Source organism: Ornithorhynchus anatinus, chromosome 5, assembly GCF_004115215.2.
Source record: "Ornithorhynchus anatinus isolate Pmale09 chromosome 5, mOrnAna1.pri.v4, whole genome shotgun sequence".
Taxonomy (NCBI): domain Eukaryota; kingdom Metazoa; phylum Chordata; class Mammalia; order Monotremata; family Ornithorhynchidae; genus Ornithorhynchus; species Ornithorhynchus anatinus.
The window spans coordinates 104,809,238-104,870,185 of NC_041732.1; the positions used below are offsets into that span (position 1 = coordinate 104,809,238).

The 60,948-nt window shown below is 55.5% G+C and overlaps 2 protein-coding genes across 2 annotated transcripts; both read right to left on the bottom strand.

The window, feature by feature from the left end:
- Nucleotides 1-2,460: 2,460 nt before the first annotated feature.
- Nucleotides 2,461-12,348, bottom strand: LOC100084194 (rho GTPase-activating protein 25). The gene is made up of 2 exons (XM_029066657.2): nucleotides 11,829-12,348; nucleotides 2,461-2,845 (listed from the first exon to the last, which is right to left on the bottom strand). Exons 1-2 carry the CDS (start codon nucleotides 11,873-11,875, stop codon nucleotides 2,650-2,652), a joined length of 243 nt encoding a protein of 80 aa, XP_028922490.2. The 5' UTR covers nucleotides 11,876-12,348; the 3' UTR covers nucleotides 2,461-2,649.
- LOC120637990 (rho GTPase-activating protein 25-like) lies at nucleotides 11,899-60,736 on the bottom strand. Its single transcript, XM_039912227.1, has 10 exons — nucleotides 60,014-60,736; nucleotides 40,601-40,688; nucleotides 33,815-33,931; nucleotides 32,404-32,611; nucleotides 21,324-21,456; nucleotides 19,118-19,191; nucleotides 16,574-16,695; nucleotides 14,322-14,521; nucleotides 12,042-12,331; nucleotides 11,899-11,935 (listed from the first exon to the last, which is right to left on the bottom strand). Exons 1-10 carry the CDS (start codon nucleotides 60,710-60,712, stop codon nucleotides 11,899-11,901), a joined length of 1,968 nt encoding a protein of 655 aa, XP_039768161.1. The 5' UTR covers nucleotides 60,713-60,736.
- Between the last annotated feature and the right edge of the window lie 212 nt (nucleotides 60,737-60,948).

The window sequence follows — 60,948 nt, forward strand, 5'->3', positions numbered from 1 at the left end:
TCGAGGCTGTGAGCCGCACGGGGGGCAGGGACCGCGTCCAACCCCGCTGGTTTGGATCCATCCCAGGGTTTAGTCCAGTGCCCGGCGCATAGTAAGCGCTCGGCAGTTACTACCGTTACTTTTATTATTACTGTGTGTCGGGGCACTGTACTAAATGTCTTCCACGGCCAGAGTAGCCGGCCGCGTGCAGACCACTGAGCCGAACGCCTTCGGGGTACGGAGCATTCATTCTTTCATTCAACCATATTTAAGGAGCACTTACCTTGTGCAAAGCACTGTACTAAATGCTTGAGAGAGTACGATATAACCAGAAACGGAGACGTTCCCCGCCCACAACGAGCTCACGGTCTGGCGCCTTGTCCTGGGAGCAGGACGTAGAAGCGAACGCTTTCTACGTCCTCTGATGTAGTGGCATTCGTTCGGCACTTACTGGGCACCACACACTCTGCTAAGCACTGGGGTGGATACGATCAGTCCTCCAGGGGATGGTTCCCAGACCAGCGGGGAGGGGAGAACAGGTGGCAAATCCCCGTTTTCTAGATGAGGACACCGAGACCCAGAGAAGTGAAGGGACTTGCCCGTGGTCACCCAGCAGGCGCTCAGTGCAGCGCTCTGCAGGCGGTAAGCGCTCCATAAATAGGATCGAATGAACGGAGTGGCCAAGGGGAGTTTAACGATCTAAGCGAAGGGAAGATAGACGGAGGCAAATTATGTATAAAAAATAGAAGCAGGAGGAAGAGTAAAGGTTTATCTGCAAGAAGTTAGGATGGAGAAAAATGAAATTGAGGAATAAATAAGCGCTTGGAACAGTGCTCTGCACGCAGTGAGCGCTCGATAAATACCAAACTGATTGGTAAGTGATGAGGATTAGCTTACAGAGGTGGTTGGGAAACGCTTACCTAAGAATTGAAAATAATCATGAGAATTGTATCTGTTAAGCGCTTCCTATGTGTCAGGCACTGTTCTAAGCGCTCAGGTGGATCCAAGCAAATGGGGTTGGACACGGTCCCTGTCCCCCGTGGGGCTCCCGGTCTCCATCCCCATTTTCCAGATGAGGGAACTGAGGCCCAGAGAAATGAAGGGACCTGCCCAAGAGCACCCAGCGGACAAGTGGAGGAGCCGGGATCAGAACCCAGGTCCTTCGGACTCCCAGGGCTCTACGGTCACTCATTCAGTCGTACTTATTGAGCGCTTACCGGGTGCGGGGCACTGGACTGAGCGGGTGGGAGAGCTCAACAGGACGACAGACAGATTCCCCGCCCGCAGCGAGCATCCCTACCCGCTAGGCCGGACTGCTTCGCGTCGATCTAGACGCGGGGGCCGCGGATGGGGTTCAGGGGCCGGGAGCGCGGGCAGAAGAGGACGCCTGGATTGGGGCGGGCGTCTAGACATGGACCCCCTCCTCTGCACAGGGTAAGCGCTCAATAAATACGACTGAACGGATGAAATGAAGACATTTTATTGCATTTACAGAAAAGGAGGGTGGCCAGCCCGGAGGGTCCCCCGAGGGACGGCCGCCCGCTCGTGGCCGGGACCTGAAATAGAAATAACCTCGACCTTCCGACCTTTACCTCTGACCCCGGGGCCCAAGCGAAAACGGCAGCCGTGTTTGGCCCCCTCTCCCGGGGTCCGGGAGGGAGGATGGAGCTCAAGGTCACGGGGCTGGTCTTGGATCGCTCCCGTTTCCTCCCGAAAACCCCCTCCCCGCCCCCCGGCAGACCCTCCCTGGCACCCCACGCCGGACAGGGAGATGGCCACGAGGTCGCCCGGCGGCGAGGGCGCGATGGTCCTGAAGGCCCACCCTCGCCCGCCGTCTTTTGCTTCTCAGATGACAGCGCTAAGCACCCAACGGGGAAAGGGGGGGAAGGTCCGCGGCGACGAGGGAAAATCCTCCTCCGCTCCCGCCCCGTCACCCCACCAGCGGCCTCCTCTTCCTCCCCAAAAAAGGGTTCGGTCTCCCCGAGGCCAAGGACGGAGGGCGACGCGTCCGGCTTATTTCTGGGGCGGCGGTCCGGTGTCCGGTTGGTCCCCCACGGGTCCTCCGCGGCCTCCGCTTCGACCGGCCTTCCTCCCCGGCCGCGGCCCGGCCTCCCAGGATGAGGGACCCGGGATCGAGGGAGGAGCCATCTGGGTTTCTGGGTCAGCCCGGGGGGGCGGGTGGGGAGTGGTGAGAGTCTCGAGGGTCCGTAGGTGAGCCCCCCACTCCAGCGAGGCCTGAAGGGGGAAACCGCCCCTTTCCCTTTCCAACCACCCTATCCCCAACTCTCCTCCGGGGCCCGGCGTTGAGGACGGGGACTAATAATCATAATAGTTGCGGCAATAAGCGCTTACTATGCGCCAGGCCCTGCACTAAGCGCTGAGGAGGATACAAGCAAGTCGGGTTGCTTGTCCCACCTGGGACTCCCGGTCTTCAACCCCATTTTCCAGATGAAGGAACTGAGGCCCAGAGAAGCGAGGCGACTTGCCCGAGGTCACTCAGCGGACGGGTGGAGGAGCGGATATTAGAACCCGGCTCCCAGGCCCGGGTTCTAGCCATTGGGCCTCACCGTTTCGCCAGGCCGCGCTGAAAAGGAGGAGGAGGAGGGGGAGGGTGGGGAAGAGGACGAGATCGGGCCCGGGTTTCGGGGTTCCCGGCCGGATCTCTGGAAATCAGGGAGCCGGGGCGGATTTGAGGAACTTCTCCATCTCCTCTTCGAGAACCTTGTTCTTCTTCTCGGCCTCCTCCCGGGCCCGCTCCGCGTCCTGCAGCTTGGCCTCCAGAGCCGACAGCTTCTCCCGCTCCTTTTTCGTCTCCTGAGTCAGATGCAACACTTTGGTCCAGACTTCGAAGTTCTCCTTCTGCAAGCTGTCGTCGGGAGACACGGACACAGTCAATCCGTCGGTCCGGCAGCGGACCAGGTCCTTAACACGGCGCTTGGCGCACAGTAAGCGCTCGATGAATACGATTGAAGGGACGAATGGATGGGATTTATTGAGCGCTCACTATGTGCTGCCCTGACTAAGCCCCACTTTCCTCCTCTCCCTGTCCCTTCTGCGTCGCCCTGACGCGTTCCCTTCATTCATCCCCCCCTCTCAGCCCCACACTAATGTCCGTATCTCTCATTTATTTATTTCTACTCATGTCTCTCTCCCCCTCTCGACTGTCAGCTCGCTGTGGGCAGGGAATGTGCCTGTTCAATTCTTACAGCCGTCCTCTCTCAAGCCTTTAGTACAGTGCTCTGCACACAGTAAGCGCTCGATAAATACGATTGACTGATTTATTCAACAGTATTTATTGAGCGCTTACTATGTGCAGAGCACTGTACTAAACACTTGGAATGTACAAATCGGTAACAGATTTATTGAACATATTAAGCCTGGCTCCCCTTCTAGACTGTAAACTCAATGTGGGCAGGGAATGTGTCTGTTATATTGTCAGACTGTCCTCTCCCAAGCCCGTAGTACGGTGCTCTGCACACAGTAAGCGCTCAATAAATACGACTAATTCTTTAATTATACAAATGAATTCTATCTGTCGCCGAATTGTCCATTCCAAGCGCTTAGTACCGTGCTCTGCACATAGTAAGCGCTCAATTATTGAATGAATGAATAAATGTCTGTCTCTCCCTCTTGACTGTAAGCTCGTGGTGGGCAGGGAATGTGTCTGTTAGATTGTGCGCTCCCAAGCGCTCAGTACAGCCCTCTGCACATGGTAAGCACTCAATAAATACGATTAACTGACTTACTGACTGACTCTAATGGACTATAAGCTTGGGAGAAGATAATACAACAGAATTCAATCAATCGATCCTATTTATTGACTGCTCAGTGGGTAAAGAGCACCGGGCGACGCTCTTGGGAGCGGACAGTACGGCAATGTAACAGACACATTCCTTGTCCACAGTGAGCCGACAGTCTAGAGGGGGAGACAGATGTGAAATAGAAATAAAGAAATGAGGGAGATGGACGTAAGCGGTGCGGGGCCCGGAGGGGGGATGAAGAAAGGGAGCGAGTCGGGGCGACGCGGAAGGGAGGGGGAGAAGAGGAAAGGAGGGGTTTAGTCAGGGAAGGCCTCTGGGAGGAGGTGGGCCTGAAATAAGACTTTGAAGAGGGGGAGAGGGATCGTGTGTGGGATTGGAGGAGGGAGGGCGTCCAGGGCAGAGGCGGGACGCGGGCAGGGGGCGGACGGCGGGCCGGGCGAGCCGGAGGCCCGGGGAGGAGGCGAGCGGCGGCGGAGGAGCGGAGTGCGCGGCCCGGGGTGGAGGAGGAGGAGAGGAGGGAGGGGAGGGAGGAGGGGGCCGGTGGATGGACGGGCTTTAAAACGGATGGTGATGAGATTTTGTTGGATACGGAGGTGGATGGGCAACCTCTGGAGGGTCTTGAGGAGTGAGGAAACCAGGACTGAATGTATCTGTAGAAAAATGATGCGGGCGGCAGAGTGAAGCATGGACCCGAGTGGGGAGAGGCAGGAGGCGGGGAGGTCGGCGAGGAGGCTGAGACAGTCATCCAGGAGGGAGAGGATGAGGGATTGGATTAACGTTGGTAGCCGTTTGGACGGAGAGGAAAGGGCGGATTATAGCCATGTCGTGAAGGTGGATCCGACAGGATTCAGTGATGGATCGAATATGTGGTTGAATGAGAGAAAGGAATCAAGGATGACGCCAAGGTTACGGGCTCGTGAGACAGGAAGGAGGGTGGTGCCTTCAACAGAGATGGGAAAGTGAGCGAGGGGACAGGGATTGGGTGGGAGGATAAGGAGCTCTGTTTTGGACACGTTTAAGTTTGAGGAGGACACCCAAGTAGGGATGTCTTGGAGGCGGGAGGAGATGTGAGACTGGAGAGAGGGAGAGAGAGAAGGGCTGGAGATGGGGATCTGGGAATCATCCGCACAGAGGCGGGAGTCGAAGCCGTGGGAGCGCGTGAGTTCTCCGAGGGAGGGGGTGGAGATGGAGAAGAGAGGGGGAGCCGGAACCGAGCCTCGAGGGACCCCCACGGTGAGGGGGTGGGAGGCGGAGGAGGAGCCCCCCGAGGAGACCCGGACGAGCAACGAAGCCGAGGTTGGAGAACGTTTCCGGGAGGAGGGGGCCGTCCGCGGCGTCGAAGGCGGCCGAGAGGCGGAGGAGGACGAGGGTGGAGTAGAGGCCGTCGGATTCGGCGAGAAGGAGCTCGTCGGCGACCTCCGAGAGGGCCGATTCTGTGGGGCGGAGGGGACGGGAGCCGGATCGGAGGGGGGCCGGGAGAGGATCGAGGAGAGGGATTGGAGTCAGAGGGTGGAGACGACTCGTTCGGGGGGTTTGGAGAGGAAAGGTAGGAGGGAGAGGGGGAGATAACCGGAGGGAACTCGGGGGGTCAAAGGAGAGCAGACATGTTCCCTGCCCCCTGTGAGAAGCCTCGAGGACTTGTGGAAAGAGCCCGGGCCTGGGAGTCAGAAGGACCTGGGTTCTAATCCCCGCTCTGCCGCTCGTCTGCTGTGCGACCTTGAGCAAATCATTTCACTCCCCTGTGCCTCAGTTACCTCATCTGTAAAGCGTGGATGAAGACCGTGAGGCCCGTGTGGGCCAGGGACTGGGTCCAACCCGATTAGCTTGGATCCACCCCAGCGTTTAGTACACTGTCTGACACATAGTAAGCCCTTTAACAAATACCATTCAAAAAACAAAAAACAAAAAAATGAGCTTACACTCCGGAGGAGAGAGAGGCTTCTGTCCCGAATTACTAACCCTACTGGACTCTCTCAAACGTTCAGTACAGTGCTTTTGCACAGAATACTCATTAAATCCCATTGATGGATTAATCACAGGGCAGGGCAACCAGATGACAATACAGAAGCAGTGTGGCCTAGTGGATAGAGCCTGGGAGTCAGGAGGACCTGGGTTCTAATCCCGGCTCTGCCGCTTGCCTGCTGCGTGACCTTGGGCCAGTCACTTCACCTCCCTGGGCCTCAGTTCCCTCATCTGTAAAATGGGGATGGAGACTGTGAGCCCCATGGGGGACGGACACCGGGTCCAACCTGATTAGCTTGGATCTTCCCCAGTGTTTAGAACAGTGCCCGGCACGTAGTAAGCGCTTAAGAAATGCCACTTGTCAGCTGTGTGACTGTGGGCAAGTCACGTAACTTCTCTGTGCCTCAGTCACCTCATTTGTAAAATGGGGATTAAGACTGAGCCTCATGTGGGACAACCTAATCACCCTGTATCTCCCCCAGCACTTAGAACAGTGCTCTGCACATAGTAAGCGCTTAACAAATACCAACTTTATTATTAAGAAATAGCACGGGTATCATATGGAACTCTTCCCCGCTTCAAAGTGACCAACTAGCGGAAGAAGGCCCTGGAACACCCAATCACCTGCATAGACGGCGAAGCCACGGAGTCTATCCGGACTCCACTCTAGCATTGACCCATCTTGGAAATTCACTAACGATTCCATCATTTTAAAACCCTCCTAAAGGGTTATTGGGCGCTCAGTTGGGCAGGCTCCGTATTAAGCGCCCCGGAGAGGACAGTACAACAGAGTTGACAGACACACTACCCGTCCACGAGGAGCTTACAGTCTAATAATAATAATAACAGTAATAATTGCCAATGACTTTCTGCGTGCCGGGCACCGTACTAAACGCTGGGCTCCATCCGAGCGAATCGGGTCGGACGCGGTCCCCGTCCCACGTGGGGCTCACGAACTCAATCCCCGTTTTCCAGATGAGGCCGAGGAGGCGCAGAGACGTGAAACGACTTGCCCCGGCTGACGCAGCAGCGTACGGCAGGCAAATGGTGGAGGCAGGATTAGAACCCATGACCTTCTAGAGTCTAGAGAGGGAAAGGGACATAAGTGCCGTGGGGCTGAGGGTGCGGTGAATCAAGGGGGCAAATCCAAGCTTTAGGGAAGGGAGATCGTAAACTGGAAATTCTCTCTAGACCGTTAACGGGAAGCAGCGTGGCCTAGTGGGTAGAGCCCGGGCCTGGGAGCCAGAGGACCTGGGTTCGAATCCCGGATCTGCCACTCGTCTGCTGCGTGACTCTGGGCGAGTCACTTCACTTCTCTGTGCCTCAGTTCCCTCATCTGGAAAATGGAGATTGAAGACGGTGAGCCCCACCTGGGACAACCTGAACACCTTGTATCTCCCCCAGCGCTTAGAACAGTGCTTGGCACGTGGTAAGCGCTTAACGTCTCTCTCGTTCACCCCACGCATCCTATCCGTTACCGAGACCTGCCGGTTTCACCTTGACGATATCGCCAAGATCCGCCCTCTCCTCTCCACCCAAACGCCTATTTTACCGGTACGGGCTCTCATAATATTCCGGCTGGATTATCGTGTCAGCCTGCTCTCCGATCTCCCTTCCTCCCGTCTCTCCCCGCTCCGGTCTATCCTTCACTCCGCCGCCCGGCTCATCTTCCCGCAGAGACGGTCTGGGCCCGTCACTCCCCTTCTTAAACACCTCCGGTGGTCGCCCGTCGACCTCCGCTCCAAACGAAAACTCCTCACTCTAGGCTTCGAGGCTCTCCGTCACCCTGCCCCCTCCCACCTCTCCTCCCTTCTCTCTTTCCACCGCCCACCCCGCACGCTCCGCTCCTCCGCCGCCCGCCCTCGGTCTCTCCCGTCCCGCCGTCGACCCCCGGGCCGCGTCCTCCCGCGGTCCCGGAAGGCCCTCCCTCCTCGCCTCCGCCGAACCGATTCTCTTCCCCTCTTCAAATCCTTGCTTACAGCTCACCTCCTCCGAGAGGCCTTCCCACACTGAGCTCCCCTTCTCCCCCTACTCCCTCTACCGCCCCCCCTTCACCTCTCCTCAACTTAACCCTCTTCTCCCCCCATCTCCCTCCGCTCCTCCCCCTCTCCCTTCCCGTCCCCTCGGCACCGTCCTCGTCCGCTCGACCGTCTGTATCTTCGTCACCCTATTCATTCCGTTAACGAAACGTACATCGCCTCGATCCTATTTCGTCGCCGTCGTCTCTACGAGACGTCCTTCCCCTCGACTCTATCTATCGCCGTCGTCCTCGTCCGTCCGTCTCCCCCGATCGGACCGTGAGCCCGTCGGAGGGCGGGGACCGTCTCCATCTGTCGCCGACTCGTTCGTTCCGAGCGCTCGGTCCGGTGCTCTGCACATAGTAAGCGCTCAATAAATACTATTGAACGAATGAATGAACGAATACCATCATCATTATTATCATTCTCTGGGCCTCAGTTTCCTCATCTGTAAAATGGGGATTCAATATCTAGTCTCCCTCCTCCTGAGGTGGTGAGCCTGATAAGGGACGGGGATTCTATCCAGCCTGATTAACTTGTAATAATAATAATAACGGTGTTTATTAAGCGCTTACTCTGCGCCAAGCACTGCTGTAAGCTCTGGGGTAGATTCAAGGTAATGAGGTTGTCCCACATGGGGCTCCCAGTCTTAATCCTCATTTTCCAGATGACGGAACAGAGGCTCGGAGGAGTGAAGTGACTTGTCCGAGGTCGCCCAGCCTATAAGTGGTGGAGGATTAGAGCCCAGGTCCTTCCGACTCCCAGGCCCCGGCGCTAACCACTAAGCCACGTTGTTCCTCGTGGGTCTTACACCCTCCGGCCTACTCCATCTTTCCCCGCTCGCGGCGGGCCCGGCCTCCGCGGGCCGGGCAGGGACCCCACGGCTGCACACTGGGGTTTCGGTTGAGTGCTTACTATGAGCCAAATACCGTGCTCAGCGCCGGGGTAGGGACGAGGTAATCAGATTGGGCCAAGTCCCTCTCTCGGTTTCGGAGGGAGAATAAATACGGTAGCCCATTTCACGGGTGACGAAACTGAGGCCCAGAGAAATGAAGCCGTTAAGAAGAAGAACGGTAATATTCGTAAAGCGCTTACTATGTGCCAAGCACCGTTCTAAACGCCGGGATAGACACAAGATCATCAGGCCCCACATGGGACTCACACTGTAAGCAGGAGGGGAAAACAGGTACTGAATCCCCATTAGCCCGTTGTTGGGCAGGGACTGTCTCTATCTGTTGCCCAACTGTCCTTTCCGAGCGCTTAGTACAGTGCTCTGCACAGAGTAAGCGCTCAATAAATTCGACTGAATGAAGGAATGAGGTTTTTAAGATGAGGGAACTGAGGCCCAGAGAAGCGAAGCTATTCGCTCAAGGTCCCACAGCAGGCAAGTGGCCAAGGTAGGATTCGAACCCAGAGCCTCTGACTCGCAGGCCTGGGTTCTTTTCACTGCTTGTCTGTACTATTTGTGTATTTGTATACTATTGTGTAGATTTGTACGTCGTTATATTACTCCCTACAAGCACCGGGGGAATAAATGTAGAGTATTTAAAAATGCTCACCAAATTCGAGGTCTTTTCAAGGTTTAAAAAGGACTTAAATTGCAGAGTGTGTGTCCTAGTAACGATGGCATTCGATTGTATTTATTGAGCCCTTACTGTGTGCAGAGCGCGTGGGAGAGGACAATAAAACAATAAACAATAGAGGAGCGGCGTGGCCTAGTGGCAAGAGCCTGGGCTTGGGAGTCAGAGGTCATGAATTCTAATCCCGCCTCCGCCACGTGTCAGTTGTGTGACTTTGGGTGAGTCACTTGACTTCTCTGTGCCTCAGTTGCCTCATCTGGAAAAGGGGGATTAAGACCGTGAGCCTCATGTGGGACACCCCTATTCACCCCAGCACTTGGAACAGTGATTGGCACATAGGGAGCCTTTAACAAATACTATTATAATCATTATTATTATTATTATTATTATTAAACAGACACATTCCCTGCCCACAACAAGCTCACAGTCTAGGGTTGGGGAGACAGACATTAATATAAAAACCTAAATTAGGGATATGGACGTAAGTGGTGCGGGGCCGGGAGGGGGGATGAAGAGAGGGAGGGAGACGGGGCGACGCAGAAGGGAGAGGGAGAAGAGGAGGGGGGGGGTGCAGTCAGGGAAGGCCTCTGGGAGGAGGCGGGCCTTCGCTAAGGCTCTGAGAGAGGAGAAGAGTAGCCGTCTGTCGGCAGGCACTGTGCCCAGCCCCGTGCTAACCGCTGGGGTAGAGACAAGGTCATCAAACCCCGCGTCACCCAGGGTTCACAGTCTGAGAGGGAGGGAGAGGCGAGACCTTATCCTCACTCTACACGTGCCAACTGGGGGCACGGAGAGGTCAAGTGGGTTCCTCGAGATCACACAGCAAGGCCGTGGCAGAGCTGGGACTGGAAGCCCCGTCTCCCGACTCCCGGGCCTGGGCTCTGTCCACTGGGCCACACCGCCTGTCACGCTGCCCTAGATTTTCCCTGGGTTTTGTTTCTGTTGTTTTGGTCTTTTATGGTACTGTTAAGCCCTTACTGTGTTCCCGTCTCTGTACTAAGCGCTGGTATTGAGGCAGGGGCCCTGTAGTGGAGCGTTCAACGATACTCATGGGTGTTTAGTAAAGTCGCTTCACATTCCTATTCCTCTCCATCCGAAAGGCTCCCACGTTCATCCAGTGCCTCATCCTCTCCCGCCTGGATTCCTGCATCGGCCTCCTCGCCGACCTCCCTGCCTCCCGTCTCTCCCCACTCCGGTCCGTACTTCACTCTGCCGCCCGCATCGTTTTCCTACAAAAACGTTCAGGTCCACGTCTCCCCGCTCCTCGAGACCCTCCGGGGGTTGCCCATCCAGCTCAGGGTCAAACAGAAACCGGTCCCCGTCGGCTCTAAAGCCCGTCCGTCCCCCGGCCCCCTCCGGCCTCCCCTCCCTCCTCTCCTCCTCCTCCACCCCGGGCCGCCCGCCGCGCTCCTCCTCCTCCGCTCGCCTCCTCCCCGGGCCTCCGGCTCGCCCGGCCCGCCGCCGACCCCCGGCCCGCGTCCCGCCTCTGCCCTCCCTCCTCTAATCCCACAGACGATCCCTCTCCCCTCCTTCAAAGCCTTATTGCAGGCCCGTCTCCTCCAGGAGGCCTTCCCTGACTACGCCCTCCTCTCCTCTTCTCCCTCTCCCTTCCGCGTCCCCCCGCCTCGCTCCCTTTCCTCATCCCCACAACCCCACGGCCCCACATCCGCTTACGTCCACCTCCCTCATTTATTTCTTTCTCTTCGTGTCCGTCCCCCTCTCTGAACCGTCAGCTCATTGTGGGCAGGGAGTATGTCCATTTTTTCTTCTACCGTGCTCTCCCAAGGGCTCACTCGAGTGCTCCGCACACGGTAAGCGCTCCGTCAATACGAAGCAGAGGGGCTTAGTGGCTAGAACCCGGGCCTGGGAGTCAGAAGGTCACGGGTTCTAATCCCCCACCTCCGCCCCTTGTCCGCTGGGTGACCTTGTCCAAGTCTCTTCACCTCTCTGGGCCTCAGTCCCCTCCTCTGGAAAATGGGGATGGCGACCGGGAGCCCCACGTGGGACAGGGACCGGGTCCGACTCTCTTTCCTCGTATCCACCCCGGCGCTCCGTACAGTATATCGCGATACTGTGGACTCGTTTTTGTTCCGTTCTCTTTCGCTCCGCCGTCGGTCTCCCCCGATAAGACCGCGAGCCCGTCACTGGGCAGGGATGGTCTCTGTTGCCGAACTGTCCGTTCCAAGCGCTTAGTACAGTGCTCTGCACATCGTAAGCGCTCAATAGAGACTACTGAGCGGATGAATGAAATGCCTGGCACACAGTAAGCGCCTAACAAATACCGTCGTCATCGTGATCATCATCATTCATTCAGTAGTATTGATTGAGCGCTTACTGTGTGCAGAGCACTGGACTGAGCGCTTGGAATGGACAAATCGGGAACAGATCGAGAGGGTCCCTGCCCTCCGAGGGGCTCACGGTCGAATCGGGGGAGACGGACGGACGAGAACGATGGCGGTAAACAGAATCAAGAGGATGAACAGACTCAAAGGTGGAACGAATGAGCCGGCCGCTGGCTTAGGTGTCCTTACCCCTTAATCTGCTCCTCGAAGTCCTTTTTCTGCTTCTCGATTTCCATCCTCAGTTGCAGGGTGAGCCGGTTCAGGTCCTCCTCCGGGGCCCCTCCCTCCCGGGGGTCCTCCCCGGAGCCCCCCGGGGGCCCCCGGGAAGCCCCCGGGGACCCCCGGGGACCCTCGGCGGCCTCCTCGGCCGGGGGGGACGAGGGACGGCGGGTCGAAGTCCACCCCGAGTCCGAGGTGGCGCCCAGATCCTGGGACAACGTCCGCTTGTGTCCCCCGCCGGCCTTGGGGTCGGGCGAGGGGGACCAGAACTCGTTGTCGAAGATCTCCGCCTTGACCCCCTGACCCTCCTGGATGGCGGTGGACAGGAAGCACTTCCGGTTGGGAAGGGTCTGGGTCCTCTTCCTGGACTGCAGCTTCCAGGCCTCGGGTCGGTCCCGCTCTTGGCCGTTCTCCCCGGGGTCGACGCCGCCTCGGAGAGGGCCGCCGGGGCCGCTCGCCACCGCGTCGCTCGCCTAGGGGAGAAGCGTCGGGGTCAGCGTGAGCGCTCTTCGAAGTGCTGGGAAGAGCCCGGGCCTGGGAGCCGCTTTCAGTGGGTCGGTCTGGACTGTAAGCTCGTTATGTTTATTCTTCTCTCCCAAGCGCTCAGTACAGGGCTCCGTGCGCAAGTAGGCGCTCAATAAATGCCATTAATAACCGCCATTTCGGCACGCCTCGGCCACCTGAACGTTTCGGTACTCACAACCCAGAATAAGAGAGGAGAGAAGAGGAGCGCGGCCTAGTGGCAAGGGGCCGGGCTTGGGAGTCGGAGGTCGTGGGTTCTAATCCCGCCTCCGCCACTTGTCAGCTGTGTGACCCGAGGCAAGTCGCTTCGCTTCTCTGGGCCTCAGTTCCCTCATCTGTTAAATGGGCACGAAGACTGTGAGCCCCTCGTGGGACAATCTGAAATCCTAGTATCCCCCCGCAGCGTTTAGATCAGCGCTCGGCGCTTAACAAATATCATCATTATTATTATTATTGTTATACCACATAATAAAGTACAGTGTAGTACACAGTACTACATAGTAAGCGCTTCACAAGTACCATCACTATCAAGCAGCGTGGCCAAGTGGCAGGGACGCGGGCCCGGGAGCCAGAGGACCCGGATTCTCATCCCGGCTCCGCCACGAGTCTGCTGTGTGACCTTGGGCAAGTCATTTCACTTCTCTGGGCCTCAGTTCCCTCGTCTGTAAAACGGAGATTAAGAGGGTGAGCCCCACGGGGGACAGGGACTGGGTCTAAACTGATAAACCCGATCTCCCTCAGCGCTTAGAACAGTGCTTGGCACACAGTAAGCGCTTCAGAAGTACCATTATCGTTATTATTATTATTATTATTATTTCCCCCTACTAACCCCTTACTAACCCACTCCTCTTTCCCTTCTCCTTCCCTCTCCCAAGCGCTGAGCCACTCATTCCTCCATTCATTCGATCGTATGCATTGAGCGCTTACCGTATCGGACTCTCCCAGGCGCTCGGTCCAGGGCTCTGCCCACGGTAAACGCTCAATAGATACGCTCGACTGACGGAAAGGACGGAGCGGGAGGACGGTGGAAACCATCGTCAACGGCGACGGTACCTCTCGAGCGCTTCGGGGTGCAGAGGACCGTAGTAAGCGCTCGGGAGAGTCCGACAGAACAATAAACAGACACGTTCCCTGCCCACGGCGAGGTTGAAGCCCAGACGGGGAGACGGAAAGGAATAGAAAGAAATAAATGAGGGAGGCGGACGTAAGCGGCGCGGGGCCGGGAGGGGGGAGGGAGAAAGGGAGCGAGGCGAAGCGGAAGGGAGCGGGAGAAGAGGAGAGGAGGGCGTAGTCAGGGAAGGCTTCCTGGAGGAGGTGGGCCTTCCACAAGAGAAGCAGCGTGGCTCAGCGGAAAGAGCCCGGGCTCGGGAGTCAGAAATCACGGGTTCTAATCCCGGCTCCGCCGCTCGTCTGCCGTGCGACCTCGGACAAGCCACTTGGCTTCTCTGGGCCTCGGTGACCTCGTCTGTCGAATGGGGATGAAGGCTGTGAGCCCCCCGTGGGACAACCCCATGACCTCGTGTGACTCCCCCAGCGCTCAGAACGGTGCTTGGCACGTAATAAGAAGCAGCACGGCTCAGTGGGAAGAGCCCGGGCTCGGTTCGAATCCCGGCTCTGCCACTCGTCAGCTGGGTGACCGTGGGCGAGTCACTTCACTTCTCTGGGCCTCGGTGACCTCATCTGCAAAATGGGGATGGGGACCGTGAGCCTCACGAGGCACAACCCGATGACCCCGTATCTCCCCCAGCGCTCAGGACGGTGCTCGGCACATAGTGGGCGCTTAACCGATAGCGACATTATCATTACTAGTAAGCGCTTAACAAACACCATCTATTATTAGTAGAAGGGTTCGAAAGCGGGGAGGGTGGTGGGGTGCGAGGAGGGGGGGCCTTGTTCGGGGCAGGGGTCGGGGGAGAGGAGGGACGGCGGGGCAGCCCTCACCGTGGGGCCGAAGCCGCGGGCGTGGGGCAGGGGGCCGGGGTCCTCGGCCGCGTCCCAGCCCACCGAGCTGCGGGGCACCGGCGGTTTCTTGGGGTCGTTCTTCTGGGCCGGCGGGGACGGGGGCTCGTCCTTCGACTTGGGGAACAGCACCTCGTGGTCGCTGATCAGCGCCGTCATCACCCGCTGGATCTGAGGGGTCCCTGAGGGGAGAGGACAGGCAGTTGGGGGGGTCCGCGGGGGGGGGGGGGGGCGTCTAGGACGCAGCCGGGCCTCCGCCCCGCCTCCAGACCCTGGATCTCCGTCTGGCCCGAGCCACGTTTCGCGGGGAGGGTCCTTCTCGCCCTCGATGCACCACAACGTTCCCGACGAACCGGCTCCCCCACCGTAGGCCACAGCTGCCAAAAGGCCCTGCGTCGTTCATTCACTCAGTGCTCGGTACAGTGTCCTGCACACGGTCGGCGCCCGATGGATACCACTGATTGAGCACAGGGGGCCGGAGAGCGAAGGGCCGCTCTGTGCTACGCGCTGTGGCCAGAGGGCAGAGATCGGAGGGCGCAGATGGTCGTCGGGGGAGCATCCCCCCTTCTCAGATCCCAGGACGTTCCCCAGGGACGCCGCATTCCCGCGATCCCAGCGAGCCCCTGGCAAATTGGGGAACGCGGGCTTTGGGAAGCCGGGGGATGCGGATCCATCCATCTGTCGATCGATCGATCGTATTCATTCGTTCGTTCAATAGTATTTATTGAGCGCTTATACGTGCAGAGCACCGAACTGAGCGCTTGGAATGTATAATTCGGCAACGGACGGAGACCATCCCTGTCCAGGGATGGGCTCACGGTCTGATTTACTGAGCACTCACTGAGTCGATCGATCATATTTATAGAGAAGGAGCGTGGCCTGGTGGCTAAAACCTGGAAGCCAGAAGGTCCTGGGTTCTAATCCTGCCCCTGCCACTTTACTGCGTGACCTTGGACAAGTCCCTTCACCTCCTTGGGCCTCACTGACCTTATCTGTAATATAAATCATAAATAAATAAATGTCGGTAGTCGGTAAGCGCTTACTAGGTGCGGGGCACCGTTCTAAGCGCTGGGGGAGGTGCAGGGTCATCAGGTCGTCCCACGTGAGGCTCCCGGTCTTCATGCCCATTTGCCAGATGAGGGAACCGAGGCCCAGAGAAGTGACGTGACTCGCCCGCAGTCACCCAGCTGACAAGGGGCAGAGCCGGGAGTCGGACTCATGACCTCCGACTCCGAAGCCCGGGCTCTTTCCACTGAGCCGCGCTGCTTCCCCAATGTGGGGATGGAGATCGTGAGCCCCGTGTGGGACGGGGACTGTGGCCAACCTGATTCGCTTGTATTCGTCAGGGACGGTCCCTGTCCCGCACGGGGCTCCAAGTCTTCATCCCCATTTTACAGAGGAGGGAATCGAGGCTCAAAGAAATGAAGTTTAGACCGTGAGCCCGTCACTGGGCGGGGACGGTCTCTATCTGCTGCCGAACTGTCCATTCCAAGTGCTTAGTACAGTGCTCTGCACATAATAAGCGCTCAAGAAATACGATTGAATGAATGAATGAATGAAGTGACTTGCCCAAGGTCACACAGCAGAGAAGGGAGAGCGGGATCAGAACTCGTGACTTCTGACTCCCAGACCTGGGCTCTATCCGCTAGCCCCCGCTGCTTCTCACACAACGCTTAGTACAGTGCCTGACGGATAAGAAGTGCTTAACAAATGCCATCGTTATTATTAACCTCTGCCACTCGTCAGCTGTGTGACTGTGGGCGAGTCACTTCACTTCTCTGAGCCTCAGTTCCCTCATCTGTAAAATGGGGATTAACTGTGGGCCTCCCGCGGGACGACCCGATGACCCCGTATCTCCCCCAGCGCTTAGGACGGTGCTCGGCACGTAGGAAGCGCTTAACAGATACCAACGTTATTATTAACACGAGAAGCAGCGGGGCCTAGTGGGTAGAGCCCGGGCCTGGGAGTCGGAAGGTCCCGGGTTCTAATCCCGGCTCCGCCCCTCGTCTGCCGTGTGACCTCGGGCAGGTCACTTCTCGCGCCTCAGTGCCCTCGTGGGGAAAATGAGGACCGAGACGCCGAGCCCCGCGTGGGCCGGGGACCGCGTCCCACCCGATTGGCGTGGGTCCCCCCCCGGCCGGCGCTTAGCCCGGCGCCGGCCCCACAGTAAGCGCTCAACAAGTACCACCCTCATAACGATCATGACGCATAATATGGCGAGGGGCACCTCGTACCTCTCATGATGGTGGCGGGATCTTCGATTTTGGGCCTGATGAGGTTGACGCCGATGACGGTGGCCAGGTTCTCCACGCTCATCTTGTTGACGTGGCAGTTCAGCTGGATCTCGTGCAGAAACCTGCCCCGTGGCCGCCCGCCCCCGGGCGGGACGGTTAGAATTTCCACCGGCGTTTCCTCTCCCCCCCGTTCCGAAGCCTTATCGAAAGCCCACCTCCTCCCCGAAGCCTTCCCTGACCGCGCCCTCCGTCCCTCTCCTCCCGCGCGTCGCCCCGCCTCGCTCCCTTTCTTCATCCCCCCCTCCCGGCCCCGCGCCCGCCTACGTCCACCTCCCTCATTTATTTATTTTTATTCATGTCATCTCCCCCTCCTCGAGACTGTCAGCTCCTTCTGGGCAGGGAATGAGCTTGGGAGTCAGAGGTTGTGGGTTCTAATCCCCGCTCCGCCACCTGACTGCTGTGTGACCTTGGGCCAGTCACTTCACTCATTCATTCGATAGTATTTATTGAGCATTTACTGTGTGCAGAGCACCGTATTAAGCGCTTGGAATGGACAGTGCGGCAACAGATGGAGACCATCCCTGCCCAGTGACGGGCTCACGGTCTAATCACTTCACTTCTCTGGGCCTCGGTTCCCTCATCTGGAAAATGGGGATGGAGACTGTGAACCCCGGTGGGACGACCCGACGACCTTGTATCTCCCCCAGCGCTTAGAACGGCGCTTGGCACGTAGTAAGCGCTTAACGAATGCCATCGTCTTCATTTTTATTATTTATTTCTGTATTGTCCTCTCCCAAGCGCTCAGTACAGTGCTCTGCACACAGTAAGCGCCCAATACGATCAGGTGAATAATATCTCCCCTCCCAGCTCTACAACATGTATATCCCTATCTGTCATTTCTTTACTTCTACTAACGCCTGTCTTCTCCCCTCGACCGTCAGCTCGTTGTAGGCAAGGAAAGGGTCTGCTTCCTGTTGTCCTCTCCCAAGCGCTCAGTACGGTGCTCTGCACACAGTAAGCGCCCAATAAATACGACCGAATGAATTGAATGAGTGAACCTGTTCATCCTCCCATCCAACTATCCACAACCAACCCACGGGAAGCGGCGTTGCCTAGTGGGTAGAGCCCGGGCCTGGGCGTCAGGAGGACCTGGGTTCTAATCCCGGCTCCGCCGCTTGTCTGCTGTGGGACCTTGGCCTGGTCGCTTCACTTCTCTGGGCCTCGGTTTCCTCATCTTAAGACTGGGAGCCCCACAGGGGACAGGGACCTGATTAGCTCCTGTCTACCACAGTGCTTAGAACAGTGCCTGGCACATACAGCCCCTCGTTGGGCAGGGACTGTCTCTATCTGCTGCCGAATCGTGCTTTCCAAGCGCTTAGTACAGTGTTCTGCACACAGAAGGCGCTCAATAAATACCACTGAATGAATGAATGATTGAATGAATGAATGGTACTAAACTAGTAAACGCTAAACGCCAGGGAGAGGACAATTCAGCAATAAACAGACACATTCCCTGCCCACGATAATAATAATAACAATAATATTTGTTAAGCGCTTACTATGTGCCGAGCACTGTTCTAAGCGCTGGGGGAGATACGGGGTCATCGGACTGTCCCACGTGGGGCTCACCGTTTTAAATCTCCATTTTTACAGATGAGGGAACTGAGGCCCAGAGAAGTGAAGTGACTTGCCCAAGGTCACACAGCGGACAAGTGGCGGAGCCGGGATTAGAACCCACAGAAGCCGAAAGCTTTTCCGAGCTGCAAAGTCCAGAGGGCGGGAGACGGATATCGAAACGTCATTTAGACCGGGAGCCCGTCGTTGGGCAGGGATCGTCTCTCCATCTGTTGCCCGATGGTCCGTTCCAAGCGCTTAGTCCAGTGCCCTGCACATAGTAAGCGCTCAATAAATACTACCGAATGCAGGAATGAATGATACAAATGAATCAATGACGGATCTGAACTCAAGCGCTCTGGGGCTGAGGCTCATCCTGGACAACGCTCCCCCTCACTCATCCGGTCGTATTTACTGAGCGCCTACTGTGTGCAGAGCACTCTGCTAAGCGCTTGGAAAGCGCAATTGGGCAACGGAGGGAGTCGATCTCTGCCCGACGACCGGCTCAAGGTCTAGAAGCGGCGTGGCTCAGTGGAAAGAGCCCGGGCTTGGGAACCTGAGGTCATGGGTTCAAATCGCGGCTCTGCCACTTGTCAGTTGGGTGACCGTGGGCGAGTCACTTCGCTTCTCGGGGCCTCAGTTACCTTATCTGGAAAATGGGGATGAAGACTGGGAGCCCCACATGAGACAACCTGATTACACCGTATCTCTCCCAGCGTTTAGTACGGTGCTCAGCACGTAGTAAGTGCTTAACAAATACCAACATTATTATTATTATTATTATTATTATTAGAAGACTCCCTTGCACGCTCATCCTAGAGAGTGCTCCCCTCCGGGCTCCTCGCACACAGTGCTCCTCCTAGCCAGTGCTCCCCCAATGCTCATCCGCCCCTCGGCCCCTCTCCGCCCCGGGGTGTCGGGGAGGCCTACCTGCAGATGTAGCTCAGGAGGTTGTAATTATCTCTGGGGAGGTCCGACACCTGCTTCAGCAGCTCCTCGTGACCCTAAGGACGGCCAGTAAGTAGTCAGGACGGGGTTGGCGAACCCAGGCTAACCCCCCGCCGCCTCCCCCGGGGGCCAGTTTCCACAGAATGATAATGTTGGTATTCATTCATTCATTCAATAGTATTTATTGAGCGTTTACTATGTGCAGAGCACTGTACTAAGCGCTTGGAATGGACAAATCGCTCGATAAGCGCTTACTATGTGTCAAGCACTGTTCTCAGCGCTGCGGGGGATACGAGGTCATCAGGCCACGTGGGGCTCACTGTCTTCATCCCCATTTTCCGGATGGGGGAACTGAGGCCCAGAGAAGTGAAGGGACTGGTCCAAAGTCACCCAGCTGACGAGCGGCGGAGCCGGGATTCGAACCCGCGACCTCTGACTCCCAAGCCCGGGCTCTTGCCACTGAGCCACGCTGCTCCCTAAGCGTTGAGGCCTAGGGGCTACAGAGCCCGGGCTGGGAGTCAGAAGGACCTGGCTTCTCGTCCCGGCTCTGTCGCCTCGCCGCCGCCTGACCTTGGATAAGTCTCTTCACTCCTCTGGGCCTCAGTTTCCTCATTCGTTCATTCATTCATTCAGTAGGATTTATTGAGCGCTCACGATCGGGGATGAAGACTTTGAGGCCCTGGCGGGAAGGGGTCCGGGTCCGACCCGAATCACCTGTAACCAGCACAGCGCTCGGTACAGTGCCGGGCACATAGTGAGCGCTTAACAGATGCCACGATTATCATGATCCGGCCCCCCGGCCGCCTGCTCCGACGTGGTGCTCGTCGCCCCCAACGGAACCACCATGGCCCCGTGGCGGAGTGGCTCGAGCCCGGGCCTGGCGGTCAGAAGGTCGAGCCCGGGCTCGGGAGTCAGAGGTCGCGGGTTCTAATCCCGGGCTCTGCCACTGGCCAGCGGTGAGACTTTGAACAAGTCACTTCACTTCTCTGGACCTCAGTTCCCACATCTGGAAAACGGGGACGGAGACTGTGAGCCCCACGGGGGACCACCTCATCACCTTGTCTTCCCCTCAGCGCTTAGCACAGTGCTTGGCACAATAATAAAAAAAGATGTTGGCATTTGTTAAGCGCTCACTATGTGCAGAGCACCGTTCTAAGCGCCGGGGGAGATACAGGGTCATCGGGTCGTCCCACTTGGGGCGCACAGACTTAATCCCCATTTTCCAGATGAGGTCACTGAGGCCCAGAGAAGGGAAGTGACCTGCCCTCGGTCACCCAGCCGAAAAGTGGCAGAGCCGGGATTCGAACCCATGACCTCTGACTCCCAAGCCCGGGCTCTTGCCACTGAGTCACGCTGTATCTCCCCCAGAGCTTAGAACAGTGCTCGGCACATAGTAAGCACTCAACCAATACCAACATTACTATGGCAAGAGCCCAGGTGAGGGAGGCAGAGGTCACGGGTTCTAATCCCGCCTCCACCGCCTGTCCGCTGCCTGACTGTGGGTAAGTCACTTCACTTCTCGGTGCCTCGTCTGTAAAACGGGGAGGGAGAGGGTGAGCCCCACGTGGGACAACCCCATGACCCCGCATCTCCCCCGGGGCTTAGAATAATAATAATAATAATAATATCGGTATTTGTAAGTGCTGACTAGGTGCAGAGCACTCTTCTAAGCGCTGGGGTAATAATAATAATAACGTTGGTATCTGTTAAGCGCTTACTATGTGCCGAGCACCGTTCTAAGCGCTGGGGTAGACACGGGGGAATCGGGTCGTCCCCCGTGGGGCTCCCGGTCTCCATCCCCCTTTTACAGATGAGGGAACCGAGGCCCAGAGAAGTGGAGTGACTGGCCGACGGTCACACGGCCGACAAGTGGCAGAGATAGAGAGTATTCAGGCTGTCCCCCGTGGGGCTCCCGGTCTTCATCCCCATTTTCCGGATGAGGCGACTGAGGCCCAGAGAAGCGAAGTGACCTGCCCCCGGTCGCCCAGCTGACAAGGGGGCAGAGCGGGGACTCGAACCCGTGGCCTCTGACTCCCAAGCCGGGGCTCTGCCCGCCGAGCCGCGCTGAACAGAGTCAGCGCTCAACCAATACCAACGTTATCATCAGTAGAGCGCCCCAGCCGCCCCGAGCGAGCGTCCCCGGGGACCCCGGGGTGGCGAGGCCGGGAAAGGGGGCGACGGCCGGTACCTTGGGCCTGTCGTTGTCCAGCAGCTGGCCGCAGAGCAGGAAGCTTTCGTACTGGCTCCAGGGGACCACGGGCTCGGGCAGCTCCCGTAGGTACAGCTTGAACAGCGAGGCTACCGTGTGGACGTCCGTGTCCCTGTTGGGGGGGGAGACGCGCCAGGCCCCGCCTTGACACCCGGATCCGACCGGTCGTCACCGACCGGGCTCCTACCGGGTGCGGGGCCCGGCGGCAGGAGGCGGGGCCCGGGAGGTGGGCCCGGGTTCTCGGTGCGGCGCTCGAGCGCTCAGCACAGCGCTCCGCCCGGAGCAGGCGCTCCATAAATACGGTGGGATGGAGGGACGAACGCCGGCTCCGCCGCCTGTCGGCTGCGTGACCTCGGGCAAGCCGGCTCACCTCTCTGTGCCTCTCGGCGACCTCATCTGGAAAATGGTGGGCCGGGCCCCGGGTGGCTCGTAATAATAACGGTAAGGTTGGTGTTCGGTAAGCGCTCACTAGGCGCCGAGCACTGTTCTAAGCGCCGGGGGAGATACGAGGTCATCAGATGGTCCCCCGTGGGGCTCCCAATCTTCATCCCCATTTGCCAGATGAAGGAACGGAGGCCCGGAGAAGTGAAGTGGCTTGCCCAAATAATAATAACGCCGGCATCCGTGAAGCGCCTACTATGCGCCGAGCACCGTTCTAAGCGCCGGGGGAGATGCGAGGTGATCGGGTCGTCCCCCGTGAGGCTCACGGTCTTCACTGCCGTTTTCCAGATGAGGTCACCGAGGCCCAGAGAAGTGAAGTGACTCGCTCACGGTCGGCGGCCGGGCGGCCGGGCCGGGATTCGGACCCGCGACCTCTGACTCCCAAGCCCGGGCTCTTTCCACTGAGCCGCGCCGCTTCCCCCAAGTCACCCAGCTGCCGAGCGGCGGAGCGGGGATTCGAACTCCCGCCCTCTGACTCTCAAGCCCGGGCTCTTGCCACTGAGCCACGCTGCTCCTCTCTATCCCGGCGCTTAGAACAGTGCCTGGCACCTAGTAAGCGCTTAACAAATACCAACGTTATCAGTAAGCGCTTGGGAGAGTCCAGTACGACAATAAACGGCCTCCTCAGCCCACAAGAGGACAGTCTGGCGTGTACAGGACGACGCGTCAATATCGATATATTTATTTCTATTAAAGTCTGTCTCCCCCTCTAGACCGTGAGCTCGTTCTGGGCGGGGTATGTGTCCCCTTAGTGTCCTCTCCCAAGCGCTTAGCACGGTGCTCTGCACACAGGAAGGCGCTCAGTAAATAGCGTTGGTATTTGTTAAGCGCTTACTACGTGCAGAGCACCGTTCTAAGCGCTGGGGGAGACACAAGGGAATCAGGTTGTCCCACGTGGGGCTCCCGGTCTTCATCCCCATTTTACAGATGAGGGAACTGAGGCCCAGAGAAGTTCAGTGACTCGCCCACGGTCACACAGCTGACAAGTGGCGGAGCAGGGATTCGAACCCATGACCTCCGACTCCAGAGCCCGTGCTCTTTCCACTGAGCCCACGCTGCCCGAACGGACCCATTCACGCACCTCCGTAATCAAGCAAGCAAGCAGCGTGGCCTAGTGGGTAGAGCCCGGGCCCGGGAGTCCGAAGGCCCCGGGTTCTAATCCCGGCTCCGCCGCCCCTCTGCCGTGTGACCTCGGACAAGTCATGGCCCTTCTCATCTGGAAAATGGGGATGAAGACCGTGAGCCCCATGTGGGACAGGGACTGGGTCCAGCCTGGTTAGCTGGTCTCTACCCCAGCGTTTAGCGCAGTGTCTGGCACATAGTAAGTGCTTCACGTGCTGTATTTTCCACTCACACTTATAATAACAATAGCGCTCACCACGTGCCAGGCACTGGCCTAAGCGCTGGGACGGATACAAGCAAATCGAGTCGGACGTAGAGTCCCTGTCCCCTGTGAGCAGCGAGGCTCAGTGGAAAGAGCACGGGCTGTGGAATCAGAGGTCATGGGTTCGAATCGCGGCCCCGCCACTTGTCAGCTGTGTGACCGTGGGCAAGTCACGTCACTTCTCCGGGCCTCAGTTCCCTCCTCTGGAAAATGGGGATGAAGACTGGGAGCCCCACGGGGGACAACCTGACGACCTTGTATCACCCCCGGCGCTTAGGAGAGTGCTCGGCACATATAAGAGTTTAACAGATACCAATATTAGTATTAGGATCATTATTCTCTGTGCCTCAGATACGTCATCTGGAAAATGGGGATTAAGACCGCGAGCCCCACGCGGGACAAGTCGATGACGTAGTATCTACCCCTGCGCTTAGAACAGTGCCCGGCCTCCATCTGGGCACTTAATCCCACGTGGAGCTCACAGTCTCAATCCCTACTTGACAGATGAGGGAACTGAGGCCCAGAGAAGTGAAGCGACCGGCCCAAGGTCACCCAGCAGCCGCGTGGAGAGGCCGGAATTAGAACCCAGGTCCTTCTGACTCCCGGGCTCTACCCGCTAGGCCACCCTGCTTCTCCTGCCTCCTTTCTTCCCTTCCGCTCAGACGGGGGGGCCGCGGGGGAAAGGGAGAAGAGGAGCTGGAATCGGCTGGTCTGGTTTGCCGAAATGGGAACCGCGTTTTCCGACCATCGCCGCCCGTGGTATTTATTGAGCGCTTACTATGTACAGTCCCAAAATGGACGACTGGTGGGTCAGATCGTATAGTTCCCAGAAGCCTCTGGTCCGCAGCGGCCCTTGTCCTGCTTTCTTTTTTCCCCCTTTTTCTTTCCAGACGGTCTTTCGTCTTTTTGCGGTATTTGTTAAGCGCTTTCGGTGCGCCAAGCGCTGTTCTAATTGCTGTGGAAGATACAAGCCTCAGTGGAAGGAGCGCGGGCTTGGGAGTCCGAGGTCACGGGTTCTAATCCCGGCTCTGCCGCTAGTCAGCTGTGTGACCTTGGGCAAGTCACTTCACTTCTCTGGGCCTCAGTGACCTCATCTGTCAAATGGGGATTAAAACTGTGAGCCCCACGTGGGACAACGTGATCACCTTGTATCCCCCAGCGCTTAGAACGGTGCTTTGCACATAGTAAGCGCTTAACAAATACCACGGTTTACTTTTTATTTTTTACAAGCTAATCAGGCTGGACACGGTCCCTGTCCCACGTGGGACTCCCAGTCTTCATCCCCATTTTCCACATGAGGGAACTGCGGCCCGGAAAAGTGAAATGACCTGCCCAAGATGACACAGATGAGGGGGCGGAACCGGGGTTAGAGCCCAGATCCTTCTGACTCCCAGGTCTGTCCGGGAAGCAGGACGGGCGGCTCAGAGAATAATAATAATAATTATGGTGGTATTTGTTAAGCGCTTACTATGTGCAAAGCACTGTTCTAAGCGCTGGGGGGATACAGGGTGATCAGATTGTCCCACATAGGGCTCACAGTTTTAATCCCCATTTTCCAGCTGAGGTCACTGAGGCCCAGAGAAGCGAAGTGACTCGCCCACAGTCACACAGCTGCCAAGGGGCAGAGCCGCGAGTCGAACCCATGACCTCTGACTCCCAAGCCCGGGCTCTTGCCACTGAGCCACGCTGTTTCCCCAGCCACACTGTGGTTAAGGTTTACTAGGTTCCAACCACTGTACTAGACACTGAGGGAGCTAATCAGATACAGGACCTGCCCCTCATGGGACTCACAGTCTAAGAAGGAGGGAGAACAGAGATTATTAATAATAATAATAATAATAATAATAATTGTGGTATTTGTTAAGCGCCTACTATGTGCCGGGCACTGTATCAAGTGCTGCGGTAGATATGAGCTGATCAGGTCGGACACAGTCCCTGTCCCACATGGGGCTCACAGTCTAAGGGGGAGGGAGAACAGGGATTATAATGATGATAACTGCGGTATTTGTTAAGCGCCTACTATGTGCCAGGCACCGTAGTAAGTGCTGGAGGAGATAGGGGTTGGTCGGGTTGGACACGGTCCCTGTCCCACGTGGGGCTCGAGGTCTTCATCCCCATTTTCCAGATGAGGGAACTGAGGCCCAGAGACGTGACCCGCCCCAGGTCACGCAGCGGACAAGCGGCGGAGCCGGGATTAGAACCCAGGTCCTTCCGACCCCCAGGCCCGGGCCCCATCCGCTAGGCCTCGAAATGCCCTTTTTGTGGACGAAGACATGGAGGCCCAGAGGAATGAGGTGCCTTCCCCCAGGTGACGGAGCAGAGACCCCTGGGGAAGGCGAGCCTCCGGAATAATGATAATTATTATTATTACGGTACTTGTTAAGCGCTGACTTTGTGCCAAGCACTGTTCCGAGCCCCGGGGTAGACACGAGGTCATCAGGTGGGACCCGGGCCCTGTCCCACCCGGGGCTCACAGTCTCAACCGCCCGTTTTCCAGATGAGGCCCAGAGAAGTAAAGCGTCCTGCCCAAGGTCCCACAGCCGACAAGCGGCAGAGCGGGGGATCGGAACCCATGACCCTTCGGATCCCAGGCCGGGAGCTCGGGCCTTCGGACTCCCGGTTCTCCACGGGGCTGATGGCCCCCAGGCTCGCGCACCACGTCCCGCCGCAGCGTACCGCACAACAGCGCACCGCTGGGGTGGGACAGGAGGCAGGGGCAGGGAAAGGATGAGGGGGAGGCCAAAGAGGAAGCCGGAGTGCCCGCCCTCCGGCCTGCCTTCCTTCCTTCCTCATTTCAAGGGCCACCGGGTCAAGAGAGAAGGCTGGAGCGGGGCACGGCCTGAGAAACGGCCTGGGGAGAGACGCTCTCTCTGTCTCTCTCTTTTTTCCTTTCTCTCTGGTCCTGGGGTCGAGGCTGAGAATCTCTCTCTCTCTTCATCTCTGGTCCTGCGAGGCTGGGATGTCTCTCTCTCCCTCTGTCTCTGTCTCTCTCTCATCCTCTCCCTCTCTCTCATCCCATCATCCCATCAGAGAAGCAGCGTGGCTCGGTGGAAAGAGCGTGGGCTTTGGCGGCCGAGGTCATGAGTTCGAATCCCGGCTCCGCCACTCGTCAGCTGGGCGACTGGGGGCGAGTCACTTCACTTCTCTGGGCCTCGGTGACCTCACCTGGAAAATGGGGATGAAGACCGGGAGCCCCACGTGGGACAACCTGATTCCCCCGCGTCTCCCCCAGAACAGTGCGCTGCACTGGACCTCTGCACCTTGTCAGCTGTGTGATTGTGGGCAAGTCACTTGACTTCTCTGGGCCTCAGTTCCCTCATCTGGAAAATGGGGATTAACTGTGAGCCGCTCGTGGGACCACCTGATGACCCTGTATCTACCCCTGCGCTTGGAACAGTGCTCGGCACATAGTAAGCGCTTAACAAATCCCAACATTATTAGTAAGCGCTTAACAAATACCAACATCAATCCTGGTGCAGAGACTGAGAGATTCTCTCTTTCAGTCCTGGGTCAGAGCCTGGGAAGTCTCTCTCTCTCCCCCAACCCTCACCTCCTCCAGGAAGCCTTCCCAGACTGAGCCCCCCCTTTCCCTCTGCTCCTCCCCCTCTCCCTTCCCCTCCCCTCGGCACTCTGCTCGTCCGCTCATCTGTATAGATTTTGATGACCCTATTTATGTTGTTAATGAGATGTTCATCCCCTTGATTCTATTTATCGCTATTGTTTTTGTCCATCCGTCTCCCCGCATTAGACGGTGAGCCCGTCACTGGGCGGGGACGGTCTCTCTCTGTTGCCGAATTGTCCATTCCAAGCGCTTAGTCCAGTGCTCTGCACAGAGTAAGCGCTCAATAAATACTATTGAATGAATGAATGAATGAACCCCCTCATATCCTGGGGCAGAGACTGAGAGTTTCTCTCTCTTCCCCGAGACAGAGGCTATTTTCTCTTTCTCTTTCTCTTTTTCTCTGGTCCTGGGGCAGAGGCTGGGAACTCTCGCTCTCTCTCTCTCTCTATCTCTCTCTCTATCTCCCTCTCCTCTCTCTCATCCTAGGGCAGAGGCTGAGTGTCTCTTTTTATTTCTGTTTGGTCCCGGGGCAGGGGCTGTGGGAACTTTCTCTCTCTCTGTCTTGCTCTCTCTTTCTGGTCCTGGAGCAGAGGCTAAGAGGTTTTTTTTTCCCTCTCGATTTCTAGCTGGTCCTGGGGCAGAGGGTGGGAACTCCCTCCCTCTCTCTCTCTCCCTCCCTCTCTTTTTCTCTCTCTTTCTGGTTCTGGGGCAGAGGCTGAGAGTTTTATTCTCTCTCTCCTTCTCTCTGGTCCTGGGGCAGAGGCTGGGAAGTCTCTCTCTCTCTCTATCTCCCTCTCCTCTCTCTCATCTTGGGGCAGAGGCTGCGTTTCTCTCGTGGCTCAGTGGAAAGAGCAGGGGCTTTGGAGTCAGAGGCCATGAGTTCGAATCCCGGCTCTGCCACTTGTCAGCTGTGTGACTGTGGGCGAGTCACTTCACTTCTCTGTGCCTCAGTTCCCTCATCTGTAAAATGGGGATGAAGACTGTGAGCCCCACGTGGGACAACCTGATTTCCCTGCGTCTACCCCAGCGCTTAGAACAGTGCGCTGCACATAGTAAGCGCTTAACAAATACTAACATTATTATCTCTCTATTTCTATCTGATCTTGGGACAGAGGCCGGGAACTCTCTCTCTCTCACCCTTTCTCTCTCTCTCTCTCTCTCATTTCTCTCTCTTTTTCTCTCTCACTCTCTCTCTCTCTGGTCCTGGGGCAGAGACTGGGAAGTGATTCTCTCTCTCTCTCATCTATTTATCTCTATCTCCCTCTCCTCTCTCTCATCCTGGAGCAGAGGCTGAGTTTCTCTCTCTATTTCTTTCTGGTCCTGGGACTGAGGCTGGGAACTCTCTCTCTCTCTCTGTGCATCTCTTTCTCTCTCTTCCTCTCTCTCTTTCTGGTCCTGGGGCAGAGAATGAGAGTTTCTGGTCCTGGGACAGAGGCTGGGAACAGTCTCTCTCTCTCTCTTTCTGGTCCTGAGGCAGAGGGTGGAAAGTCTCTCTCTCTCACTCTATCTCCCTCTCCTCTCATAGTGGGGTAGAGGCTGAGTTTCTCTCTCTATTTTTATCTGGTCTTGGGACGGAGGCTGGGAACTCTCTTTCTCCCTCCCTCTCCCTCTCTTTCTCGCTCTCTTTCTGGTGTTTGGGCAGAAACTGAGAGCTTTTTTTCTCTCTCCTCTCTGGTCCTGGGGCAGTGGCTGGGAAATCTCTCTCACCCTCTCCCTCTATCTCCCTCTCCTCTCTCTCATCCTGGGGCAGAAGCCGAGTTTCTCTCTCTATTTCTATATGATCCTGGGACAGAGGCCGGAAAATCTCTCTCTCCCTTTCTTTCTCTATGTCTCTCTCTCTCTCTCTCCCACCTCCCTCTCTTTCTCGCTCTCTTTCTGGTGTTGGGGCAGAGGCTGAGAGCTTTTTTTTTTCTCTCCTCTCTGGGCCTGGGGCAGTGGCTGGGAAATCTCTCTCACTCTCTCTCTCTATCTCCCTCTCCTCTCTCTCATCCTGGGGCAGAGGCTGAGTTTCTCTCTCTATTTCTATCTGGTCCTGGGACAGGGATTGGAAAATGTCTCTTTCCCCCTTTCTTTCTCTCTGTCTTTCCCACTCTCTCCCCCTCTCCCTCTCTTTCTGGTGCTGGGGCAGAGGCTGAGAGCTTTTTTTTTCCTCTCCGTCTCTTTCTCTTTGGTCCTGACACTGAGGCTGGGAAATCTCTCTCATCTATCTATCTATCTATCTCTCTATCGTCCCTCGTCTCTCTCATCTTGGGGAAGAGACTGAGTTTCTCTTTCTATTTCTATTTCTATTAGACTGTAAGCCCGTCAAACGGCAGGGACCGTCTCTATCTGTTGCCGACTTGTTCATCCCAAGCGCTTAGTACAGTGCTCTGCACATAGTAAGCGCTCAATAAATACTATTGAATGAATATTTCTATGTGGTCCTGGGACTGAGGCTGGGAAGTCTCTCTCTCTGCCTCTTTTTCTCTCTCTCTTTCTCTCTCTCTTTCTGGTCCTGGGGAAAGAGACGAGACTTTCTGTCTCTCTCCTGGGACAGAGACTGGGAACTCGCTCTCTCTTTCTCTCTGCCTCTCTTTCCTTCTCTCTCTGGTCCTGGGGAAAGAGATGAGACTTTCTGTCTCTCTCCTGGGGCAGAGGCCGGGAACTCTCTCTCTCACTCTCTCCATCTCCCTCTCCTCTCTCTCATCCTGGGGCAGAGACTGAGTTTCTCTTTCTATTTCTATGTGGTCCTGGGACTGAGGCTGGGAACTCTCTCTCTCTCTGCCTCTTTTTCTCTCTTTCTCTCTCTCTCTCTCTTTTTGGTCCTGGGGAAAGAGACGAGACTTTCTGTCTCTCTCCTGGGACAGAGACTGGGAACTCGCTCTCTCTTTCTCTCTGCCTCTCTTTCCTTCTCTCTCTGGTCCTGGGGAAAGAGATGAGACTGTTTGTCTCTCTCCTGGGAGAGAGGCTGGGAACTCGCTCTCTCTCACTCTCTCCATCTCCCTCTCTTCCTAGGACAGAGGCTGACTTTCTCTCCCTATTTCTATCTGGTCTTGGGACAGAGGCTGGCAACTCTCTCTCCCTCCCTCTCCTTCTCACTCTTTCTGGTGCTGGGGCAGAGCTGAGAGCTTTTTCTCTCTCTCTTTCTTGTCTTGGGACAAAGGCTAGGAAGTGTCTCTCTCACATCTACTACCTACCTCCCCTCCTCTCTTTCATCCTGGGGCAGAGCCTGAATTTCTCTGTCTGGTTCTGGGACAGAGGTAGAGAACTCTCTCTGTGTGTCTCTCTCCCTCTCTCTTTCCAGTCCTGGAGCCGAGACTGAGAGTTTCGCTCTCCTGGGACAGAGGCTGGAAATTCTCTCTTTCTCTCCTCTCTTTCTTTCTGGTCCTGAAGCAGGGGCCGAGCGGCTTTTATTCCCTCTCTCTTTTCCTCCCTGGCCCTGGGACGGAGCCTGGGAAGTCTCTCTCGTACATATCTATCTAAATACCTACCAATCTATCTTCCCTCCTCTCTCTCATCCTGGGCCAGAGGCTGAGTTTCCCCTCTCTATTTCTATCTGATCCTGGGGCAGAGGCTGGAAACTTGGCATTTAGTAGCTAACAAGCGCTTAGTACGGTGCTCTGCACATAGTAAGCGCTCAATAAATACGATTGACTGAATGAACTCTGTCTCTGCCTCTCTCTCCCTCCCTCTCTTTTTATCTCTCTCTCTGGTTTGGGGGCAGAGGCTGAGAGTTTTTCTCTCCCTCTCTTTGTCTCTGGCCCTGGGACAGAGACCGGGAGGTCTCTCTCTCTCTCTCTCTGTCTCTCTCTCTCTATTTCACTCTCTCATCCCGGGATAGAGGCTAAGAAATCTCTTCCCCCTTCTCTCTCTCTCTCCCTCTTTCCCTCTATCTCTTTTTCTCCCTCTCCCTCTCTCGTATACGTTTGTCCTTTGGGCTGAAGCCCCCTAGACAGTGAGGAGGTTTAGTTCAGTAGACGCTTGATCGATAAATCCACCGATAAAAATCTATCAATCTATCAATCTTTTCTTTCATCCATGATCATTTTCCTCTAATCTATGTTAACGTCTACCGGAAAGTGAACACTGAATGCAGTGCATGATGATTAAAAATAATAATACCCTCCCAGTGTCTGATTCTCTACTGTCCCCTCTCGAGCGCTCAGTTCAGTGCTCTGCACATAGTAGACTGTCAGCTCGTTGAAGGCAAGGATTGGTTCTACCAACTCTATTGGGCTCTCCCGAGTGCCCAGCCCAATGCTTAGCACGCAGTAGACTGTCATCTCCTGAGGGCAGGGATCATTTCTACCGACTCTATTGTCCTCTCCCACCTGCTCAGTCCAGTGCTCTGCACACAGGAGGTGCTGAATGACTGCCCCTTTTTTAAATAAAGAATAATTACAGTACTTGTTACGGGCCGGCTATGTGCCGGGCACTGTTCTAAGCGCCGGGGTAGATTCAAGTAAATCAGTCTCTGCCCCACCCGGGGTCCCCGGTATTAGCAGACAAGTGCGTGGCTCAGTGGAAAGAGGCCGGGCTTGGGAGTCAGAGGTCATGGGTTTGAATCCCAGCTCTGCCACTTGTCAGCTGGGTGACTGTGGCCGAGTCACTTCCCTTCTCTGGCCCTCAGTGACCTCATCTGGAAAATGGGGATGAAGACTACGAGTCTCGCGTGGGACAACCCGATGACCCCGTATCTCCCCCAGCGCTTAAAACAGTGCCCTGCACATCGTAAGCGCTTAACAAATACCGACATTATTATGAATCCCCATTTTCCAGATGAGGGAACTGAGGCCCAGAGCAGCGAAGTGACTCGTACAGGGTCACAGGGCCGTTCCCTCGTCGGTAAAATGGGGATGAAGACGATGAGGGCCGGATGGAATGGGGACCGTGTCCAGCCCGATTAGCTTGTATCTACCCCAGCACTTAGTACGGTGCCTGGCACATAGTAAGTGCTTAACAAATACCATGATTGCTATTAAGCGGGGGAGCCAGGATTAGAACCCAGGTCTAAGCTCTACCCCGCCTTCCCTCTAGACTGTCAGCTCGTTATGAGCAGGGCATGTGTCTATTTATTGTTGTCCTCTCCCAGAGGCTTAGGGCCGTGCTCTGCACATAGTAAGCGCTCAATCAACACGAGGGAATGAATGAATCCAGGGAGCCACACTGCTTCTCTAAAGCAGTGTGGCTTAGTGGAAAGAGCCCGGGCTCGGGAGTCAGAGGTGGCGGTTCTAATCCCGGCTCGGCCACCTGTCTGCCGCGTGACCTTGGGCAAGCCTTGGGCAAGCTTCTCTGTGCTTCAGTTGCCTCATCTGTAAAATGGGGATGAAGACTGTGAGCCCCACGTCCGACAACCTGATGACCTTGTATCTTCCTCAGCACTTAGAACAGTGCTCGGCATATAGTAAGCACTTAACAAATACTCTAATTATCATTTTCTGTGGTATGAACGGGTGGAGGGGTCTCCCACCTCTCCCCGCCCCACGGCTCCTATGCCCATATTTGTTATTTTATTACTTTTTAATCACGCCTTTTTATTTACGTCGATGTCTGTCTTCCCTCCTTTTAGACCGTGAGCTCGCCGTGGACAGGGATTGTCACCGTTCACTGTACTCTCCCAAGCGTTCGGTCCAGTGCTCCGCACCCAGTAAGCGCTCACTAAATACGACCTAACGACCGAATGGGGGGATTACCGGTGGAAGGAGGGTCTCTCTCCGGCGTCGAAGGCGTCTCTCAGCTGCTTGACGAGGGTGTCTTGGCCGGGCAGGCGGAAGACGCCCTCCTCGTCCAGCCCGTAGTCCCGGATGAAGGCCGCGCACTTCTCCATCAGGATGGGCACCGGATGCTGGCCGAACTTCCGCTCGTAGGCCACCGTGTCCGCCAGCCGCTGCCCGAACACGGCTACCCACGGGACGACACGGTCACGGGGGCCCGGGGGTGGTCCGCCCAAGGCTCGACAACAGACACGACGCTAGAGCGCCCGGATCGCGCAGGGGGTCGAGCGTCGGGCCTTCGATCCGAAGGTCCAGGGTTCAAGTCCCTCTTTGGGTGTTAGGGATTTTGAGGCAGCTGGCCTAGAGGCCCGGGCCTGGGAGTCAGGAGGACCTGGGTTCTCAGCCAGCATTCGGTACACAGTAGGCACTGAAAACAGTGTCTGCACACAATAGGTGCCCAGTAGAATGCCCTGCATACAGAGGGCAACCAGTACAGTACTCGGCATGCAGAAGGCACCCAGTTCAGTACTCTGCATTCTGTAGGTGCTCAATACGGCATCCTGATCCCAGAAGGTGCCCGGAACAGCTCTCCACAGGTGGTAAGTGCCCGGAAGGGAAGGGAAGGGAAGGGAAGGGAAAGGGAATGGAAAAGGGGAGGGGAGGGGAGGGGAAGGGAAAGAGAAAGGGAAGGGGCAAGAGAAAGGGAAGGGGAAGGGAAGGCGAAGGTGAAGGTGAAAGAGAAAGGGAAGGGGAGGTGAAGGGAAAGGGAAAGGAAAAGAAGTGAAAGGAAAAGGAAAGGGAAGGGGAAAGAGAAAGGGAAGGGGAAGGTGAAAGAGAAAGGGAAGGGGAGGTGAAGAGAAAGGGAAGGGAAAAGGAAGTGAAAGGGAAAGGGAAGGGGAAAGAGAAAGGGAAGGGGAAGGGAAAGAGAAAGGGAAGGGGAATGGGAAGGGAAAGGGAAGGGGAAAGAGAAAGGGAAGAGAAGGAAAGGGAAAGGAAAAGAAAAGGAAAGTGAAGGGGAAGGGAAGGGGAAGGGAAGGGAAGGGGAAAAAGGGAAGGGAAGAAAGGAAGAAAGGAAAGAAAAAGGAGGAAAGAAGGAAGCAAGAAAGAAAAGAAGGAAGGAAAGAAGAAAGGAAGGAAGGGAGGAAGGGAGGAAGGAAGAGAAGGGAGGGAGGAAGGAAGGAAGAGAAGGGAGGGAGGGACTCCCTGTCATCTCTAGGTAAGAGCAAGTTACAGAATAGCTTCTCTCTGCAGTTTTCTGAGTCATCATCACCCAACGTGAGGTAAGGGCTTTGAGATCCTCACAGGAAACTCCAAGAGAGGAGGAAAGAGTCCTGCCGGGAGCCGGGGAGCCGGGGGTCCGGGGGTCCGGGGGTCCGGGGGGCGACCTCACCTCCAGAAGGCGCGGCGGCGACTCTGCGGATGGATTTCACCCACTCGTCCATCTCGGCCTGGGATCCGGCCATCAGGGTGAAGGAGTCCTGGCCCGTCCAGCCCTGCTCGCTCGACGCTGCCGGGGGAGGGAAACGCCTCGTCAGGGGCCCCCCGCCTCACCCCAACCGGTCCGCTGACTCTCTTGTCTCCCAAGCGCTTAGTACAGTGCTCTGCACACGCGTGGCACTCAACGGGAGAGCGTTGATTGCTGGATTGGGTTCAGCCAAAGCAGTGCGGCCTAGTGGCTAAAGCCCGGGCCTGGGAGTCAGAAGGACCTGGGTTCTCATCCTGATTCAGCCCCTTGTCTGCCGGGTGACCTTGAACAAGTCACTTCACTTCTCTGGGCCTCAGTTCCCTCATCTGTAAAATGGGGATGGAGACCGTGACCCCCCCACGTGGGACGGGGACTGAGTCCAACCCCATTTGCTTGTCTCCACCCCAGCGCTTAGTACAGTGCCGGGCACATAGTAAGCGCGTAACAAATAGCACAATAATTTCTCTGGGTCTCGGTTACCTCCTCTGGAAAAGGGGCATAATAAAAATAATAATGTTGCTATTTGTTAAGCGCTTACTATGCGCAGAGCACCGTTCTAAGCGCCGGGGGAGATACAGGGTCATCGGGTTGTCCCACGGGAGGCTCACAGGCTTCAGCCCCATTTTAGAGATGAGGTCACTGAGGCGCAGAGAAGTGAAGTGACTCGCCCAAAGTCACCCAGCTGACAGGTGGCAGAGTCGGGATTCGAACCTATGACCTCTGACTCCCGAGCCCGGGCTCTATCCACTGAGTGAGCCCCATGGGGGACAGGGACTGGGTCCAACTGGATTCAATTGTATCCACCCCAGTGCTTAGAACAGTGCTTGGCACATAGTAAGCACTGAACAAATATCATGATTATTATTATTCTGCCAGCGCTCTGCACCCAGTGAGCGCTCAATTAATAACATCGATTGATATCCAAAATTCATCGCGTGGCTCAGTGGAAAGAGGCCGGGCTGAGGAGTCGGAGGTCATGGGTTCAGATCCCGGCTCCGCCACCTGTCAGCTACGTGGCTTCGGGCAAGTCACTTCACCTCTCGGTGCCTTATTACTATTGTGCCTGGATTATAATGATAATACTAATGATGATAAGACTAATAATAATCCCAGCGCTTAGTAGGGGGCTTGGCACGTAGTAAGCGCTTAACAAATATTAGTCTCACTGTTAGTAGTATTACTATTGTGCCTGGATTATAACGATAACGTCTATAATGATAATGCTAATGATAAGACCGTCACTGGGCAAGGATTGTCTCTATCTGTTGCCGAATCGTATACTCCAAGCGCTTAGTGCAGTGCTCAGCACACGGCAAGCGCTCAATAAATACTAGTGAACGAATAATAAAAATAATCCCGCCTCCACCCCTGTGTGCTGCGTGACCTTGGGCAGGTCACTTCACTTCTCTCTGCCTCGGTGACCTCTTCAGTAAAATGGGGATTTTAAGGCTGAGAGCTCCACACGGGACAACCTATCTACCCCAGCGCTTAGAACAGGGCTTAGCACGTAGTAAGCGCTTAACAAATACCATCGTCATTATTATTAAGTCACTTCACCTCTCTGGGCCTCAGTGACCAGCAAAATGGGGACTAAGAGCGTGAGCCTCACGTGGCACAACTTGATTACCCTGTATCTACCCCAGCGTTTAGAACAGCGCTCTGCGCTTAGTAAGCGCTTAACAGATACCATCATCATCATCATGATTATGACTAAGCGCCGGGGTGGATAAAAGCAGATGCAAGCAAATCGAGTTGGACACTCTCTCCCCATAGAATGGATGCTCCCAAGCGCCACTCAGTGGCAAGAGCCCGGGCTTGGGAGTCAGAGGTCATGGGTTCGAATCCCGGCTCCGCCACTTGGCAGCTGGGGGACTGCGGGCAAGTCACTTCACTTCTCTGGGCCTCAGTGACCTCATCTGGAAAATGGGGATTGAGACCGTGAGCCTCATGTACCTCATCACCCTGTACCTACCCCAGCGCTTAGAACAGTGCTCGGCACATAGTAAGCGCTGAACAAACACCAACATCATTATTATTGTTGAGTACAGTGTCCCGCCCACAGAAAGCACTCACTGAGAAGCCATGTGGCCTCTTCCTTCATTCCATCGCATTTATTGAGTGCAAAGCCCCGTACTAAGCGCTTGGGAGAGTCCAGTCTAATAAAAAAACAGGCACATTCCTGCCTAAAATGAGCTCTCAGCCTAGAGGGGGAGATGGACGTTCATATAGATGAATAAATAAATAGATAGATAAATAAACAGATAAAATGACAGGTATTACGGGGCTTGTTCAGCGATTACTACGTGCCAGGCACCGGACTAAACGCTGGGGTAGATACGCTTGTAATAAGAATCACGGTACTCGTGAAGCGCCCGCTAAGTGCCAAGCCCTGTTCTAAGCACTGGGGAGAAACGAGTTAATCAGGTAGGACCCGGTCCCTGTCCCCCCCGGGGGGCTCACAGTCTCCATCCCCATTTTCCAGAGGAGGGAACTGAGGCCCAGAGGTGCGAAGTGACTGGCCCAAGGTCCCACCGCAGAAAAGAAGCAGAGCTAAGATTAGAACCCTGGTCTACCCCAGCGCTTGGTACAGCGTCTGGCACATAGACCGTGAGCCCGTCGCGGGCAGGGATCGTCTCTCTTGGTCGCTAAGTTGTACTTTCCAAGTTCTCAGTACGGTGCTCTGCACACGGTAAAGATAATAATAATAATTACGGTATTGGTTAAGCGCTCACTATGCGCCCGACACTGTTCCAAGCGCTGGGGTGGACGCGAGCAAACCGGGTTGGACACGGTCTCTGTCCCACGTGGGGCTCCCGGTCTCAATCCCCATTCTCCAGAGGAGGGAACCGAGGCCCAGAGAAGTCAAGTGGCTTGCCCGAGGTCACCCAGCAGACATGTGGCGGAGCCGGGATTAGAACCCGTGACCTTCTGACCCGCGGGCCCGGGCTCTTCGGTCCGCGCGCGATAGATACCGCTCAAGGAAGGCATGAACGTAAGCGCTTAACGGGTACCACGGAGGGCAAAACGCAGTAAGATGAAAAGGAAATTCAATCGATTACACTAGATAAAATAAAATAAAAATAAAAGCTCAAGCTTGTAGAATCCTGGGCCGGTTTCCGAGTGGTTTTAGACGTCGGGCGGAGGTTTACGGTCAGCGAGGGGCCGCCGAGACGGGCAGGCCTTTAAGAGGAACGGGAAGCCTTCTTGGGTTTGGCAGGAAGCGGCACCGGCCGAGAGAGGGGAAGGAACAACGTTCATTACAGAGTTTAGTCCTATGAATAAACCAAATGATTCCTACCCCCTCTCCACAGTCAGCGCCTGCCCGAGGCCTCGCCGAAAAACCCTTCTGTGGTCATCTATTTTGATGCTCTCGACCAAGAGAGAAAACAAGTCTACTTGTCGTCTTCTGTTTCGGCGTCGGTCCTCCCCCTTCGAGACCGGGAGCCCGGCGGCGGGCAGGGATGGTCTCTCTCTGGTGCCCATTTGTCCTTTCCAAGCGCTTAGCGCAGTGCCCTGCACGCAGTAAGTGCTCGATAAGTATCACCGAATGAATGAACTCCTTAAAAGGGACGTGGCGGTATTTCCCACCTAAAGCATGTGCCTGAAATATGGGGGGGGGGACGGGACACCCCTGAACCTCCAGGTTTTTATGGTGGTTGTGTGTGTATCTACACACACACACAGACATACATATATACAAAATATGTGTTTATGTGTATGTGTACATATATGTGTGCATGTATGTGTACATCGCCCCGATCCTATTTCGTCGCCGTCGTCTCTACGAGACGTCCTTCCCCTCGACTCTGTCCATCGCCGTCGTCCTCGTCCGTCCGTCTCCCCCGATCGGACCGTGAGCCCGTCGGAGGGCGGGGACCGTCTCCATCTGTCGCCGACTCGTTCGTTCCGAGCGCTCGGTCCGGTGCTCTGCACATAGTAAGCGCTCAATAAATACTATTGAGTGTGTGTTTGTGTGCATGTACGTATACATGTGTGTGTGTGCGTGTGTGCGTGTGCAGATACATGTTTGTGTATACATAGATACATGTGTGTGTGCATGTGTGTGTGCACAAAGACATACACACCCATAGATACATAGGTGTACATATATACAAAATATCTGTTTGTATGTGTATATGCATGTGTGTGCACGTGTGTGTGTTTGTGTGCGTGCATATATACAAATGTGTGTATATACATATGTGTGTATGTATATACATATGTGTGTGTATACATAGGTGTGTCTGCATGTGTGCAATGTATACGCACACACGTGTGTGCATATGTGTGCATGCACGTGCATATGTACATATATGTGCACATATACATATATGCAAGATGTGTGTTTATATGTGTGTGTACATGTGTGTGTGTTTGTGTGCATGTACATATGCATACATGTGTATATGCGTGTGTGTGTTTGTGTATGTATACATGTGTGTGTGCATATATACAAATATGTGTATATGCATATGTGTATGTATATACATATGGGTGTATATGTATATATACATAGGTGTGTATGCATGTGTGTAATGTATATACACATATGTGTGTGCACGTGTGTGTGTGTTTATACACGTGCATATATACATATATGTGTGTATATGCATATATACAAAATATGTGGTTATGTGTATATGTACATGTGTGTGTGTTTGTGTGCATGTACATATGCATATATGTGTATATGCATGTGTGTGTTTGTATGTATGTGTATGTATATGTGTGTGTATGTGTATGTGTGTGTACACATATACGTGTGTGTGTGTGTGTGTGTGTGTGAGTATATAAAGAGAGACTATTTGTTAAGCGCGTACTGTGTTTCAGGGACTGTTGTAAGCGCTGGGTCGATAATAATAATCGTGCTATTCGTTAAGCGTTTACTATGTGCCGGGCACTGTACCAGGCGCTGGGGTAGATAGTAATAATTGTGCTATTTGTTAAGTGCTTTCTATGTGCCGGGCACTGTACTAAACGCTGGGATAGATAATAACAATCGTTGCGTTTGTTAAGCGCTTACTAGGTGCCAGGCACCACAGTACTAAACGCTGACACTAAGCGCTGGGGTGGATACAAAGAAATCGGGTTGGGCAAAGTCCCCGTCCCACGTGGGGCTCCCGATCTCCATCCCCATTTTCCAGATGAGGGAACTGAGGCCCGGAGAAGTGAAGTGACTCGCCCAAGGTCACCCAGCAGACAAGTGGCAGAGCTGAGATTAGAACCCAGGACCTTCTGACTCCCAAGCTCGGGCTGGATTCAGTCCCCGTCCCCCGTGGGGCTCACGGTCTCAATCCCCATTTTGCAGATGAGGGAACTGAGGCCGAGCGGAGTGAAATGACTCGTCCTGGGTCACACAGCAGAGCCAGGCTTTGGGGGGGTTACGGGGAGGTCTGCGGGGCCCGGGGTTCGAGGGCAGGGGTGACTGGGAGGGCGGGGGGTGGACCCTGAGGGAAAAATGGAAGGCTAAGGGAAGGATATTAAGAATAATCATAATAATGGTGGTATTTGTTAAGCGCTTACTATGTGCCCAGCACTGTTCTAAGCACTGAGGCAGAAACAAGGTAATCAGGTTGGACACGGTCCCCGTCCCCCGTGGGGCTCACAGCCTTCATCCCCATTTAGCAGATGAGGGAACTGAGGCCCAGGGAAATGGAATGACTTACCCAAGGTCACCCAGCAGACAAGGGGCAGAGCCGGGATTAGAACCCAGGTCTTCCGACTCCCAAGCCCGGGCTCTTGGCACTAGGCCGCGCCGCGGAGGGAAGGACGGGAGGCTCCGGGAGGGCCCGGGGGGACCGGAGAAGCCTGGGGGTTGACCCACTGAAATCCCCTTCCTGGAATCCCACCCTCTGCGGGGGGCTGCGCGGCCCCTTGGCCGAGCACGGTGCAGTGGCTAGAACCCGGGCCCGGGTTCTAATCCCGCCTCAGCTCTGCTACGTGACGTCGGGCAGGACGCTTCTCTGGGCCTCGGTTCCCTCATCTGGGAAATGGGCCATCGAGACCGTGAGTCCCATGTGGGACAAGGGCTGCGTCCAAACCCATTTGCTCGCGTCCGCCCCGGGCGCTCAGTACGGCGCCTGGCACACGGTAAGCGCTTAACAAATGCCCAAATTATTATTGTTATTATTATTGCAGGGGACGGTCGGCCGGTCATCCCGTGGGGGGAGAGGACCCCACCCTTTAATAATGACGATAATAATAATAATAATGACGGTGATCGGTAAGCACTTACTACTAACAATAATGTTGTTATTTGTTAAGTGCTTACTACGTGCCAAGCACTGTGGTAGAGACAAGGTCATCAGGTCGTCCCCCCGTGGGGCTCCCCGTCTTCATCCCCGTTTTCCAGATGAGGGAACCGAGGCCCAGAGAAGCGAGGTGACTCGCCCAAGGTCACACAGCCGCGAAGCGGCGGAGGCGGCATCAGAACCCACGACCTCTGGCTCTCTCCACACGCGCCAAGCACTGTTCTGAGCGCCGGGGTGGATCCCGGCTGACGAGGTTGTCCCGCGAGGGGCCGGCGGTCTCGATTCCCGTTTTCCGGCTGAGGTCGCCGAGGCCCGGGGGAGTGAAGTGCCTCGCCCGAGGTCACCCGGCGGGCGGGCCGGGATTAGAACCCGTGACCTCGGGACTCCCGGGCCCTCCGCCGCTCCCTCCCTCACCCCCGCCGCCCGAACCCCTGACCCGGTCCGGTGGTGCTGGGCTCACCCGGGATGACTTCGAAGACGAACCTGCCGGGTTCTTCCGGGTTGGAGGCCATCTCCTTGATGGTGCTTCCCAGCAGACACATGGAGCCCTGCGGACCCCAACGGAGAGTGTGAGAGACGCCCCCCCCACCCGAGATTGACTCCCTCCTCTTCCGGGGAAAAAAGAAATCCGTGGTCGGGGGTCCCGGGGTTGGGGCTGGGGGAGAATAACTCTCGATTCCCCAGGTTTCCCCGGGCCTAGGCTCTCCCCAGCCCCGCGCAGACCTTGTGCAGACGTCTACTACGCGCCGAACGCCGTACTGGGTGCCTGCTGCGCGGAGAGTACCGAGTCGAGCGACGACTAGGTTTTCCAAGCACTTAGCACGGTGCTCTGCACGTAGTAAGTTAAGCGCTCGATAAATACTGTTGAACGAACTAGGGACGGGGCTTTCATCCGTTCATTCGTTCGTTTGGTTGTGTTTGCTGAGCGCTTACTGTGTGCGGGGGACTGTAGGAAGCGCTTGGGAGGGTTGGGAGTCAGAGGTCATGGGTTCGAATCCCCGCTCTGCCACTCGTCAAGCTATGTGACTGTGGGCAGGTCACTTCTCTGGGCCTCAGTGACCTCATCTGGGAAATGGGGATCAACCGTGAGCCTCCCGTGGGACGACCCGATGACCCTTTATCTCCCCCAGCGCTTAGAACGGCGCTCGGCACACAGGAAGCGCTTAACAGATACCGACATTATTATTATTATTATTATTATTACAATAGAATAAGCAGACACAGTCCCTGCCCACAACGTGCTTCCAGTCTGGAGGCGGGGAGACGGACTTTAATACTAATAATGATGATGATGGTATCTGTTAAGCGCTTACTATGTGCAAAGCACTCTTCTAAGCGCTGGGGGGTGGGGGATACGAGCTGATGAGGTTGTCCCACATGCGGTTCACCATATTCATCCCATTTTCCAGAGGAGGTCACTGAGGCCCCGAGAGGTGAAGCGACTCGCCCAAAGTCACACAGCCGACAAGCGGTGGAGCCGGGATTCGAACCCATGACCTCTGACTCCCAAGCCTGGGCTCTTGCCCCTGAGCCACGCTGCTTCTCCAAAAAATGATGGCATCTGTTAAGCGCTTACTATGCGCAGAGCACTATTCTGAGCTCTGAAGAGGATACGAAGTGATCAGGTCGTCCCACGTGAGGCTCCCGGTCTTCATCCCCATTTTCCAGATGAGGGAACTGAGGCCCAGAGAGGGGAAGCGACTCGCCCAAAGTCACACAGCTGACAAGGGGCGGAGCCGGGATTCGAACTCATGACCTCCGACTCCCAAGCTCGGGCTCTTTCCACTGAGCCACGGTCCCAGGAACCCACAGAGGCGGGATTAATCCCAGGCTGTTGGCTCTCTCTATCCTCTGTCTCTGGTTTTTTTCCTGCCTCAGTTTCCCCCTGTTTCCTTCTGACTTTAATTCCAGCTCCGCCTGGCTCCTCCGTCTCTTTCTCTCTCCATCTCTGACTGGCGTCTCTGAGTGTCTTTCTCTCTCCACGGGTGGGTTTCCATCTGTGTGGCTCCGGCCCTCTTCCGTGGGTTTGTGTGTGTGTGTGTGTGTTTTTTTCCCTGGTCTCCGTGTGCGTCTCTCTCTCTGTCCTCTGTGTGTGTGTGTGTGTGTGTCTCTCAAACTCTCTCCCAGGGTTGCTCGGTGTCTGGGTGTGTTTGTGTGTATCTGTCTCTGTCTGTGTGGGTGTCTCTCAAACTCTCTCCCGGATTGCTCTGTGTGTGTTTGTGTGTCTCTCTCCGACCTGTGTGTCTCTCTCAATCTCTCCTCCAGTGCTTCTTTGGGGGGGGGGGGGGGTGTGTGTGTGTGTGTTTCTCTACCTGATCTGTGTGTGTGTCTCTCAATCCCTTTCCCTGGGTAACTGTGTGTGTTTGTGTGTCCCTCTCCGACCTGTGTGTCTCCCTCAATCTCTCCCCCAGTGCTTCCTTGCGGGTGTGTGTGTCTGTGTGTGTGTGTTTCTCTACCTGATCTGTGTGTGTGTCTCTCTCAATCCCTCTCCCTTGGTATCTGTGTCTGTGTGTGTTTGTGTGTCTCTATCCGACCTGTGTGTCTCTCTCAATCTCTCCCCTAGTGCTTCTTTGGGTGTGTGTGTTTCTCTATCTGATCTGTGTGTCTCAATCCCTTTTCCTGGGTATCTGTGTGTGTTTGTGTGTCTCTATCCGACCTGTGGGTCTCTCTCAATCTCTCCTCCAGTGCTTCTTTGGGGGTGTGTGTGTGTGTGTGTGTGTTTCTCTACCTGATCTGTGTGTGTGTGTCTCTCAATCCCTTTCCCTGGGTATCTGTGTGTGTTTGTGTGTCCCTCTCCGACCTGTGTGTCTCCCTCAATCTCTCCCCCAGTGCTTCCTTGCGGGTGTGTGTGTCTGTGTGTGTGTGTTTCTCTACCTGATCTGTGTGTGTGTCTCTCAATCCCTCTCCCTTGGTATCTGTGTCTGTGTGTGTCTGTGTGTCTCTATCCGACCTGTGTGTCTCTCTCAATCTCTCCCCTAGTGCTTCTTTGGGTGTGTGTGTTTCTCTATCTGATCTGTGTGTCTCAATCCCTTTTCCTGGGTATCTGTGTGTGTTTGTGTGTCTCTATCCGACCTGTGGGTCTCTCTCAATCTCTCCCCCAGTGCTTCTTTGGGTGTGTGTGTCTCTGTGTGTGTTTCTCTACCTGATCTGTGTGTGTGTCTCTCAATCCCTTTCCCTGGGTATCTGTGTGTGTTTGCGTGTCCCTATCCGACCTGTGTGTCTCTCTCAATTTCTCCCCCAGTGCTTCCTTGGGTATGTGTGTCTGTGTGTATGTGTTTCTCTACCTGATCTGTGTGTGTGTGTCTCTCAATCCCTCTCCCTGGGTATCTGTGTCTGTGTGTGTTTGTGTGTCTCTATCCGACCTGTGTGTCTCTCTCAATCTCTCCCCCAGTGCTTCTTTGGGTGTGTGTGTCTTCTTTGGGTGTGTGTGTCTCTCTCGATCCCTTTCCCTTGATATCTCTGTGTGTGTTTGTGTGTCTCTATCCGACCTGTCTCTCTCAATCTCTCCCCTAGTGCTTCTTTGGGTGTGTGTGTCTCTGTGTGTGTGTTTCTCTACCTGATCTGTGTGTGTGTCTCTCAATCCCTCTCCCTGGGTATCTGTGTGTGTGTGTTTGTGTGTCTCTATCCGACCTGTGTGTCTCCCTCAATCTCTCCCCTTGTGCTTCTTTGGGTGTGTGTGTTTCTCTATCTGATCTGTGTGTCTCAATCCCTTTTCCTGGGTATCTGTGTGTGTTTGTGTGTCTCTATCCGACCTGTGTGTCTCTCTCAATCTCTCCCCTAGTGCTTCTTTGGGGGGGGTGGGGGGGAGTGTCTGTGTGTGTTTCCCTATCTGATCTGTGTGTCTCTCTCAATCCCAAGATAAGGAGAGATAGTCGCAGATCAGATAGAGACACCCACACCCACACACACACAGAGGACTGAGGGAGAGACACGGACCAGAGAGACAGATACATTCCCACCCTCCCACCCCCAACACACACACATACACACATACACACACAAAGAAGCACTGGGGAAGAGAGAGGCACAAACACACACAAAGTAGCACTGGGGAAGAGACTGGGAGAGATAGACACAGATCAGACAGAGACACACACACAAAAAAGCACTGGGGGGGAGATTGAGACACACAGATCAGATAGAGACACACAAACACACACAAAGATGCATGGGGGGGGGGGGGAGTGTGTGTATCTGTATGTATATGTGTGTGTGTCTATCTGATCTGAGTGTCTCTCTCAATCATCTCTCCCCCAGTGTTTCTTTGTGTGTGTTTGTGTGTCTCTATCTGACCTGTGTGTCTCTCTCAATCTCCCCCTCAGTGCTTCTTTGGGTGTGTGTTTGTGTGTCTCTATCTGATCTGTGTGTCTCTCTCAATCTCCTCCCCAGTGCTTCTTTGAGTGGGTGTGTGTTTGTGTGTCTCTCTGACCTGTGCGTCTCTCTCAATCTCCCCCCCAGTGCTTCTTTGGGTGTGTGTGGGGGTCTCTATCTGACCTGTGTGTCTCTCTCAATCTCCCCCCCAGTGCTTCTTTGTGTGTCTGTCTGATCTGTGTCTGTCTCTCCCAATCTCTTCCCCAGTGCTCCTTTGTGTGTCTGTGTGTATGTGTGTGTGTTTTGGGGGGAGGAGGGTGGGAATGTATCTGTCTCTCTGGTCCGTGTCTCTCCCTCAGTCCTCTGTCTGTGTGTGGGTGTGTGTGTCTCTATCTGATCTGCGACTGTCTCTCCTTATCTCTCTCCCAGGGTCCCTGTGTGTGTGTGTGTGTGTATGTGGGTGTGTGTTTATCTCTGGTCTGTGTCTCTCCCTCTGTCCTCTGTGTGTGTGTCTCCATCTGATCTGCGACTGTCTCTCCTTATCTCTCTCCCAGGGTTTCTTGCCCGTGTGTCCGTGTGTGTCCGTGTGTGTCCGTGTGTGTCTGTGTTTCTCTCTGGTTTACCCGGGTCTCTCTGTTATCTGTCTGTACGCGTCATTGTGTAAGTGTGTGTGTGTGTGTGTGTGTGTCTACCTGTCAGAGAAGCAGCGTGGCTCAGCGGCGAGAGCCCGGGTTTAGGAGTCAAAGGTCGTGGGTTCGAATGCCGCCTCCCCCACCTGTCAGCCGGGTGACCTGGGGCGAGTCGCCTCACTTCTCGGGGCCTCAGTTCCCTCATCAGGAAAATGGGGATGAAGACTGGAAGCCTCACGTGGGACCACCCGATGCCCCGTATCTCCCCCGGCGCTTAGAACGGCGCTCAGCACATAGCAAGCGCTTAACAAATACCAACATTATTATTATTATTATTATCTGATCTGGGACCATCTCTATCTCTCTCCCGGGGTTTCTTGTGTGCGTGTGTGTGTCTCTCTCTCCCAGTGTTTCTTCGTGTTTTCCCGAAAAGCCCAACTGAAGGCCCACCTCCTCCAGGAGACCTTCCCGGATTGAGCCCCCCTTTTCCTCCTCTCCCCCTCCGTGTCGTCCCGACTCCCTCCCTTTGCTCTTTCCCCCCCCCCCGGCCCACACCGCTTATGTATCTATGTACATATATATCTAATAATAGTGATGATGGAATTTATTAAGCGCTTACTACGTGCCGAGCGCCGTTCTAAGCGCCGGGGGAGATACGAGGTCATCAGGTTGTCCCACGTGGGGCTCACGGTCTTCATCCCCATTTTACAGATGAGGCCACTGAGACCCAGAGAAGTGAAGTGACTCGCTCAAGGTCACACAACTGGCAAGTGGCGGAGGCGGGATTAGAACCCACGACCTCTGACTCTTGCCACTGAGCCATGCTGCATTTTATTTATTTCTCCTGCTGCCTGTTTACTTGTACTGATGTCTGTCTCCCCCTCCTCTAGACTTTGAGGTTATTGTGGGCAGGGATTGTCTCTCTTTATTGCTGTACTGTACTTTTCCCAGCGCTTAGTACAGTGCCGTGCACACGGCAAGTGCTCCATAAATACGATCGAGTGAATGAATGGATGAATTGGTGTGTCTCTCCCTCGGTCTTCTGTCCAAATATACATGCGTGGGTGTGAGACAGAGAGAGAGAAGCAGCGTGGCTCAGTGGAAAGAGCCCCGGCCTTGGGAGTCGGAGGTCGTGGGTTCGAATCCTGGCTCCGCCACCTGTCCGCTGTGTGACCTTGGCCGAGCCGCTCCACTTCTCTGTCCCTCAGTTCTCTCATCTGCCAAATGGGGATGAGGACTGGGAGCCCCACGTGGGACAACCTGGTGACCTTGGATCTCCCCCAGGGCTTAGAACGGTGCTTGGCACCTAAGAAGCGCTTAACAAATATCATCGTTAGTATTATTCTTTTCTTCTGGTCTATCTGTGTCTCTCCGCCCTCCCTCTGTTGGTGTGTCTCTATCTGATGGACATTTGTCTCTCGGCATCTCTGGGGGGGTGTGGGGGTGTAAGGTGTTGGGGTTTGGGGGTTGGAGTGGGGCAGGAGGTGTGTCCCCCCGCCCTCGTTTTAGGGCTGTCGGAGCTGAAAGAACCAGAGGCGGCGGCGGCTGGCTACTGGTGGCTTAACCGCTCCGGGCGTCCTCTACACTTCACGCCCGGACTCTCCCGGTGGCCCGGGCTCACCCACGTGCAGCCTCGGAGGGCCAGGGACCCCCGCGGCCCTCCATGGAGCTGTTACAACCCGGGCCCGGGTCTCAGAGGGTCACGGGTTCTAATCCCGGCTCGGTCGCTGGTCTGCCGAGTGACCCCGGGCAGGTCACTTGGCTCCTCTGGGCCTCGGGTCCCTCATCTGGAAAATGGGGATGGAGACTAGGAGCCCCACGGGGGACAGGGACCGGGTCCCCGATGAGTGGCAAGAGCCCGGGCTGGGGGAGTCAGAGGTCGTGGGTTCTAATCCCGGCTCCGCCGCTTGTCTGCTGGGTGACCTGGGGTAAGTCACTTCACTTCTCTGGGCCTCAGTGACCTCATCTGGAAAATGGGGATGGAGACTGTGAGTCCCACGTGGGATGACCTGATTACCTTGTATCTACCCCAGTGCTTAGAACGGGGCTTGGCACCTAGTAAGCGCTTAACAAATACCTTCATTATTATTATTTGCTTGGATCCACCCGACCGCTTAGTACAGTGCCTGGCACCTAGTAAGTGCTTCACAAATGAGAAGCTTTAAGAAACTGAGAAGCAGCGTGGCTGAGTGGGAAGAGGCCGGGCTCGGGAGTCAGAGGACATGGGTTCTAATCCCGGCTCCGCCGCTCATCGGCCTTGTGACCTCGGGCAAGCCGCTTCACTTCTCTGGGCCTCGGTTCCCTCCTCTGGAAAATGGGGATGAAGACTGTGAGCCTCACCTGGGACAACCTGATGACCTGGTATCTCCCCCAATGCTTACAACAGTGCTGGGCACAGAGTAAGCGCTTAACAAATACCATCATCATTATTATCATTATTAATAAATGCCGTAATTATTATTATTAAGCGTCCAGAGAGCCAGGAGGCCGGAAAGCCTGTCTGCCTCCCGGTCCAAGAACCAGAACCAGAGATACAAGGAACGAGCCTCAGTCTGACTGCCCACCTTCCTGTCAGAGAGCCAGGCCTTCCCGCCCGTCCAAACTTGAACTCCTCACCTTCCCTACCCTGACCCTGTCCTTCCCTCAACTTTCCCAGCCCTGTAAAATAAAAGAAATAAAAGATAGTATGTCACTGTACTGTAGCCAGGCACTGTAAGCAGCAGCGTGGCTCAGTGGAAAGAGCCCGGGCTTGGGAGTCAGAGGTCATGGGTTTGAATCCCAGCTCTGCCACTTGTCAGCTGGGTGACCGTGGGCTAGTCGCTTCACTTCTCTGGGCCTCCGTTACCTCATATATAAAATGGGGATTAACCGTGAGCCTCACGTGGGACAACCTGATTAACCTATATCTCCCCCAGCACTTAGAACAGTGCTCTGCACGTAGGAAGTGCTTAACAAATACCAACATCAATCAATCAATCATTGTACTAAACTCTGGGGCGGATGCAAGCAAATGGGGTCGGACCCAGTCCCTGTCCCCCGTGGGGCTCTCACGGTCTCCATCCCCATTTTCCAGATGAAGGGCCTGAGGCCCAGAGAAGTGACGTCCCCAAGGTCCCACAGCAGGCAAGCGGCAGAGCCGGGATGAGAACCCGTGACCTTCTGACTCCCAGGCCTGGGCTCTACCCACCACTGTAGACACCACCACCATCCTCCCTGTCTCACAGGCCTGTAACCTTGGCGTTATCCCCGGCTCATCTCTCATTTAGCACGCCCGGTCTGTCCGTCACCAAATCCCGCCTGTTCTCCCTCCATAACCCTCCCCAAATCCTCCCCTTCCTCTCCGCCCAAACGGCTCCCACGTTAATCCAATCCCTCATCCTCTCCCGCCTGAACGACTGTCTCAGCCTCCTCGCCGACCTCCCGGCCTCCCGTCTCTCCCCACTCCGGTCTGTACTTCACTCTGCCGCCCGCGTCATTTTTCTACAAAAACGTTCAGTCCGCGTCTTCCCGCTCCTCAACACCCTCTGGGTGTTGCCCATCCACCTCCGCATCCAACAGAAACTCGAGTAAAGTGTGCAGGCTGAGGTGTAGCAGGAGAGGGGTGAGGAGAAATGAAAGGGAGAGAAATGATTAAATTCATTCAAACGTATTTACTGAGCGCTTAATATGTGCAGAGCACTGTACTAAGCGCTTGGAATGGCCAATTCGGCAAGAGACAATCCCTGCCCAGTGACGGGCTTACAGCTAAATGCCCCAGATCTCACATCCAGGAGTTTCTGTTTTACACGGAGGCGGGCGGGTAGGCGTCGGAGGGGCGTGGAGACGTGGACTGAACCGAACTTGGTTGAGAAAAATGATCGATCGACTCATCGATGGTATTTATTGAGCGCCTACTGTGTGCAGAGCGCTGTACTAAACGCTTGGGAGAGGACAGTATAACAGTAAAGCCAGGAGGCAGGGAGGTCAGCAAGGAGGCTGAAGGAACAGTGGAGACGGCCCATGACAAGTGAGTTCGGGAAGCAGCGTGGCTCAGTGGCAAGAGCCCGGGCTTGGGAGTCAGAGGTCATGGGTTCGAATCCCGACTCTGCCACTTGGCAGCTGTGTGACCGTGGGCAAGTCACTTCACTTCTCTGGGCCTCACTGACCTCATCTGGAAAATGGGGATGAAGAGTGTGAGCCTCACGTGGGACAACCCGATGACCCTGTATCTCCCCCAGCGCTTAGAACAGTGCTCCGCACAGAGTAAGCGCTGAACAAATACCAACATTATTATATTTTTTGAGCGCTGACTGTGGACAGAGCACTGTATTAAGCACTTGGAAAGTAAAATAGAGCAATAAAGAGAGACAACCCCTGCCCACAACAGGCTCACAGTCTGGGGCGGGGGGGAGACGGACATCGGTACAGTGCTCTGCATTCATTCAATCACATTTATTGAGTGATTACTGTGTGCAGAGCACTGTACTGAGCACCAGGAATGTACAATTGGGCAACATATAGAGACAATCCCTGCCCAGTGATGGGCTCACTGTCTAAACACACAGTAAGCGCTCAATAAATATGATTGAATGAATGAATACAAGGAAATAGGCATCATATCCGACCGATTACCGCTCCGCCCGTCTTCAAAATGCTCTTAAAATCACATCTCCTCCAGAAAGTCTTCCCTGATTCATTCCACTTGTCAGCTGTGTGGCTTTGGGCAAGTCCCTTCACTTCTCTGGGCCTCAGTTCCCTCCTCTGGAAAATGGGGATGAAGACCGTGAGCCCCACGGGGAAAACCTGATGACCTTGTATCTCCCCCAGTGCTTAGAACAGTGGTTGGCACATAGTAAGCGCTTAACAAATACCAACATTATTATTATTATTATTATTATTCCCCACCCCACCTCAACACCCTAATTCATAATGGTATTTGCTTACTGTGTGTCAAGCACTGTTCTAAGCGCTGGGGTAGATCCAAGCTAGTCAGGTCAGATACAGTTCCCCTCCCACATGGGGCTCACGGTCTTCATCCCCATTTTACGGATGATAATAATAATAATAATAATAATGATATTTATTAAGCGCTTACTATGTGCCAGGCACCGTGGGAAGCCGTGAGGTAGATACAGGCTGACCAGGTTGGACACAGTCCCTTTCCCCACGTGGGGCTCACAGACTCAATCTCCATTTTGCAGATGGAGGGAACCGAGGCCCAGAGAAGTGGAGCGACTGGCCCGAGGTCACCCCGCAGACAAGGGACGGAGCCAGGATTCGAACCCAGGTCCTTCTGCCTCCCAGGCCCGGGCTCTACCCACTAGACCACACTGCTTCCCTACTTTCCCTCCCTTCTCTCTCTCTCACGTGCCCTTTTTTTTATGGTATTTGTTAACTTCTTCTAGATGCCAAGCACTGTAATAGCAATAATAATAATAATGATGGTTTTTACTAAGCGCTTACTACGTGCCAAGCACTGTTCTAAGCACTGGGGTAGAATCAAGGTAATCAGAGTGTCCCCCGTGGGGCTCGCAGTCTTCATCCCCATTTTCCAGAGGAGGGAGCTGAGGCCCAGAGAAGTGAAGTGACTAGCCCAAGGTCACACAGCAGACAAGCGTCGGAGCCGACATTAGAACTCGGATCCTTCTGACCCCCAGGCCCGAGCTCTACCCACTAGACCACACTGCTTCCCCACGGGGCTCCTCCCACCCCCAACCCACAACCCTCAGGTTCATATCTATGTATTCTGTTGCTTCCCGGACCCGGAACCTATATCAATAATATCTCTCTCTCCCGCTACGCTGTAAGCTCTTTCATTCAATCGTATTTATTGATTCAGTCCTACTTATTGAGCGCTTACTGTGCGCCGAGCACTGTTCTAAATGCTTTGAGGGCAGGGATCGGGTCTACCGCCGCACTCCGATCTCGTCTAATGTAACTCCATCTCGGCTTTCGGGCCGCCGACCTCTCGCCCACGTCCTGTCTCTGGCCTGCAACGCCCACCCTCTTCACATCCGCCTGACGATCACCTCTCCCCCCTTCACAGCCTTATCGAAGGCCCACCTCCTCCAGGAGGCCTTCCCCGACTAAACCCTCCTTTCCTCCTCTCCTACTCCCTTCCGGGTCGCCCCTGCCCCCTTTATTCGTCCTCCGTAGCTCCACTGCACTCATGCCCTTGCCCATCATTGATTTATTTCTATTAATGTCTGTCTCCCCCTCTAGTCTTGTGGGCAGGGAATGTATCTACCATCTCTCTTATATTGTCCTCTCCCCACTGTGGCCTAGTGGGTAGAGCCCGGGCCTGGGAGTCAGAAGGTCCTGGGTTCTAATCCCGGCTCCGCCACCTGTCTGCTGTGGCACTTTGGGCCAGTCACTTCACTTCTCTGGGCCTCAGTTGCCTCATCTGTAAAGTGGGGGTTAAGACTGTGAACCCCATGTGAACCTCCCCACCCCTCCCAGGGTTGACCGGACCTGGTGTCTTCCTTCCCCTCAGAGCCCCTGAGGGGCCCGGAGTTTTTACGACCCAGCTGGATGACCCCACGATCCACCCCTGCTCAGGGGCTGCCCCTCCTTCTGAGGCCTGTCCTTCCTCCTCCTCCTCCTGAGGTCTGGCCTTCCTCCTGACGCCTGCCCTTTCTCTTCCTCCTCCTCCTCCTCCTCCTGAGGCCTGCCTTCCTCCTCCTCCTCCTCCTCCTGAGGCCTGGCCTTCATCCTGAAATCTGCCCTTTCTCCTCCTCCTCCTCCTCCTGAGTCCTGCCTTCCTCGTCCTCCTGAGACCTGGCCTTCCTCCTGACGCCTGCCCTTTCTCCTCCTCCTCCTCCTCTTCCTCCTGAGGCCTGCCTTCCTCCTCCTCCTGAGGTCTGGCCTTCTTCCTGAAGCCTGCCCTTTCTCCTCCTCCTCCTCCTGAGGCTTGCTCTTTCTCCTTCTCCTCCTCCTCCTCCTCCTGAGGTCTGGCCTTCCTCCTGAAGTCTGCCCTTTCTCCTCCTCCTCCTCCTGAGGCCTGCCTTCCTCCTCCTCCTAAGGTCTAGCCTTCCTCCTGAAGCCTGCCCTTTCTCCTCCTCCTCCTCCTCCTGAGGCTTGCTTTTTCTCCTCCTCCTCCTCCTCCTCCTCCTGAGGTCTGGCCTTCCTCCTGATGCCTGCCCTTTCTCCTCCTCCTCCTCCTCCTCCTGATACCTGCCCTTTCTCCTCCTCTTGAGGCGTGTCCTTCCTCCTGAAGCCTGCCTTTTCTCCTCCTCCTCCTCTTCCTGAGGCCTGCCTTCCTCCTCCTCCGGAGGTCTGGCCTTCCTCCTGACCCCTGCCCTTTCTCCTCCTCCTCCTCCTGATGCCTGCCCTTTCTCCTCCTCCTCTTGAGGCCTGTCCTTCCTCCTGAAGCCTGCCCTTTCTCCTCTTCGTCCTGAGGGCTACCCTCCTTTCCGCTTTTCTCCCTCCCTTCTGTGTCGCCCTGACTCGCTCCCTTTATTCATCCCCCGCTCCCAGCCCCACACCGCTGACGTCCATATCCCTCATTTATTGATTTCTATTCTTATCTGTCTCCCCCTCTAGACTGTCAGCTAGTTATGGGCAGGGAATGTATCTGTTATACTGTTCTATTGTCCTCTCCCAAGCGCTTAGCACAGTGCTCTGCACACAGTAAGTGCTCAATAAATACGAATGACCGACTGAAATAATTAATAACAACGATGATGGTATTTGTTAAGAGCTTACTATGTGCCAGACACTGAACTCATGCAGGGGTGGATACAAGAAAATTAGGTTGGACACAGTCCTTGTCCCCGGTGGGGCTCACAGTCTCGATCCCCATTTTACAGATGAGGGAACTGAGGCCCAGAGAAGTGAAAAGACTCGCCCAAGGTCACGTAACAGACAAGTAGCAGAGACGGGATTAGAACCCATAACCTTCTGACTCCCAGACCTGGGCTCTAGCCGCTAGGCCATGCTGCTTCTTGGGGGGCCTCCCCAGTGCCTTCATGTAAGAGCAAAACCTTCTTGATGGGACTCTTCCCACAAATCAAACCCGGGATGGTGGTTCTGAGAGGAAAATCTTCAAGGAATAACTCCAACCATCAAGAAATGACAGAGCGCTCCTTCCTCAATAATAATGTTGGTAGTTGTTAAGCGCTTACTATGTGCAGAGCACCGTTCTAAGCGCTGGGGGAGATACAGGGTCATCGGGTTGTCCCACGTGGGGCTCACAGTCTTCATCCCCATTTTACAGATGAGGGAACTGAAGCCCAGAGAAGTGAAGTGACTTGCCCAAGGTCACACGGCTGCCAAGTGGCAGAGCCGGGATTCGAACCCATGACCCGTGACTCCCAAGCCCGGGCTCTTGCCACTGAGCCACGCTGCTTCTCTCAAGCAATCAGTGGTATTTATTGAGCGCTTACTGTGTGCAGAGCACTGGACTAGGCGCTCGAGAGAGGACAATTCCCCCCCATTTAGACTGTGAGCCCGTTATCGGGCAGGGATCGGCTCTGTTGCCAAATTGTACATTCCAAGCGCTTAGTACAGTGCTCTGCACATAGTAAGGGCTCAATAAATACGACTGAATGAATGAACAGTTGGTAGACACGTTCCCCGCCCACAAGGAGCTTACGATCTAAAGGGGAAGACAGACATGGACATAAATAAATAAACTAAGGTTATGGACCTAAGTGCTTTGACAACGAAGGGGGGATGAATAAAGGGTACAAGCCCTTCTCTCCCCAAGTTCCCCCTGCCACGAGGAAGGGCACTAGATAATAATAATAATGATGGTATTTATTAAGTGCTTAGTATGTGCCAAGCACTAGGGTAGATACAAGGTAATCAGGTTGTCCCACGTGGGGCTCACGGTCTTAATCTTCATTTTACAAATGAGGGAACCGAGGCACAGAGAAGCAAAGTGGTTTGCCCAAGGTCACACAGCTGACAAGGGGCAGAGCCGGGATTAGAACCCCTCTGCTGGAAGATGCCACTAAGATTTGCCCCGTGATCTGCCCCAGGATTTGCCCCCACAGCCCCCCCAGGGATCTTCCAGATTCCACAATCAAAATAAAGTCGTCATTGCGGTCTCCGCTAAGCGCTTAGTATTCTTTTGAAATGTGGTGTTGGAGAAGGCTTTTGCCAACACCGCGGACTGCCCGAAAAACCAAAAAATGGGTTCGGGAGCAAATTAGGCCAATGGGGCCTTTAGAAGGCCCAATGATTCAACTCAGATGAGCATATTTTGCATATATTATCAGGAGGACTCATTCTCTGGAGAAGACACTAATGCTAGGAAAGCTCCAAGGAAAATGTGGAAGAGGCCGACCGGCAGCTCGATGGATAGAACGCTAACGGAAGAACTGTTAGCAAAGTTTTGGAGTATAAAGATAACTATAATTACGGTATTTTTTACGTGCTTACTATGTGCCAGGCCCCGTACTAAGCACTGGAGTGGATACACGCAAATCGGGTTGGACACGGTCCCTGTCCCACGTGGGGCTCCCAGTCTCCATCCCCATTTTACAGATGAGGGAACTGAGGCCCAGAGAAGGGACTTGCCCAAGGCCACTCTGCAGACGGGCGTCAGAGCAGGGATTAGAACCCATGATCTTCTGAATCCCAGGCCCGCGCTCTAATGACTAGACTGGGCTACCCCTCGTATGTATATAATGATGATGATGGTATTTGTTAAACACTTACTACGTGCCAAGCACTCTTCTCAGTGCTGGGGTAGACACAAGCTGATGAGGTTGGCCCATGTGGGGTTCACAGTTTCAATCCTCATTTTCCAGATGAGGGAACCGAGGCCCAGGGAAGTGAAGTGGCTTGCCCAAGGTCACACAGCTGACAAGTGGCAGAGCTGGGATTAGAACCCACAACCTTGGACTCCCAAGCCCAAGCTCTTTCCACTATTATCTATATCTATTTATATATATATACTATATATATATTTATATATACTAGTATGCAATATATCACTGTATATTATATATTATATTATATATTAGTGTGTTATATATATTTGTACGTGCTAAGCACTGTACTGAGTGCTGGGGTAGAGAAAAGGACCATCATGCCCTACAGTGGGCTCATAGTCTAAGTAGGAGGAGTTTGAAACAGAGACTCGTCCCCGTCGGCTTCAAAACCCGTCCATCCCCCGACCCCCTCCTCCGTCCCCTCCCTTGTCTCCTCCTCCATCCTGTGCCGCACACTCCGCTCCTCTGCCGCCGCTCGCCTCCTCCCTGGGCCTCCAGCTGGTCTATCTCTTCAAATCATATATTATAAATCACTCATTTATTCACATCAACATCTGTCTCCCCGCCTAGGCCCTAAACTCGTCCCGGAGCGGGGAACGTATCTGCTAATTCTGGGGCATTTTACCCTCCCGAGCACTTGGTACAGTGTTCCTCACATAGTAAACCATCGATAAAGACGGCGAGCTCGTTGTGGGCAGGGATTGTCTCCCCTTGTTACTGTATTGGACTCTCCCAAGCACTCAGTACAGTGGTCTACACACAGTAAGCGCTCCAAACATACGACGGAATAAATAAATGCCATTGATTTATCGATTGATGGGAGAGAAAGAGAGGAGGTAGGGAATCTCCGTGTTGCAGATGTGGGCACTGAGGCCCAGGGAAGTGAAGCTACTCGCCCGAGGTCCCACAGCAGATTAGTGGCAGAGCCAGGATTAGAACCCAGGTCCTTCTGACTCCCTGGCCCGGGCTCTACCCACTAGACCACATTGCCTCGCCACACCAGGATCTTTCCTTGCCAAGTCTGCTCTGCTTTCGGGTGTTGGGGGTGGGCAAGGCTTGACCGTGACGAGTCCGGGGAATGTGTCTGTTTATTGTTGTATCGGACTCTCCCAAGCGCTTAGTACAGTGCTCTGCACACAATAAGCGCTCAATAAATACGACTGAACGAATGGATGAATACTGAATGGCAACAAACAGACCCAATCCTGCCCACAGAGAGCTCGCAGCCTAGAGGACTGCGCATCCACCCCGGCGATTAATACAGTGACTGGCACGTAGTAAGCGCTTAACAAAGACCCCAGTGATGATGGTAAATGTTAAGCGCTCACTATGTGCCAAGCACTCTTCTAAGCGCCGGGGTAGAAACGAGGGAATGAGGAGGTCGTCCCACATGGGGCTCACAATCTTAATCCCCCTTTGACAGATGGGATAACTGAGACACAGAGAAGGGAAGTGACCTGTCCAAAGCCACCCAGCTGACGAGAGGCGGAGCCGGGATTCGAACCCACGACCTCTGACTCCCCAGCCGGGGCTCCTGCCACTGAGCCACGCTGCTTCTCGCAGTGGTTATTAGGAGATCCCGGGGGGTGGCGAGGCCGGGGCCTGGGGTCGGCTCTCCGGAGACGGTGGGGGGGGGGGGTCCCGCCCTGGCAGTGGCTCCGCGGAAAGAGCCCGGGCTTGGGAGTCAGGGGTCATGGGTTCGACTCCCAACTCTGCCACTTGTCAGCTGTGTGACTGTGGGCCAGTCCCTTCACTTCTCTGGGCCTCAGTTACCTCATCTGTAAAATGGGGATTAACTGTGAGCGGCACGGGGGACAACCTGCTGACCCTGTATCTGCCCCAGCACTTAGAACAGTGCTCGGCACATAGTAAGCGCTTAACAAATACCAACGTTATTATTATTATGATCATTATTATCGTGCTGTGCCCGCGGAGGGGGGTGGGTGACCCAGCCCTCTGAGAGCTGCTTCCTCTTTCTCTTTTTGCTCAGCGTCCCCCGGGAGGAGGCCGCCGTCGGCCTTCTCTTCCGCCCCTCGGCCCCGGCCCTCCCTTCTCCCCGTCCTCTCGCCCCCCGGGCCTCCGCTCCACCCCACCTTCTCCTCCCCTGTGCCCTCCGCTACCCAAAGAGCCCGGGCCCGGGAGGCGGAAGGACCTGGGTTCTAATCCCAGCCCGCCGGGGGACCTGACGAAATTGTATTCCTTTCAACCGAGAAGCAGCTCGGCCTAGTGGGTGGAGCCCGGGCCTGGGAGTCCGAAGGACCTGGGTTCTAATCCCGGCTCTGCCACTTGTCAGCTGGGTGACTGTGGGCAAGTCACTTCACTTCTCGGGGCCTCAGTCACCTCATCTGGAAAATGGGGATGAAGACTGGGAGCCTCACGCGGGACAACCCGATGACCCTGTATCTCCCCCGGCGCTTAGAACGGTGCTCTGCACAGAGTAAGCGCTTAACAAATACCAACATTAGTATTCTCCGGGCCTCGGTTCCCTCATCTGGAAAATGGGGGTGAAGACCGTGAGCCCCATGGGGGACGGGGGCTGTGCCCAACCTGACGATCTTGTATCTGCCCCGGCGCTTAGAGCAGTGCCTGACACATAGTAAACACTTAATAAACACCATTATCATCATCTTCATCATTATTATTATTCCCTGTGCCCTCCATTCTCCTTGTCCTTTCCTTCTCACCATCCTCTGTTCCCCTCGGCCTCTGCTTACCCTCCCTTCTCCTCCCAGGGAAGCGGCGTGGCCTGGGGGTAGAGCCCGGCCCTGGGAGTCAGAAGGACCTGGGTTCTAATCCCAGTTCTGCCGGGTGACCTTGGCCAAGTCACTTCACTGGGTCTCAGTTCCCTCATCTGCAAAATGGGGATCGAGACTTTGAGCCCAACGTGGGACGGGGGCTGTGCCCAACCCCTTTTGCTTCTATCCACCCCAGTGCTTAGTACAGTGCCTGGCACATAGTAAGCGCTGAACAAATACCATCATTATTATTAGTATGTCCAATTCAGTCACCCTGTATCCATCCCAGCACTTAATACAGTGTCTTGCACATAGTAAGCTCTTAACAAATACCATCATCATCATTATTATTCTTATTGCTACGTCCAACCCCGTTACCTTGTATCTCCCCCAGCGCTTAGTACAGTGCCTGGCACATAGTAAGCGCTTGACAAATACCCTGATCATTATCATTATTACATCCACCCTAGATACCTTGAATCTTCCCCAGAGCTTAGTACAGTGCCTGGCACATAGTAAGCGCTTGACAAATACCCTGATTGTTATCATTATTACGTCCCACCCAGTTACCTTGTATCTCCCCCAGCACTTAGTACAGTGCCTGGCACATAGTAAGCGCTTGACAAGTACCCCGATTGTTATCATTATTACGTCCCACCCAGTTACCTTCTATCTCCCCCAGCGCTTAGTACAGTGCCTGGCACATAGTAAGCGCTTGACAAATACCCTGATCGTTATCATTATTACGTCCCACCCAGTTACCTCGTATCTCCCCCAGCGCTTAGTACAGTGCCTGACACATAGTAAGCGCTTGACAAATACCCCGATCGTTATCATTATTACATCCAACCCAGTTACCTTGTATCTCCCCCAGCGCTTAGTACAGTGCACATAGTAAGCGCTCGACAAATACCCCGATTTTTAGCCTTATTACGTCCAACCTTGTTACTTTCTATTTCCCCCAGGGCTTAATACAGTGCCCGGCGCATAGTAGACGCTTAACCGATACCGCAGAGATTACTGTAACTTCTCCGCACCCTCAGCTGGCCTCCTTCCCTTCTCCCCGTCCTGTCCTCCTCCGGGCCTCGTCCCGACCGTCGGTCCTCCTCTCCCGCGCCCTCGACTTGCCTCCTTCCCTTCTCCCGGTGCTGTCTTGGCCCTGTGCCCTCTTCCTCCTCCTCTTCTTCCTCCTCCCCGGCGGCCTTCGCCTCCCCCCGCACTCCCTCCCGGCGACCTCGGGCAACCTCGGGCAGCCTCGACTCCCACGCTGTGCCCCGACCGGCCGGGGTCAGGAAGGAAGGGCTCCAGGAGGAAGCGAAAACCAGCCCGTTGCCCGCGCCCCCGGGCCCACCCCGGCGTCGAGCACTGTGCTCGGCCCAGGGCGAGCGTCTAACCGACGGCCCGGACGTAACGGAGGTCGTCCTCGCCCGCCGAGAGGCCTAGGAGCCCCTTTTCGGGCCCCTCCACGGAAACCACTCTGGCCTCTCTGTGGCTCGGCCTACCCCCCGGGAAATGGGGAGAAGGCGGAAGCACGTGACCCCTCCCACACACCTCCCCGGGGGGCCCCAGTTTGGCCATCCCCCTGCCCTCCCTCCCTCAGGACTCTAATAATTGATTAGACTGTAAGCCCATCAATGGGCAGGGACTGTCTCTATCCGTTGCCGAATTGTCCATTCCCAGCGCTTAGTACAGTGCTCTGCACATAGTAAGCACTCAATAAATACTATCGAATGAATGAATGAGTAATAATAACGGTATTTATTAAGCGCTTACTGTGTGCCAAGCACCGTTCTAAGCGCTGGGTAGATACAAGGTCATCAGGAGGTGCCCCGAGGGGCTCCCAGTCTTCATCCCCATTTTCCAGATGAAGGAACCGAGGCCCAGAGAAGTGAAGGGACTTGCCCAAAGTCACCCAGCTGACAGGCGGCGGAGCGGGGATCTGAACCCACGACCCCCGACTCCCAAGCCCGGGCTCTTTCCACCGAGCCACGTTGCCTCTCTACAAGTAAGCTCGTCGCGGGCCGGGAATGCGTCATCCCTCCGTTCGGTCGTATTTACTGAGCGCTTGCAGTGTGCAGAGCGCTTGGAAAGTACAGTACAGCAATAAAGAGAGGCAACCGGCTGGAGAAGCGGCTAGTGGGTAGGGCCCGGGGGTCGGAAAGACCTGGGTTCTGATCCCGGCTCCCCCACCCGTCTCTCTGGGTGACCTCGGGCAAGTCTCTTCGCTTCTCTGGGCCTCAGTTCCCCCCTCTGGAAAACGGGGATTGTCAGCGGCCGGGGATTCTCCCGGATACGGCCCGATTCCCTTGTCTCGCCCCCGGAGCTCAGTAGAGCGCCTGGACTGTAGTAAACGCTTCACACCACCACGGTTACCCTTCCAAGCGTTTAACCCAGGGCCCCGCACCCAGCGAGCGCTCGATAAATCGACTGACCGAGGGGGCTGCCTGGCGGCGGGGCGGCCGGGGGGCCGGGGAGCGGGAAGGGAGGGTCGGGGGGTCACCTGGGGTTTGGCCTCCTCTTCGTCTTTGTAGTAGAAGAGCTGCTGACCCTTCAGCACAAAGTAGCGCTGCTGCCAGTTCTTCACGATGGAGCGTTGCTTCTTCAGCCAGCCGATCTTCAGGGGCCTGTCGAGGGAGGCGGGCCCGGCCGTCGGCGGCGAGCAGGGGGTGGCCGGCTCCCCGGTCATGACGCTCCTGGAGCGGGCTACGGACAGGAAGAGAGACACGGGCTGGCTCCCGGACATGGGGGGCACCGGGCCCGGCCCCCCTCCGCCGGCCTCCGGCCGAGGAGCTGGGCCTCGGAGGATCCCCCGGGGCCCACGGGGGTCCGGCCGGCCGAGGCGGAGAGGGCCCGCACCCCAGACGGAGCCGGGCGAGGGCGGGCCGGGCCTGAGCTCGGCCGCATCCGCCGCGCCTCGGCGTGAAGCGGCTGGAGCCTTCGAAAGGAAGTGGCTGCAGTATCTAACGCCGAAACTGGGCTTCCGTTTCCCTGCGTGGGCGTCCGAGTGTGACGAGGGAGGGGAAGAGAGGGCTTCGCCCGCCGGACCCGGGAGGCTGCCGGGGGAGGGGGTCGGGGACGACGACGACGAGATGGTGCTGGCTGGTAGGCGCCGACTGTGCGCCGAGCACTCTTCTGAGCGCCGGGGGAGAACCCGGGGCGTCGGGTTGTCCCACGTGGGGCTCACGGTCCTCATCCCCATTGTAGGGATGGGGGCGCCGAGGCGCAGGGGACTTGGGTGACTCGCCCAAGGTCACGCAGCCGACAAGGGACGGGCCGGGATTAGATCCCACGGCCTCTGACTCCCAAGCCCGGGCTCTGGCCACCGAACCGCGCTGCGAGCCCCGGCAGGCCCAACGACCCCCCGCCCGGGGACCGCCCCCCCCCCAAATCCCATCCCGACCAGGGAGGTTGGTTTTCCACCCGCGACCTCCAAGC

Bases quoted from the DNA above. Each gene is read 5' to 3' on its own strand.
- LOC120637990 (XM_039912227.1), bottom strand. From the start codon at position 60,712: ATGGGGATGAGGACCGTGAGCCCCACGTGGGACAACCCGACGCCCCGG. The intron at 33,932-40,600 runs GTGAGCCCAGCA...CTCCCCCGGCAG, and splicing joins CGTCTTCGAAGTCATCCCGG to CGTCGAGCGAGCAGGGCTGG. The intron at 21,457-32,403 runs GTAATCCCCCCA...CCCCCCCAACAG, and splicing joins GAGAGACCCTCCTTCCACCG to GGACACGGACGTCCACACGG.
- LOC100084194 (XM_029066657.2), bottom strand. From the start codon at position 11,875: ATGGAAATCGAGAAGCAGAAAAAGGACTTCGAGGAGCAGATTAAGGG. The intron at 2,846-11,828 runs GTAAGGACACCT...TCCCGACGACAG, and splicing joins TTCGAGGAGCAGATTAAGGG to CTTGCAGAAGGAGAACTTCG.